Below are 68,091 nucleotides of genomic sequence, written 5' to 3' on the forward strand. Positions count from 1 at the left end.
TTTCTGGAACGACTTATATTTCTTTCTATAGAGCTCTGCCATACGATCATTCCATACATTCTGAGCTCGGTGAGAGATTCCCCGGGGTAGGAGAGAGACATCTTACTTCATATACTTTGCATGGAAAGAGAGAGAGAGAGAGAGAGAGAGAGGTGGAGAGAACCACGGAGAGACAGCCCAGACAAGGGAGGGAGATGCAGAGAGACAGCCTACAGAGGGAGGGAAGAGTTTGGAAGTTCAACTGGTTTTGTTTCTCTGAAACATCCGGCTTCCGTGTAAAACCAGAGAGACCAACGGCATTATATGAGACTGGACCGGACAGAGAGACAGCACCGGACAGAGAGACAGCACCCGACAGAGAGACAGCACCGGACAGAGAGACAGCACCCGACAGAGAGACAGCACCGGACAGAGAGACAGCACCCGACAGAGAGACAGCACCGGACAGAGAGACAGCACCGGACAGAGACAGCACCGGACAGAGAGACAGCACCGGACAGAGAGACAGCACCCGACAGAGAGACAGCACCGGACAGAGAGACAGCACCGGACAGAGACAGCACCGGACAGAGAGACAGCACCGGACAGAGAGACAGCACCCGACAGAGAGACAGCACCGGACAGAGAGAAAGCACCCGACAGAGAGACAGCACCGGACAGAGAGACATCACCGGACAGAGAGACAGCACCGGACAGAGAGACAGCACCCGACAGAGAGAAAGCACCCGACAGAGAGACAGCACCGGACAGAGAGACAGCACCCGACAGAGAGACAGCACCCGACAGAGAGACAGCACCCGACAGAGAGACAGCGCCGGACAGAGAGACAGCACCCGACTGGCAAAGACAGCTCGAGACTGCTTGATGGACTCATGATATGGAGCGGTGAGAAAGCAGGAGTCACCAGAACAAGATGATGACAGAAGAGACATCCAGTAACACAGAGAGCTCGACAATGGAGAGAGAGCCGGCTGCCCACCCAGAGACCTCTCTCAGCGATGTACCCGGCCCCCCGAAACCGTCCGCTCATCCCATGTACCCCGAAAAGCCCAGAGAGAACTTCAGTCCGAAATACATCACGCCAGAGACCGACGCCGGAGCCCAAAAAGAGGAGTTCTTCGCCTTCAGGGTAACAGAGGGGCAACGCTGGTGGCAGTAATGTGGGGCAACGGGAACCGGGGGAGATAGAACAGCTGTATGGGTATTATAGGGGTATTAGCTGGGCATTATAGGGAAGATCGTGGGGTAATATAGGGTAAAACTAACTGTATTTCTTCCTTTTTACCTCCAACTCTTCCCCGCTTACTTCTCCCATTACCCTCTTTTTACCCCATTCTGTTACCTCCCTTTCGCTTTATGTTGCCCCGGAACCCTCTCTTACTCTTTTCACCTCCTCTCTCCACTTCCACCCCATCCTTTTCTCTCTTTCTCCTACCTTGGCTGCCCCCCCCCCCGTCTCTGTGTACTCCCACTCTCACCCACCCAACCCTCAGCCGTCACTCATCTCCCAGGCCATCCAGGATGTTCGAAGCCAACTCTCCCCTGACGAGGATGGAAACCTGCAGAGCACCTGGATCCTGACACAGTAATTACGTGTGTGTGTACAGTGTGTGCAGTGTCTGTGTGTGTGTGTACGGTGTGTGTGTGTACAGCGTGTGCAGTGTCTGTGTGTGTGTGTACGGTGTGTGTGCACCTGCGTCGCACAGGTGCCTGAATGGAACAAAGTCACCATAGAAACATAGAACCAGTCGTCGGTCTCGTCTTCGATTCAGGAGCCGTATGCCTATCCCATGCATGTTTAATCCCCTCGCTGTATTACCCTCTACCACTTTTGCCGGGAGGTTGGCCCACTTATCTACCACCCTCTCAGTAAAGTAAAACTAGTAACTGGTCCGCTGAGCATAACATCAGGATTAAGCCAGAAACGTAGCTTTCACTTTCACTTTCACCGCATTCTTTTGACATGAAATGAAGTTAAACATGCGCAGCGGCATTAAAAGATCGCAGAAGGCTTCAGTCCTGATCCGTAGAGCATTGGTAGTGCATGCGCAGTTACATAAGTTTTAGGGACCTCAGAGGGGTAAAAGAAGCGCTCAGAGCGTCCGTGTGGCATCGTTTTTGGTCTGTGCTGATCTGGCTGCTTTTCTGCTTTTTCCCCCCCGGCAGGATCAGCCACTGGGGCGCAGAGTGTGAGCTCCTGGGGTTCCTGTGCGAGCAGTCCCTGATCCTCTGCTATTATGATTTTGTTGGGCTCTGCAGCTCCCGACTGTTCCGCGTTCCTCTGCATTTCATCGACACCGTGACGTGGGGCCCGCTGTGCTACCCGCCGACCGCACTCAACAAGTGAGTTACCCCGTCTTCTGCAGGGAAAGAAGCTGGGGGGGCGGGGAGAGGGGCAAATCCCCCCCAATTAATTTGCGAGGGGTGCACCTAAACGTGGAGATCTTCCCTCTGCCGCCTCCTCTGGTGCTCCCCGCCCCGTCAGACTGGATTCTACTCCTTTGAGCTGCCGCCTCTGGTTTTGGGTGTTGTTCCCACTGGTGTTTATTTCTGGAACTTGTGAGTGAGTTAGCAGAGCACTAATCCCACTGTACAGCGCTGCGGAATATGATGGCGCTATAAAAACAATAATAATCCGTTACATTTTCTCCTCTGCTCCTTCTCTGCCAGGCTGGACGGACATGCGCTGAAGGTGCAGTGGGACAAACTCCGCGACCCCCCCTCCTTCATTTCCCGCTGGAATCCATGGGCCCAAAATCTACCCTACGTCATCCTGACCAAACACCCCGGAGCCCCCGGCCACCAACACCTCCGAGACATGTGCCAGGTGCAGCATAATGCAATGCGGGGGTTATTACTGTATACAGCGCTGGGGGTTATATTACTGTATACAGCGCTGGGGGTTATATTACTGTATACAGCGCTGGGGGTTATATCACTGTATAGAGCGCTGGGGTTATATTACTGTATACAGCGCTGGGGGTTATATTACTGTATACAGCGCTGGGGGTTATATTACTGTATACAGCGCTGGGGGTTATATTACTGTATACAATGCTGGGGTAATTACTGTATACAGCGCTGGGGGGGTATATTACTGTATACAGCGCTGGGGGGTTATATTACTGTATACAGCACTGGGGGTTATATTACTGTATACAGTGCTGGGGGGGTTATATTACTGTATACAGCTCTGGGGGTTATATTACTGTATACAGTGCTGGGGGTTATATTACTGTATACAGCGCTGGGGGTTATATTACTGTATACAGCGCTGGGGGGTTATATTACTGTATACAGCGGTGGAGGTTATATTACTGTATACAGCGCTGGGGGTCATATTACTGTATACAGCGCTGGGGGTTATATTACTGTATACAGTGCTGGGGGTTATATTACTGTATAGAGCGCTGGGGGTTATATTACTGTATACAGCGCTGGGGGTTATTACTGTATACAGCGCTGGGGGTTATATTACTGTATACAGCGCTGGGGGTTATATTACTGTATACAGCGCTGGGGGTTATATCACTGTATAGAGCGCTGGGGGTTATATTACTGTATACAGCGCTGGGGGTTATATTACTGTATACAGCGCTGGGGGTTATATTACTGTATACAGCGCTGGGGGTTATATTACTGTATACAGCGCTGGGGGGTTATATTACTGTATACAGCGCTGGGGGGTTATATTACTGTATACAGCGCTGGGGGTTATATTACTGTATACAGCGCTGGGGGTTATATTACTGTATACAGTGCTGGGGGTTATATTACTGTATACAGTGCTGGGGGTTATTACTGTATACAGCGCTGGGGGGTTATATTACTGTATACAGCGCTGGGGGTTATATTACTGTATACAGCACTGGGGGTTATATTACTGTATACAGTGCTGGGGGGTTATATTACTGTATACAGCGCTGGGGGTTATATTACTGTATACAGCGCTGGGGGTTATATTACTGTATACAGCGCTGGGGGGTTATATTACTGTATACAGCGCTGGGGGGTTATATTATATATCACTCCTATAGCCCACCTGTGTCCTTCACGTGGCGCACTTAACTCCTCCCCCTTCACACATGAATCATGAAAGTTCCGTGTTCTTGTGTCCCGGCAGCTCGAACCCTTCATGGAACGCCTAGTGGAGTCGGTGAAATCGGCTCACAGGCAGCGACCGCTCCCCGGAAGAGCCAACGGCCTGCTGGTCCTCTATAGAAGCGTCACCGTGGAGACCTCCGTGGGCCTCCTCGCCTTTCTCAGCAGCAAGGCCCAGCTGGGCTACGCCAAACCCCGCGGAATTTTCGGATTCTGAAGGTTCCGCAGACTTCGTGTTAAATGGGCCGGTGACTTCGTGGACCTGTTTGGCCCTCTGGGGCCCCCCTGTGGCAGGAGCGAACGTCCCGTAGAAATGGTGTTCCTTTGTCAAAGTGCCTTTTAATGATGAATCGCGGATATTTTACTGACAAATGTGGTAGATTGTCAGCTCTGTGGACATCGCTGGATCCCAGGATCTACTGGGCTGGGCTGACATCATCAATGGGCCTGATGTGGTGGGTGGGGCTGGTCCCAACTGCTTTATATTTATAAGAGGGTGGGAGGGGGGAATAGTCATGGGTGGGGTTTGGGCGTGTCTAGAGATTTCAGGGCGTTACTAGGAGACCCAGAAAAGCGGTGCTTCAACCGGAGACTCCGGGGCAAGTTCCTGGGTATGGGCATATGCTGACTGGGCCTGGGGGGGGGACCATCAGCCCCCCAGGTGTCCCACTGCTCAAGGGCCGGTTACAGGGCAGATCACATTTACACTGGACTGCCAGGGTATGATGTCATAACCCGGCGCTGCATTGGAGGATGGAGAACGCAGAATGGGCGGCTGAGGGTGCGTTCGGCGGTACTTTTTGGATTGTGTGATGAAGGAGACACGTGACGTTTTATTAAAGCAGCTGCCGGCCGTACAGGGCCGCCATGTTGGCCATTTTCCGGCAGGACAGGTCCTGAAAACAAAAGCCAACATGGCGACCCGACAGCCATATATTCAACCACGCACAGCACCAAGTACACACTCGACAGGCTACACAGGTACAGTTCCGGTACTGGGGCCCCTATAACGTCTGCGGTTTTAAGTGGGTCCACACTAAATAGTTTTGGAGCCACGGCTCATTGGGTTGCACTCCTGGAATATACTTTCTGTGAGTTAATATTAGGAAATGTAGCTGAATTTTCATGAATAAAGTTATATAATAAATCAGTTTAAGCAGCACCGAGTAGACTTCATGCTGGGGATAACATTTATCTGTATGCATCTACACACAATACCACGCCATAGATGTGTAAGTGTTAGTGTGTTAGCATGGATGTGTAGTGTTAGAGTGTGTTAGTGTGAGAGTGATAATGTGGAAGTGCATGTGTGTTGGTGTGTAAGTTTGTGTAAGTGTAACTATGGGTGCCAATGGGTACATTAGTTACCTGGAGGGTAAAATGCATGAAGGGATTCGGAAGACCCCTCTGTCCCTTCCCCCCATCCCCAGCTCCTATCCTGAGTCGATGAGTTCCGTCCCTATCACCTCCAGCCAGCCCCGGCTCGAGATTCCCCCCCGCATCCCTGCGCAGAAAATGCTCCCATTTCAATCGATGCCATTTCTTGCCAGTGGTTGAGGACAGCGCACTGCAGCTCTGGAGCTGCAGCTTCTCTTTAAGAGAACCATTACCCCCGCAGGTTTAATGAATGCATATTTAGGTGCTAACAGAGTATTTTAATATCATTTCTTCATTGATGGGGCTGCATGTCAGGTTAGTAATAAAGAGTCCAACGCTGGCAGCTGCCCCTCTCCACTTGTGTCATTATTCTTGGGGGTATTATAAGTACCTTGGCTTGATCTGGGGGGGGGGGTTATTATTATTGTCTTACCTGGATGTAGAAATATAAAAGGTGATGCTGCAGCAAGCTGGCAGCTCCCAAAAACAGAAAATAATGGCAGGGTAGGGGTTAATGGCTAGATTTGGAAGGACAGGGGTTAATGGACAGAGGAAATGCATGCCCTTACATGCCAAGGGTTAATAGACCAAGAGTCCCCAGGTCATTAAGGTTATAGTCTCAAGGTCTTTGGCATGTGAGGGGTTAATGGAGTGAAGCTCAGGGGGTTAATAAATCCATGCTTGGAAGGATTCTGTGAATGGGGGGGTGCTCTTGTAAATGACTGATGCAGTCATACGTGGGATTCTGCTAATAAGAGGTTAAATGGACTCTGCAGCTCTCTGGTCAATTATGGGTTAATGTAGGAAACGTATTTGGCTCTACATGAGGTTTCTGGTGACTAAAGAGTTACTTTAAAGCGCTGCCTGGAAAGCTCCAGTTTATTAAGGGTTAATGGATGGACGCTTTACTGGCCTTCGTTCAATTACGTGTCGCTGGTGAATGAAGGGTTAATAATGCTCTCGGGGAGTACATGGTTAATTGATTGCAACCCGCGTGCTTGTGGTGAGTAAGGGGTTAATGGAGGTCTCGGGGAGGGGCTCGGCTGGTTAGTCCCCCTCCCTCATCCCACCCCCTCCTGCCCGAGTCCACCCCTGCCGGCACCCCACTTTCTCCCGGCCATGCGCGGACCCCTGTTGCTCCTCTTTGGGGGGCTTTTTGCCCTGTCAGGGATCCGGACGAGCCCCCTGCCGCCCCCCGACCTCCTGCTCTGGAATGGGATCTCTCTGTTTTCTCGGGAGGACTGGCTGGGGGCCCGGGGGCAGCTCTGGGGGGCCCTGCGGAGCCTGTCCGAGTTGCAGGGGGTGAAGGTGCGCTGCGGGGAGGAGTGCGGGCTCCGGGGCTCCTGGGGGCCCCACCTGGAGGACGCGGTACTAAAGCGAGCGGACTGCCTGCTGGGCTGCGAGAGGCTGCGGCTGGGAGAACCATCCCTGTATCGACTGACCCAGGAAACAGAGAAAGTGTTCAGCAGGGGACAGCTCTACAACTACCTGCAGGTGGTGCACTACAAGGTGAGGGGCAACAGGGGTAATACCCGGGAGGGGCAGCAGGCAGGGCAATGAACTACCCGGAGTCGGAGAGGGGTGACAATAAAATATCTACTACACACAGCACGGGGGGGGCAGCAGAATGCTGGGAGGGGTAATAGGCTGAAAGTGTAGAGCTGGCAAGTTGAGTGCAGTGGGGTGATGAAGGGGTTAATACTTCCAGACCCAGAAATGCTCAGCAGCTTCCAGCACTGGCCACGTGGACACGAGAGAGAGAGAGTGTGTGTACACAGTGTGTGTGTACAGCGTGTGTGTGTGTACAGCGTGTGTGTGTGTACAGCGTGTGTGTGTGTACAGTGTGTGTGTGTGTATACAGTGTGTGTGTGTGTGTATACAGTGTGTGTGTGTGTATACAGTGTGTGTGTGTGTGTACAGTGTGTGTGTGTGTGTATACAGTGTGTGTGTGTGTATACAGTGTGTGTGTGTGTGTACAGTGTGTGTGTACAGTTTGTATATATAAAGTGTGTGTGTGTATATACAGAGTGTGTAAAGGGTGTGTGTACAGTGTGTGTATAGTGAGTGTGTACAGTGTGTGTATAGTGAGTGTGTCTATACAGAGTATACAGTGTGTGTACAGTGTGTATATATAATGTGTGCATAGTCAGTGTGTATAGCGTGTGTATGTGTTAATGTGCAGTTTGTGGGTCTGTCTGTCTGTATGTATATATATATAGTGTGTGTGTGTGTGTGTGTGTGTGTATGTAGACGAGTAGAGGTTGTAGCTGTATTAGTCCGGTGGTGTGAATATTAAATAAGAGATGGAATAAGTATCTTGTGATAATACCTTTTTTATTGGACTAACAGAATTTTGGAATGACGAGCTTTCGGGAGATCAGGGAGAAGAGTTCCTGAAAGCTCGTGATTCCAAGATTCTGTTACTCCAATAAAAAAAGGTATTATCACGAGATACTTATTCCATCTGTTATTAGGTATGTAGATATATATATATATTATGTATGTGCGTGTCTTTATGTATATATATAATGTAGGTATGTGTATATGTATTTATTATGTATGTGTGTATGTTGGTGTGTATATATAATGTATGTGTGTCTATGTATATATATCTTACATGTATGTATGTGTTTGCACCCCTCGACTCCTTATCATACTGCCTATGGGAAACAATAGAATGCCTCAGTCTTAACCACCTAGCTGTACTCTCTGACTAATGAATGTCAATAACAGAGCAGACTTCATTAGCAATGCCATAAAGCATACAGCGCTGGGGGGGTTATTAGTGTATACAGCACTGGGGGTAATATAACTGTATACAGCGCTGGGGGGTTATATTACTGTATACAGCGCTGGGGGTTATATTACTGTATACAGCACTGGGGGTAATATAACTGTATACAGCGCTGGGGGGTTATATTACTGTATACAGCGCTGGGGGTTATATTACTGTATACAGCGCTGGGGGGTTATTAGTGTATACAGCACTGGGGGTAATATAACTGTATACAGCGCTGGGGGGTTATATTACTGTATACAGCGCTGGGGGTTATATTACTGTATACAGCACTGGGGGTAATATAACTGTATACAGCGCTGGGGGGTTATATTACTGTATACAGCGCTGGGGGTTATATTACTGTATACAGCACTGGGGGTTATATTACTTTATACAGCGCTGGGGGGGTTATATTACTTTATACAGCGCTTGGGGTTATATTACTTTATACAGCGCTGGGGGTTATAAGACCCAGCATACACCTTGAGGTCTGTCTCCTGCTGGTAAGTGGCGATTCTCTGAGGGCCCCGTCCGTTTTCAGTAAGGTTCCTGGCGAGACACCGGTTCAGACACGAGTAGGAAGTGACTTGCGCGGACGGTCATGGCGGACAGGAAATGACTTCTGATGACAGCCGGGTTTTGTAGGAGACCCCGTTCTCAGGGCAAATGGGCAAATTTCCACACAGACCGGAATCCTTAATATTCCTAATATCCCTGCTTGTTTACAGGTGTATAAATTCTCAATATCTGTACATCTTTGATATATTGGAACCACCGCTCTCTCCATTCCATGAAAGGGTTAATATTTGGAGGAATCTCTTCAGACCTCTTAACCTTACCCAGTTACCCAATTTATATACAGTCTCAAAGCCCCGCCCAAAACCTCACCTCCAACCACACCCCCTAAAATGAAAGTGCCCCTCTCTGACGGTCTGAGGGGGGGTTATGGACTAACGGGCACAATTCTTCCGACAGCTGGAGGAACTGGATGAAGCCGCCGCCGCCGCGTTCACCTTCTACGTCCGGAACCCCTTCCACGAACAGATCCAGGACGACCTTCAGCGCTACCGCAAGATGAAGAACGTCGGTGAGCAGAGCTTCCGAGACCTGGAACAGTCCCAGTGCCAGGTAACAAAACGAGACAGCCTTTATTCCCGCGCTCTAATGCTCCTCGAGGCGTCTTCACAAACCCTACCGAGATATGGCTGCTCTCGGACAGTCTCTGTGGCCAGAAGGGCCGCCGTCGGCTGGTCGTCTCTTCCCCTTGTGAGCACTTCGTGTCCCTGCGGTCCCCTCGCATCACGAAGGACCACCCCAGAGGAGCTTCTCTTACCGGAAGAGCCGGTGTGGTCTGCATGATGCATGGTATGGCCCAGTTCGGCCCTTCTTGCATTAGAAGCTCATTGGGTTTGGCCCTTCGTAACGTATAGAGTTGAAATCAGCCCTCTGCTGTCTCGCAGGTTAATGAATACAGACAAACCCTCTGCTGTCTCTTGTGTTCCTTCGGGCGGTCGTGTTATGGTCTCCTGTCTGTCTGTCTGTCCACAGGCGCTGTTCTCTCAGGCTGTCTCGCTCTTGTCTGACGGTAAGCTCCGAGCTGCGGCCCTTCGGTTAGAGGACTCCCTGACAGCTTGCCTCTCGGAGTTAGACAGTTGCCGCAGTCTCTGCGAGGGAACGAGAGAACTTGAAAACGAGGTGCACAGGGATTTATCGGAGGTGATTGCAGGTGGGTTCACGCTCTCCTCTCTCTATCTTTTCTGTCTCTGCCCCTGATGCTTTTTTTTTGCCCTATCCACCAACCTGCCCCTACACAATCTGCTCCTTCCCTTTCAGAGTATTACGTCAGCGTCTTGCAGTGCAGGCAGATGTGCGTTTTACGGAGTTCCTCGACCCCCGGACTCAAACCCTCAAAAGAAGACGCTGTCTTATCCTGCCTGTCCTTACTGATGGACACTTACACCAAGCGTGAGTATCCACTCCAGCAAACATACAGCCCCCACTCACCAGAAAAACAGTTGTTTGCCCTGTCGGACCCCATTAGGGTCGCTAACAGGCCTTGTTTGGGTATTTCCTTTTCGTTAGTTGAGGACTGGGACTCGGCTGCAGAAATCGCTCACTCACTGCTGCTCTTCAATCCTCAAAATGAGACCACGAGAGAGAGACTGCGTGGGTGCGAAGAACGACTTGGCGGCAAGAGCGTGGGCAAAGCACGAGAGGTAACGCGATGAGACGAGGCCTAGTCTTCTGTCTGTGTCTCCTGAAAGCAGGAAGTGTTCTTAAGTACACTTCCTGTCTAGGGAGCAGCAGCAGCCAATCACAGCATTCCGCCAGCATACATGCTGCTACCACGGATGATTTCAGTGAGAGCTCTCCGCTGTCGCTAATGACCCTGATGCCCTAATGCCACCACCTTCTCACCCCAACAAAAAAACTATTGCCAACAATGAGTTAAACCCATTTAACTAAAGGAGCGGAAGTAATTTAACGGGGAGGAATAATCACTCAATTGATTGCCCGCAGACAGGTCAGCGGAACAGCATCCCAGAGAAGTTTGAAATTTGCCCCCCCCCAATAATACTTGGTTTATTCCCGCAGATCATCGCGTCATACGTGCATCGCACGCTCTCGGAGAAGAAATTGCTCTATTACGCCATGGAGAATTTGAACATCTCGTTCGGGGATCCGGTACGTCTTCTAACGCGTTTTTTTTTACACACGCACACGTGGAAATCCGAGAAAGCTTGCGTGACCGTATATATATATTTTCTATATTTGCCCAGGAATATATATGACCGCCTGCTAGGGACACTTGGTAGAACAGGTTTACCCGCCTCCCAGCATCCGTGTTAGGGTGAGTGTGTGTACACGGTAAAGTACATGTGTACATACACGCTAAGAGACAGGAGCGCAGCATCTGAAAGATGAGCAAAGCCGCAGAACGCTGCTACGGCAACCAATCGGAGATGGGATCCCTGCCTTGCCCTTTTCCCATTGGCTGACTGGTGTTCTAGTTTAACCCCCACAAACCATGAGTGTCTTCCATTAAATCATCTTTTTATTTTTCTTATTTTGTCGATTTATAAGAGAAAAATTTATCTGAATAAAAAACGACCATTTCTTATAATGTTATCCGCAAAGGGGTGGAGCCGAGGCTCCGCCCCTTTGCAGAAGTACCTGGATAACGGATAACGGAAGAACAAGAGGAGGCAAGAGGGGAAAATGGAGACCGGGGTGTGGAAGCGGGCGGCGGGGAGGGTAGGAAGACATCGACAGAGGGTGTTAGAGAGAGCGAGTGACCGGAGTCCGTTGAAATGGTTAATATGTTTCATGATTACCTTCATGACTTCTAGCGTGAGACTAATGTGTAAATTTTACGTTCTCTCAGGATTCCTGGACGCCGGAAGAAATAATCCCAGAGAGCCTGCGAGAGAGAGTGCGGTGAGCGCCCCGAAATCTCATTTATTCGACGGGCCGGGAGATAACGGACGCTTTCCTGTTCTGCTTAATAGATTGTAAGCTCATAAGAGCAAGGCCAGTAAATGGGAGAAGTGCTCCCTCTCTAATCTGCCCCTCGGGGGAGAGAGTCCGTAACCCCGGGACCCGCTGTCGCTCTGCGTTGGGGTACATTATTGGGGTACATTGTAGCTTTCCAGTGTTTGCTGCTTATTAAAAGGCTTTTGTCTCTCCTGATCAGGAAGGAAAGAGAGGCAGAGGGGCAGAAAGGGGGTGAGTATCGTTTAATGGGGGGGGGAGGGGATCGTGGGGAAGGGCAGTTAATTATGGGAATGCGTATTCTCCTCCAGCGAGCCTGCCTTATGACGACGTGACGGTGACATTCACCCCCCATGAAATGAACGGGACGGCGCGAGTGACCCTGGACGGAGTGATAAACGAGGATGAGTGCAGGATGCTTGTTGACCTGGCCCAGGTAAGACGGGGCTAATGGGGTTCCCGTCGGGTCAGGGACGGGAATAACAGTCGCTAAGTGCCCTAAACCTGTCTCGTTTGTACCCCGTGCTCCTGCAGATGGCTGGGGGTTCTGGGAGTGGATTCCGAGGCCGACGATCGCCTCATACTCCCCGGGAGAGGATCCAGGGTCTGACTGTGTTGCGAGCGATACAGGTACGGATGTTCGCTGTAATATCAGTCCGCGCATGTGCTCAGCGTGATAACTCTGCCGACGCGGCGTGGAATGCCTTCCACATAACTACTACCCACACCACACATCTTCACCCTCGGTCTCTTTACAGATGGCTTTAGCGGGAAGCGCTGACCTCTCGCACTCTCGGCTGCTCTATCGCTCTAGTGAGCGCGCTCGGATTCTGGCGCAGTCTTACTTTGGCACAGAGAAGCTTCACTTCTCCTACACCCACCTCGTGTGCCGATCGGCTATAGAAGGTAACGGCAGCTTTTATTGATTGTACCGACCCGTTTAATAATTCCGTTTCTGGGTTGAGATGATCTCGTCTGCGATCTGTATGAGGCGGGATTGGTATCTTCCGGGGACTTGTTACAATGTTGCAATCAGACACTGTAAATAAATAAACATGGTAAAGGCCCAGCCCCTTTCCTGAGAAGCAAGAACGTCATTGGACGAAGCACAATTGAGAGCAGACCAATTAAAGGACCTGCAGCCTCCCCTATAGCACAGTTTAAAGTGTGATGGTAGGTGATATAGATGGCTTCTGTCTCCTCTGCTGGGAGGCAGATCTGGTTTTATGTTCTACCCCATGGACCCTTCCATTCCAATTTCGTTCATTCATTTTTACCACCTCCTTCTAACTACCCTGTTAATGAAGTCGCTGCTATTATATTATAATTCAGGAGACATCGCTGGGATGTTTTAATGTTTGTTCTTTCAATTATTTCTGAGATGTATACATTTTCTTCATCAGGTGAGCAGGAGGGCCGCTCTGATCTCAGTCACCCCGTCCACGCCGATAACTGCATTCTGGACCCGGAGGAGAAGGAGTGTTGGAGGGAGCCTCCGGCGTATGTACACAGAGATGTCAGGTACGGGAGTAAATGATAATGGATTAGGTTTGGGGGGGGGGTGATGTTTTAGGAATAGGTGGTCATATTCGCTATCAGATGGGGGTCTTGGCCTGAGTGGTCTCCGGCAGGGTGATGGACGGATCGGGGTTGGAATGATAATATAGTTCATGAGGTCTCCGTTGGCGCCCCGTCTAACTCGTGTTATCTCTTAAGTGGCCTCCTCTACCTGAACGATGACTTCCAAGGTGGGGACCTCTTCTTCACGGAACCCGACGCAGAGACGGTCACGGTGAGTGTGAGCGCCCGCTCCTTAAGGGCCGTGCTGGACCCGAGACAAATCCGAAGCGTGATTTAAGGTCTCTGAGCATATTCCGGGTGCCATAGCGTCTCGGCGTGTAAAGTACCAGCGACTTCGTTATCGCGCTGATTTGAGGAGCGGACGTCTTCCGGTTGCGTTATCTCTTCTTGTCGTTGCAGGCAGAAGTCCGTCCCCGCTGTGGCCGCTTGGTCCTGTTCAGCTCGGGGGGAGAGAACGCTCATGGCGTGCGCGCAGTGACGCGGGGAACGCGATGTGCCGTGGCGCTGTGGTTCACCAAGTCCGCAGAACACGCCGAGCAGGTGACCGATCTCTAAGTGCTTCCCCGTCTGTCACCGAGCCGTCCTCGCGTGTCGCTCTCTCTGCTCCGCTCTGTTTCACTGTATGTGTTGAGTGTGAGTGTTGACGGTAGCCCTGCGCGAGCTCCTGGTCTGTCTCGGCAGGTTTTGACCTGGGTCTCGCTCTGATCTCTGTGTGTGTCTCTCTAACAGGAGCGCTCTGAAGCACAGGATCTCCTCCTGGGAACGGCCAATGCTACCCAAAGTAAAGACGGCGAGGAGACCAAGACTGGGAGAGAGACAGCTTCCAACGGTGAAGAGCCGGAGAGACCGTCGGGGAGGAGACAGAAGAAACGAGAGAGCAGGAAATTCACAGATGAACTTTAGATACAGCGTCATGGGGGGTGTTGGGGGATACGGGGTTAACAGGACTGTGACTCGCAGATATTTGGTGGCATTTACCTAATTGTGCAATAACCTTCAGATATTGATCCAGTGCTTCGTGAATGGTGCAATACTCTGCGGATCAGGCCTGGGCATAAAGCGGTCAGCTGCCCCTGTTCAAAAGGAACGTGGGGTATTTGTGCAAAGTACGGGGGTGATATCCTGCGGAGAAGAATGAAATGATGTTCTGAAGACTAATACTGATGTGGCCCCTGACCGTCAAGGGTTAATGTGCTGGTCACTGGCATGCATGAGGTTAATGAGCGTCGTTTTTTTTGTATAATAAAGTCTTCTGTTTCTTTTCTGTGGCTGGAGGGTAGAAGATGACTTAACTTTCACGGTGTGCCAAAAAAACAAACCGCCGGATACACAGCCAGGGCGCTGCGTGCCACCGGCGCTCGCTGCGAGATGGCTTTATAAGGAGAGGACGGGAGAAAGAGCTCGGCTGTCTCCGGGGAGTTAATGTCGGGGGGTCTCGGAAGAACTAGATGTCTCCATGAGAGGGCCTCCAACTGTCTCCTTCCAGCATCAACAACGTGGTCTCAGGGTCAGGGTTCCTCCCAAAAACGTTTCTGGGCTCTGTGCATCACACCCTCGCCATCACACCTTTTTGCCATATACCACAGTCCATACTCTGAAGGGCCCCAGATGGTTGTTGGGCCCCCATACATATATCTTAGGCTCTCATATCTGAGGTCAGAAGTAACAGTGTATCAGAAGGCTGGCGGTCAGCTCTTTAGCCGACCTGTAGCCATTTGTGTGGCCAGGGAAAGCTTTGAAGTTTTGATGACTGCTAAGTCCCGCGTGGACCCCGACACCTGGGAAAAGAGACTGCAAATAGCTGCTTGTTGATGTCACGGCTGACGCAGTCATGGGTCTCGGCGTGTGATGCGCGTGGAAACACGTTTTTTTTCCCGTAGGAGTTCATGCGTTCTTTTTGGAATATTGGTGAGCGTTTAGGATGTCATTTATTCAACATTCCAAGAGACGTTCGCTCTTCGTGAGAGAGACTGAATACAGGAGACCGCATTTAGGTGCCACCAATGAGAGCAGTGCAGAGAGCGCTGTTACTGCGAGAGTGCAGCGTACACATGTGAGAGTGCAGCGTACACGTGTGAGAGTGCAGTGTGGCTGCTGAGAGAGTTAAACATTTTCCTGTCACTGATTTGGTAATAAAATTTCTCAGGTTTGTTTAACCAAATGAGAAGAAGTCAGCCGCTCAGTCACTTCAACAACCAGAGATCCCTAATCACTGTCCTACCCTCTCCCCCCACCCTTTCCCGAACCAGCATCTTTCCCTCCCAACCATCTAACCTCCCCTCTAACCAACATCTACCCCCCAACCAACTATCCTCTCCTATAACCAGGATCTACTCCAACCATCTAACTTCTCCACTAACCAGCCACCATACTGCGTCCATCTAACCTCTCTCCTCACCAACATCCACCCCCACCCTCTAACCTCTCTCCTCACCAACATCCACTCCCACCCTCTAACCTCTCTCCTCACCAACATCCACCCCCACCCTCTAACCTCTCTCCTCACCAACATCCACTCCCACCATCTAACTTCTCCCCTAACCAACATCCACTCCCACCCTCTAACCTCTCTCCTAACCAACATCCACCCTCTCCATCCAACTTCTCCCTCAAGCAGCCACCATCCTGCCTCCATCTAACCTCTCTCCTCACCAACATCCACCTCCACCCTCTAACCTCTCTCCTAACCAACATCCACCCCCACCATCTAACTTCTCCACTAACCAACATCCACTCCCACCATCTAACTTCTCCACTAACCAGCCACCATACTGCCTCCATCTAACCTCTCTCCTAACCAACATCCACTCCCACCCTCTAACCTCTCTCCTAACTAATATCCACTCCCACCATCTAACTTCTCCCCTAACCAGTCACTGTGCTGCCGGCATCTAACCTCTCTCCTCACCAACATCCACTCCCACCATCTAACCTCTCTCTTTACCATCCACCATCCTGCCGCCATCTAACCTCTCTCGTAACCAATACCCCTCCACCCCTACCATCTAACTTCTCCCATAACCAGCCATCACCACCTCCCCCACCATCTGACATCTGACCTCTCACCTAACCAACATCAACCCCCACCACCTAACTTCTGCCCCAACCAGCCACCAACATCAACCCCCGCCACCTGAAAGTCTGCCCTAACCAGCCACCTCCCCCACCATCTAACCTTTCTCCTTACCAGCATCCATTCCCTAACCTGTCTAACCTGATCCCTGATTGTCTAACCTGATTCTCCTTTCTTTCCCCCTAACGGTTAGAGGCCTAACATCCCCCCCCCCTTTCTTTTTGGGACTCAAACCCGCTGTCCCCGAAACAATATTTTCCATGCAGCCAGTTAAAGATTCTCAACTAAAATGATGAATGGTCTGCAGGATTACGATTATCAGGAAAGAATAGGGGGTCTCCATACGTCCGGCCTGGGGGGGTGGGGGAGAGACATTTAAATACAAAAAGGGATTTAACAAAGTACAAGAGAGAAGTTAATTTAAAAGAAGGCGAAATGTTAGGGCAAAAGGGCAGTAATCTAAAACGAGAGGGTGAGAGGCTTAGATGGAAGTTTTACTTTACTGAGACAGCGGTAGATACGTGGAACAGTCTCCCAGCAGAAGTGGTAGAGGCTAATAATCTAAGACGAGACCAACAACTGATTAAGGTTTGAGTCTTTACAGCAGGAAAAAACAGGTGAGTAGAGGGGCCGAATGGGGCCGATCTGCCGGCAAATGCTGTGTTGGTTTTTGCTCAGCCGCTTGTCGTCCCCCCCCGCACCGTGCGTGGCATGTATTTCTTTCAGGGCATTAAAGATGGCCAACATGGCAACCGTACTCCCTGGCTGTCTCCCCGTACTCCCTGGCTGTCTCCCCGTACTCCCTGGCTGTCTCCCCGTACTCCCCGGCTGTCTCCCGGTACTCCCCGGCTGTCTCCCCGTACTCCCCGGCTGTCTCCCCGTACTCCCCGGCTGTCTCCCCGTACTCCCTGGCTGTCTCCCGGTACTCCCCGGCTGTCTCCCCGTACTCCCCGGCTGTCTCCCCGTACTCCCTGGCTGTCTCCCCGTACTCCCCGGCTGTCTCCCCGTACTCCCTGGCTGTCTCCCCATACTCCCCGGCTGTCTCCCCGTACTCCCCGGCTGTCTCCCCGTACTCCCCGGCTGTCTCCCCATACTCCCTGGCTGTCTCCCGGTACTCCCCGGCTGTCTCCCCGTACTCCCCGGCTGTCTCCCCGTACTCCCCGGCTGTCTCCCCGTACTCCCTGGCTGTCTCCCCGTACTCCCCGGCTGTCTCCCCGTACTCCCCGGCTGTCTCCCCGTACTCCCTGGCTGTCTCCCCGTACTCCCCGGCTGTCTCCCCGTACTCCCAGGCTGTCTCCCCGTACTCCCTGGCTGTCTCCCCGTACTCCCTGGCTGTCTCCCCGTACTCCCCGGCTGTCTCCCCGTACTCCCCGGCTGTCTCCCCTGACTGCCGCTCCAACGCTTCTATTTATTTCTCTCCTGTAATCTCTTTAGTTTAAGTCGCCGGCTTTTGCTGTCCTTTCTCTGCATTCTCCGCCGCCGCTAATGTGCAAACCACACGCGCCGAGCACTCACACTCCGTCATAAATATTAATAATGAGAGGCTTTATACCATTCCACGCCAGGCCTTACGGGGCGCAGGGACTGAACTGGCGAGTTTCAGGAGGGCTTAGAGGAATTTGGGCAGATGAAGGGCAGGCGGGTGGCAGATTTGCCTCCATAGGGGAGACAGAATAAAGCTGTGGGCATAGAGATAGGAACTGGAAAGGGGTAGAGCTAATACTCAAGGGTCAAGAGAGATGCTACATAGTGAGTACAGGAGAGAGGGGTCAGGAACGGGTAGGGTAAGTACATACGGGGTAGGACCAGGCAGGGAGAGGGTATGTAGTGAAGTCCATAAATGATACGAGGACCGGCCAGGCCCAGGAGAGGAGGGCAGGACACAAACAAAATGGCAGATTTGAGGTTTGAGTGGGTCCGTCAGCGGTGCGTACAGGAGAGGTCAAGGACAACTGGGTCTAGCAAGGGTAGCTAGGTGGGTGTTTGAGGGGTAGTGAAGAACCAGGTTTGTGGAGGTATGGGTGAGTCTGGGATGGGTTGGCGCAGAGCTGGGTGGGTATGTGATGGGTTGGTGCAGAGCTGGGTGGGTATGGGATGGGTTAACACAGAGCTGGTTGGGTATGTGATGGGTTGGCGCAGAGCTGGGTGGGTATGGGATGGGTTAACGCAGAGCTGAGTGGGTCTGGGATGGGTTAATGCAGAGCTGGGTGGGTCTAAGATGGGTTGGCATAGAGCTGGGTGGGTATGGGATGGGTTGGCGCAGAGCTGAGTGGGTCTGGGATGGGTTGGTGCAGAGCTGGGTGGGTCTGGGATGGGTTGGCGCAGAGCTGGGTGGGTCTGGGATGGGTTGGCGCAGAGCTGAGTGGGTCTGGGATGGGTTGGCGCAGAGCTGAGTGGGTCTGGGATGGGTTGGCATAGAGCTGGGTGACTAGGAGAGGAAGCACAGAGTGGGGCAGGTCTGGGAGGGACGGACGGGTGTGTGAGATTTGGTGTAGAGCCAGGTTTCTGGAGGTGGCTCAGATGAGTCTAGGATGGCTTGGTGTAAAGCCAGGTTGTTCAGCAAAGGGTGGCACAGAGTCCAGTGAGCCGGTGAGGGGTGGCACAGAGTCCAGTGAGCCGGTGAGGGGTGGCACAGAGTCCAGTGAGCCGGTGATGGGTGGCACAGAGTCCAGTGAGCCGGTGAGGGGTGGCACAGAGCCGGATGGGCACCAGAGAGATGAAGCAGGGTGGGTACCGAGCCGCTGGAGGTAGGACAGGGCAGGGCTGGGGTTATAGGGTATTATCTGCTTTGCTCAGGATAACAGCAGGTTCAACAGATGCAGCTCAAGAGGATTTGCTAGAAGCTAAAATCAGAAAGCAGAAAACACAGAGACGCGGACCTGATCCACTAATCAGAACCCGGCGTTCCCATCACCCAGAACCGAACCGAGTACCCCAAACCCCACCGTTACCCCACGGTTACCCCGCAAATAATAACAAAATCACCCCAAAAAACTCAAAATGATTTAAAAACCCTCCTGCGATTAGAGCTAATATTCAGAGTATGTCTAAGAAATCATTTCCTAATTATCTGGGGATTCTAGAACCCAATCACACGTTATGGAACCTCTCCTTGCCCCCCCCAACGAATTCGGGGTTATAAGTGCCCCCCCGTTTAGAACACAATGCGTATTTATGGTACATTAGAATGTTGTGTCAGTGGCTAATGTACATTTCATATCAGCGTGTATTGTGTGTGCTGTTGTGTACTGTATGTTGTATTGTGTGTGTTGTATAGTGTGTGTTGTATTTCACCCTGCGCATGTGTAAGTGTATCCCGTGTGGTGTAATTTGTGTTGGCGTGATGTTATTTCTGGATATAAATCGTGTTTTCGATTATTAGTATATTTGTACGCACTCTCCGCATGTGTGTGTTTTGTGTATATTGTGTTTATATTGTGCTTTTTTATGTTTTTTTTAATGACTCTAGAAAACAATAACAGATGATTGATAGACGGCGTTCGCTTAATGACCCTTTATCTGTAAACCTAGACATCAGACTGTAAGCTCTTTGGGCCACTCCTCATCCTCTCTGACACACGCACTGATTTCTGGCCCCTTTTCCCATTTGCAAACTGCTTTGCATTTAAGCATTTAACTCCAAATCGGCTTTTAGCCTCATTCCTCCTCCTCTCCCCCCCCCTCCAACCCGTCTGTCTCTCCCCCTCCTGGAGATCACGCATCACATACCTCTCACCACACACAGGGCAGGAGGCTGAGACAGGTAGAAGCGCGGGGTAACAGGAGGAGGACGGCAGGGGCAGAGACTCCACAAAATAACAGGAATAGAGGCTGCGGGAGAGAGTAACGGAGATTGGGGGGAGAGTAACAGACGCTACAGGTGAGAGTAACCGATACTGGGGGGAGAGTAACAGATACTGGGGGGAGAGTAACAGACGCTACAGGTGAGAGTAACAGATACTGGGGGGGAGAGTAACAGACGCTACAGGGGAGAGTAACAGATACTGGGGGAGAGTAACAGATACTGGGGGGAGAGTAACAGATACTGGGGGGAGAGTAACAGATACTGGGGGGAGCATAACATACGCTACAAGTGAGAGTAACATATACTGGGGGAGAGTAACAGAGGCTACAGGTGAGAGTAACAGATACTGAGGAGAGAGTAACACAAAGTGCGAGGGAGAGTATCAGAAGAGAGTATCAGAAGTTGTAGGAGAAAGTACCGGGGAGTAGGAGAGACTAACAGAGGAGGAGCGGCAGCGAGTGCAGAGAGCTGGTACCGGCAGGTAAGACACCTGGGCCGGGGGGGTAATGTACGGGGGGCACGAACGCCTTAATACCGGGGGGGGCTATGAATTGGGGGAGCAGGCTGTGTATAATAATACTGAGGATGCTTTGTGAAGGTTATTAGGATGCTGATGAATGGCGGGTGCCGTGTGGGTTTGGAACACGCGTGTTGAGCGATGGTATTTGGGTTCCGCAGGAGTTTGCCCCGTATGTCCTGAACACGGGGAGCCGGCAGTGCAGGTCCCGATCATAACGTCATTATTACACGCCAGCCGTGGCACACGCCATCACGGTCAACGGCACCGTGACACGGAGCGCAGCTTCTCAGTATTACCTCATTCATCCCCAATTCCATGACGCTGTCTGTAATGCTTTTTGGGAATTGTTATGTGATGCGCTACTTCTCGTGGCCTGTTTACCCGTTGTACAGCGCTGCAGAATATGCTGGCGCTACAGACACCAAGTAACCATAACAATAATAATAATAATGTGTCGGCTTAATGATAAACATGCACATACATGGCACATACAATCACAGGGCCTATAGATGACATCCATGTAAACCAGCCCTTATAGAACTTTCCATGCAGCTGCCCCCACAAAAGACCCCGCTATCTACCCCACCAACCCGGAGACATCGAAACGGCCGCCCCCGCTAACCACACATACGTTAAATTTACATTACAAGAGCCGACCTGCTCGTACCCCCCGCACCCGTGTACTCAGATAACACGCCGGCGGCCGGCGGACTGATCCGTTACAATCTCTGCGTTTATTTCTCTTTCTTGGACGGAATTTTTCTTCTTTTTGATACATTTTTCCCTTTGAATTTTTTTTTTTTGAGGTACATAATTTTTTAAATTATAACAATTTTTATAATGTTTTATTATTATCATTATTATCATTATTATTATCATTATGATTATTTTTATTATTATTACTATTATTATTATATTTATTATTATTATTATTAAGTAGCGGGAAGTTATGCTTTACCTGAATGCATGCGCATTTCCCCGAGGGCACGTTAGCTGCGCATGTACAGCATTTATACACACACACTGATTGTTTATACCCTTCGTGTGTGTATATATCACCCGTATGTAAATATCACATTTGCATACGTTACCCGCGTGTGTGTAAATATATTATCCGTTTCTGAATAAATAGCTGAAAATCTAGTAAGTGTTTTTGGGGAGGACATTAACCCTTTGCGATCCAAATCCTTCTGTTTTTCCTCCCCTGATGCCCTTCTTTTCTAGGAGGTCAGAATGTTTGCTGGGTATGAGGGGATCGCAGGGTTCTACAGCCCTAAAAGCCCCGATAATGTGTATAGAAACAGCAGGAAACGGATTTATAAATTAAGATGTAAAGAAGATGCGCTATTAAGTTCACCCCCAGACATTCCCCTAACTGCCCCCCCTAATACAAAAAACCCCTGTACGTCCATTTGAAATGTTGTTTACTTTACAGTGTGGGTAGTAGATAAGTTAAACAGCCTCCCAGCAGAAGTGGTAGAGGCTAAACCAGTTGGTTCAGTATGGCTCCTGAATCTAAGACAAGACAAACGACTGATTAAGGTTTGAGTCTTTAGAGCGAGATAAACAGGGCAGACTGGACGGGGGCCGAATGGGGCCGATTTGCCTGCAGATTCTCTGTATCCGTTGATTTTTTTTGGTACTTTTTGTATGTAAATGACCTACACGTGTGCACGTTATCTGTACATGCGCTAGCCACGTGTGCGTTGCCGGTGTATGTATTACCTGCACATCTGGACCAAAGAAAAGAGCCAATCGCGGATTTAGCTGCGCGTTACACGTGATCCTGTCTTTATATGAGACCTATGTTGTAATTCAGGTAATATACACACGTATGCACAGAATTACACGTTAGAGATTATCCGGCAGGCTTGCAGATGTAATGCGGGTGCATTTCACACGGCAGGTTCTCCTGCTACTCTCCTGTACCTGCCAAGTGTCCCGCTAGAGGAGAGCCAGTCCCTCTTTTGGTGTATCACAGTGTTCCATAGCCTAATATAGCCTTAATGTGTATAGAAGCAGCAGGAAATGGGTTAATAAATAAAAATTGCCTTATTCAGTCGCATTAATAGCTATTAACCCCCCAAACACACGCACCAGATGGCCGGTGTTATTGGCCGGTAGGTCCGATCCCCCGATGGTGGTTAATTCCCCTCGCCATGTGTCTCCTGGGCTTAGTTGCCCCACTATTTTGGTGTCACCATGGGGAGTTTCTGCAACAAACCATCTCTAATACCAACCTTCTGACATCATTCGGTAAACCAATGACATCAGCACTGATCCCGCAGAGAATAAGAGCGCGTGTTTGGGCGTCATGGGACCCGTTGGCGTGAAGCATGGGTGTAATTATCTGTGTGCGCGTCGCGCATGGATACGTGATCTTTATATATGATGTTTAAATTATTTATATATTTAAATTTATCTACAATCACAAAAAAATAACAAAAAAGGCATATTAAAAAGTAACCAATCGAGTGTAGAGTAAAGGGGAAATGGCTCAGCTTTCTTTCTTTCCCCTTTTTCCTGACTTTGCTCTCTTTAGCTATTTTTTACCCTCTCATTTCACTGCCCCCCCACAAACCTACTCATTTCACTGCCCCCCCTTACTCATTTTATTAGCCCTCCTTTTCAAGGCATCGTCTCTCCCTTCTCATTTCACCGTCCCGTCCTACCAACCAACTCATTTCGCTATCCCTTACGAAAAATTACTGCAGTTTTTCTGAAGTAATACTGCAGTTTTTTGGACATGAAAAAACTGCAATACTGCACTTTTACTGCAGTATTACTGCACATTTACTGCACTTTTTTTTTATATTGCAAACCTACAGTTGTACTTCAATATACTACAGCTTTATTGCATTTGTACTTCCGTACAAAAATAACTGCAGTAATTTTTTCGTAAGGGTCTCATTTCCCTCTGCTTCACTCTCTCTCTATAATCCTCTTCTTCTCTCTCTTTGTCTCCATTTTCCTTTCTTTTATAAACGCTTCTCATTGTCTTTCTCCAATCGTTTTCTTTTTATCTTTTTTTTTTCTCCAGCTCCTTATTCATCTGGCACTTTCAAGATGGGAGAACTTGAGGAGTTACGTCAGGAGGCTGAAAACCTCAAGAAACAGATCACGGTAAAAAAAAACAATCAAAAAAAACTCCATACTTTACTCTCAAACCATTGGCCAGTAGAAGTGTCTGAATTACTGGCCCTGCCCTAGAGGAGCTAGAATCACTATCCCCGCCCCCAAAGAGCCATACATTTAAGGACCAGAGCTATTTTCTCCCTCTACTGGGAAGTGATATGCCGTGTTCTAGAGCAAGTTCCTCCGCCCGGTTATAGAGTCGCTTCCATGTTGCGTGTTCACCTGTAACAATATGGAGAATACGTAATGCAAACATTATTGTAGGTTCTAAACACACTGGCCATACATCCAGCCTGGCGGGGAGAGCATCGTGGGATACTAAGAGGCTTCTGTAAGAGGATTTAAAATCTCTCTGACATCGTAGTGATGTACTAAGCGCGGAAGGGCATGTCTGGCCACGAACCACGGCTGTTAATTCTCATCCAACATTTAAAGGGACAACATATAAACCTGATGTGGAAGATGGCGTGATTGTGCACACTTTTACTAAACGTTTATAAATGACACTGGAGAGGACTCACGCTTTTTCGATCACTTGTGCTGAGTGAGTTTTCATGTGTATTTATATGGGGGAGTTTGTGTGATAGATTGGAGAGATTTGACTCTTTTTCAATGTAAATGTCCTTTGGAGAACCATTCTGGCCCCACGTAAAGTATCTGCAGAGATCTCGGTGGCTTCTGCCCTCTAGTGGCTACATTGTGTGCAACATCGGCATGTGCAGGGCAGCAGCTCAAGGGAGCAAGACACTGTCACCGGCATCCCTCGCGGCCAAAAATCCCACTGATGTTATGTCAACTTCTCTCACACCTTGCCACTGGCGGAGTGACGCTGATCATTCTCACCCCCAGCCACTGGCGGAGTGACGCTGATCATTCTCACCCCCAACCACTGGCGGAGTGACGCTGATCACCCTCAAACTTCTCCACTGATGGTGATGCTGATCATTCTCTGACAGTGATACTGAACATTCTCATACCCTGCCACTGACTTTGACGCTGATCATTCTCATACCCTGCCACTGGCAGTGATGCTGATCATTCTCACACCCTGCCACTTACTTTGACGCTGATCATTCTCACACCCTGCCACTGACAGTGATGCTGATCATGCTCATGCACTGCCATTGAGTGTGACGCTGATCATTCTCACACCCTGCCACTGACTGTAACGCTGATGACACTGATCATTCTCATGCCCTGCGGTGACGTTGATCTTTCTCACTCTTATTTTGATCCTGTCAGAAGTGCTGCGCATGACCGCATTTGTTTCAAGTTGGATTCTCTCTCTGTGTATTTACAGGATGCCAGAAAACTATGTGCGGATACGACCCTGGAGGAGGTGTGTATGTGCATCGAGTCCGTCTGCGTCCACACACACAGTATACGTGGCTTCGTCTGTTATCAGAATGCACGCTCGAGATGTTTGTTTCTTTTTCCTCAGGTCACCGGCGGGATGGAAGTCGTCAGTCGTATACAGCTGCGCACAAGGCGAACGCTCCGGGGGCACTTGGCTAAAATTTACGCCATGCACTGGTCCACTGACTCCAGGTACGGCGGGTGTCCGGACGAGACGTAGACTCCCAGTGGGTTTACTTTAAACAGATTAAAAAAAAGATCTATAATTATTAACATGCAGTCCTGGCACTACCAGTTTACTAAGAGTTGTATTCAGTACAAAATAATAAATATAAATAATAACAATAATAATAATAATAATATTTACACTCAAACATACTATACTGTATACACGCTACCTTTTCAAAGTTTGGGGTCACTAAGAAATGTCCTTGTTTTTGAAAGAACAGGATATTTTGTCCATTAAAATAACACGAAAATCAGCGCAGACGGGGTTAATATTGTACGTTGGAAACGGCTGATTTTTAATGGGATCTCTTCATAGGCACACAGAGGCCCTTTATCACTCCCATCACTCCTGGGTTCCCATGGCCCTTTATCACTCCCATCACTCCTGTGTTCCAACGGCCCTTTATCACTCCCATCACTCCTGTACTCCAATGGCCCTTTATCACTCCCATCACTCCTGTGTTCCAACGGCCCTTTATCACTCCCATCACTCCTGTGTTCCAATGGCCCTTTATCACTCCCATCACTCCTGTGTTCCAATGGCCCTTTATCACTCCCATCACTCCTGTGTTCCAATGGCACGCTGTGTTCGCTGATCCAAGTTTAAGTATAAAAGGCTAATTGATGGTTAGAAAATCCTTTTTTAATTATGTTACAGCCAGAAATGTCCTCATTTTCCATGAAAGCAGCTGAGTGACCCCAAACCTTTGCACGGTGGTGTATATAACGCATATGTTTGTGAATATGTATAGTTTTGTTGGTTGCGGCTATAGTTGCTGACCTTCTCTTCCCAACTTACCCAGGCTCCTGGTCAGCGCCTCTCAGGACGGAAAGCTCATTGTATGGGACACGTATACTACAAACAAGGTGCTCACATCAGGGTTCTGATAACGGGATGCGTTCCAAGTACTCATCACTGGAGTAACACGCCTAGCGCCCTGGATTGCTCCCCGACGCGTATTACCTGATTTACAGGTTTATTTTTAGGGGGGTTAAACGTTCTTCTTGTTCGAGGCTCAGTGATCTGTTACTGACCCTCAGCCCATAATGTACTTTATACTTTCCACCCATAACTGAGCGTGATGTAAATGCAGTCATTGGGTGGATGACCATGTCACTTATAGGAATCTGTCCAACTCTCAGCCGGGGCAGTACGTGACTTCTTCACTCGTTGCGTTTGCCCCGTAAAAATGTTGTTAGCCCAAATCTTTAAAAGACGAATATATGAAGGCCGCTAAAACCCAAGCCGTCTCAAATTCGGTTTGCCCCTCCCCCACTGCGCTAACATCATTTCTCCATCGTTTGCTCCTCTGTTAGGTTCACGCCATCCCTCTGCGCTCCTCGTGGGTGATGACCTGCTCCTATGCTCCCTCCGGTAACTTTGTGGCGTGTGGAGGACTGGATAACATGTGCTCCATCTACAACCTGAAGACACGTGAAGGGAATGTGAGAGTGAGCAGAGAGCTCGCCGCCCACACAGGTCAGGCCCCGCCCACTGCGCAAAACCTGACCATGTAAGGCTGTGGGGGGTGTGGTCACATAACCATATGAATTAGGGTCAAACCAAAGCCGTTTACACGCGGTGACAGCAGAGTTGTGACCATATACAGTTAGAATGACTGATGATGTCATATGATTTGGAATTTTAAGGCCTACCCCTGCGTATCAGACTCTCCCGTTGTTTCCAGGCCTTACAGAAATCCTCTTAAGACCCACTTCTCAGGGACGGCACCAGCCGGAGATACCTTTAGAAGCGCTGTATGTTAGGCCTGGGATTGCCTCGCGCAGATCGGGGCAGTTGGGAGGCATGTAGATAATAATTGCTAATTGGTCTGTTTTGCCTTCCTCAGGTTATCTCTCCTGCTGCCGATTCCTGGATGACAATCAGATCGTGACCAGCTCGGGTGACACCACTTGGTGAGAGTAACAAGCATTGCCCAGCACTATTGTTTGATGGGGTCCTGGTACTGGAGAGCCCCCAGAAACGTGTAAACCTGTCCTGATATGCAGAGCCCTCAGCAGTGGCCCACTAGGCCGCGGGCAGCAGGTCCAGGACCTTTTGGGCAATCAGACTCCCGGTAGCTCCAATTGCTCAATGGGCCTGATTACTGGAGCATTAGGCTGACCAACAGGCGATGGAGACTCCGTCCTGCTCATCTCCCATTGGCTGCACGGGGTTCTGGTTTGGAACGCTGTCATGGAGATACAGACAGTTCCAGTTACACATATGAAAAAAAAGTCACACGTGTAACATGCGTGTTCTCTCCTTAGTGCTTTGTGGGACATCGAAACGGGCCAGCAGAAGATCGTGTTCACGGGTCACACCGGCGACTGCATGAGTCTGGCCGTGTCTCCCGACTTCAACCTTTTCGTTTCCGGGGCATGCGACGCCACCGCCAAACTGTGGGACGTCAGGGAGGGCGAGTGTAGACAGACGTTCACCGGACACGAGTCAGATATCAACGCCATTTGCGTGAGTACGAGGAAGCCGAGCATGTCCATGCATTTGACCCAAGTAGACCTTTTTTTTTAGCACTTGCCCATTCCACCCTTCTCCAGTTTTTCCCCAGCGGTCAGGCGGTGTGTACGGGTTCAGACGACGCCACGTGCCGGCTCTTTGATCTGCGTGCGGATCAGGAGCTCAGCGTCTACTCGCAGGACAGCATCATCTGTGGCATCACCTCTGTGGCATTTTCCCGTAGCGGTCGGCTTCTTCTGGCTGGTTACGACGACTTTAACTGCAACATCTGGGACTGTCTGAAGGCCGAGCGTGTGGGTGAGTTTGAGGGAGTCGTTGTCCGCCGTGGACATTGTGTGACCAGGTTTCCGTGTGGCTGGAGACCCGCTTAATGGATATTGCCCCAGAAGCTGTATTAAGACCATCGCTCCTCAGCTCCAAGGTCCATCTGGCAAACCCAACGTTCTCAGAGACGTTCTCCTCCTTAATAATAATGGCGGGGAACTTGGAGGCTTCTTGACTATGTTTAGAAAATGTTTAATGACCGAACTGTCTCCTCGCAGGTGTCCTCTCCGGCCACGATAACCGCGTGAGCTGCCTCGGGGTCACGTCGGACGGGATGGCCGTAGCCACAGGATCTTGGGACAGTTTCCTGAAAATCTGGAACTGAGTTTTTTGGCGAGGCAGACGTGGAACGCAGTGGAGGTCCCTGAGAATAGATGCATTATCCACCCCAGACCCTCTTTTATATCTCCCCCCCCCATCGTCTCATCGCATCGCTACAACGATAACCCTCTCGTTTGCCAGCTACCGTCGCAAAGTCTGCTGTCTCAGCTTCGTCCTCGTTCTTTTATCCACCCTAAAATCTGAACCCACTCGCCCCGAAACCCATCCCCCACTCGCCCCGAAACCCATCCCCCACTCGCCCCGAAACCCATCCCCACGTTCAGTTAAAAAAAAAAAGTTTTTAAACTGGCCCAGAAGCCCCACAGCTTCTCACCTCCCAGTGAAGGACCCGAAACCCGTTGCCAATCACAATGAATTAAAGTTGAGTTAACTCTTCTATTAACCCCAAATTGCCCCTTTCAGACTGAAGGCACATTAGGCTGGTCACCAGCATATAGACCCATTCGGCTCCCGTCTAGTCGCCCGTTTCTCCTGCTGTAAAGATTCAAACCTTAATCAGTCGTCGGTCTCGTCTTAGATTCAGGAGCCGTATGTCTATCCCATGCGTGTTTAAATCCCCTCGCTGTATTAGCCTCTACCACTTCTGCTTGGAGGCTGTTCCACTTATGCACTACCCTTTCAATAGTCAGCCCATGCACAGCTCGTTACGTAGCTAGACGACCAATTGCTTTCCCAACTCCTAAAATAAAGAAAGGGCATTGGCACTCCATAAAAACTTATTAACTCTTATCCTTCTGTAATAGATCATAACCCGGTGATCTATTAACCCCATCCTGCAGCCCACCCATTAAAGCTTTCCCCGCCACGCTTAACCTCATCACTGCCAGAAGATCTCTCCGGTTTTGCTGCACAAAACAAATGAATGAATCGCCGGCTGCCGTGTGTAAATCTGATTTATTTATTTTACTCTCCCCTTTTTTTTTCTGTCACTTTTTCGATAAGTGGTGTTTTATAGCGAGAGAATAAAATCTATTTTAGACCATGGCAGACGATCGAATGGTTAATGGGGTACGGCGGATGGAGGGGCCGTTTTACTCTCTTTATTACATCTTTACCGCCACACCACCAGCAGAAAAATACAAAAAAAACCTACACCTTGTGGCAGAAACACTTTGTGTCCAATGGAAAACATACAATCTGGATGGAGATCGGCCCCATTCGGCCCCCGTCTAGTCGCTCGTTTCTCCTGCTGTAAAGACTCAAACCTTAATCAGTCGTTGGTCTCGTCTTAGATTCAGGAGCCGTATGTCTATCCCATGCATGTTTAAAACCCTCACTGTATTACCCTTTACCACTTCTGCTGGGAGGCTGTTCCTGTATCAACAGCAGACCCAAGGGGGCCAAACGCGTACGATCTTCTGGCAAATTCTATGTAGTTATTTGTGACGATAAGTTACAAGCAAATCCGTTGAATGGAATTGATTGTATTCCAGCGGCAGACAGTCTGAGACGCCGGGGTAGAGATCATGAAATCCAATTCTCGCAGAGCCCGGTTACGGGAAGCACCTCCCTTCCCGACGGCTGGGAGTGCTGAGACAGCATCTACCCCCAGGGGAAACAAAAAGGAATATCTGAGCCAGTCTCACGGACTCAACTATACATGATACAGGGCCACCTTACCCTTCCTGAAGCACCTCACCGCTGTAACCCCTCAGTAACACGTAATGAAGCTCGAAGGGATATTAGAACGTTGTATGAATATGTGCGGGACCGAAATAAAGAGCTCCCCAGCACCCCGCTCATTAACAAGAAGAGGTCGCCCTCAGGCGGGAAGAGCGAGGATGTCATACTCAAAAGGAAGGGATTCTCTACAGTGAGGGCAGTAAAGGGACTGAATCCACCGCCAAGAGGGGGTTCTATCAGATACACCGGATGCCTCCAAAAAGGGTAACAGCAGAACATACAGCGGTATAAATAAATAATGGGATAAACTGATATTTCTTGATCCGAGGAGAAATCCGATCACCTTTTAGAGTCAAGAAGGACTATATGGCCATATATTGTTCGGCCCACCATTACGTCATTGTACCCAGCCTTAGCGAGTCCTTACAACACAGAAAATATACAGGACTTAATAAATTAGCAGTGAATATAGAATAAAAAAAAAACAAAAAAAAAAAAACACTTTTTGTAAAATCTCATTTATTAATTGACCAAAATACATTGAAATTCACAGACGAGAAGAAATATTTACACGTGTAGTGCAAGGAGATACACAGCAGCACTATAGCAAAGGGGAAGGTCTGGAATCCACCCCTACAGTAAAGAATCCTATTTACATACATGTTCCAGGCAGTTGTCACGGGAACCCCGGAGCGGCTCAGCTCTGAGTTTGCCGGTAGAGGGCATTCTCTTTGTTGTGCGTCGTCTCCCAGCTGCTGTGCGGAATTTTGGCAGAGCGTAGAGAGGGCGACTGGTCGTTCTGCACGGAGAGCTTCTTAACCTGGGATCGAGAGAGGGGGCAATAGTGAGCAGCGACCCCCGAACGTCACCTAGTGGCCATGGCTTTCTACCCCACCCATCAACATTTCCACTACCTCTTCCATAGCCACAAAACCAGCAAGCCCACCGGTCCCACTCACCTGTCTGAAGGCCGTGGCCGTACTGGGAGAGTTATCCTCCTGGAGGATTTTGAAGGGCGATCTCCCGGGTGCCGAAGAATGTAGAGCCTTCCGGGGGCGCTGCCGAGAATGCTTCGCGCCTGGGATGGAGACAGGGAGGTTAGAGAGATCTCAGAAGGTTCTACAACCCAACGAGATGACAAGCCCAGATCTTACCTGTGGACCGCGGAGACTTGCCCCTGGGCTTTTGGGGTTGCCCAGCCGGCTGTGCAGGCTCTGGTGCCACCGGAGGTTGGACAACTGGAGTTTCTTCCGAGGAACTCTTCTTGGCTTCCTCCAGGTCGGCCGGCGGGGTGGTCTGTGGCTCCTCTGGAACAGAGGGTCCAGGATTCAGGGCGCTCGAGGGGCTTTCCTCAACCACAGAATCCTCGGAGATAAACACGTCGCTCAGCTGCTTGGCCAGGAGGTTCAGGGCAACTGAATGGAGAGGGAGCGTGGGGTATAAATTAAATACTGCCAGAGAGAAACCCCTTTGGGGGGGTGGGGGCGATATAAGGGCACCTATGTAACCCTACATAATGTATGCCCAGTTACCCCCCCTTCCAGTTATCTTTCCTCTTTTGTTAAGTTGTTGATTATTCCGGGTATATTGGGTTCATCGCTTGGTTAATTTATAACACACAAGTCCCCCCCAGCACTGACCGTGTAAGGAGGGCCTCAGGGGAGTGCGGACAATTCCATGGGTGGGCGATCGGGGGTCAGTAATTTCTGGGGTATCCTGGAGATCTTCCTCGATGGAAGACAGTACGGCGCGCTGCGGCGAATCCCCAACCTATAGAAATAAAAACAGTTTGAGGAACCTCGCAAGGGCATCCGAAATAAATCAGAACGACGGGCGAGCCGGCTGCGGGACGGGCGAGCTGGCTGCCGGACGGGCAAACGCAGACCGTAGGGGCAATTCTTACACAACGTGGAGGTGCAGAACACGCTCATGCCACCTACAGCTTGTTCGGCCCAAACATACACCGCAGGAACTCCAGGCCCAATCAGCACTCACCGCAATAGGCGTCCTGGGGATCCCGGCGGTGGGGGAACGGGGGTCAGTGACATGTGCCAAATGCTGGTTGCGCAGGGGGCGGGACGGGGTAACTTGTTCTCTGGACTCAGATGACCCCATTATTATTATCTGCTGCAGGTCAGACAGGATCCTACAAGAAAGATCATACACAGTGTTACCTAAACAGAGCTCAAACCCCACCGCTCCCAACCCAAGACCCCCGCTCAAAGATCAGCCATTATTAGCCACGACACATATATAGCCCCTATGCATATGGCTGAGAAGCTCATGTAAAGCACAGCCCTGCAATGTGTGGGATGTATAACTGAGTAACGGATCACCTTATACATCACACATACTGCAGGGATGAACTGCTCAGCAACATTCAATGCATATGTAACCGGGTGGAGGGCTGACTCAGCCACCCTATAGCTAACTCACACTCTCATCACTCAAGCCCTCAGCCTCCTGTATATAAATAACCCAATATATATCTATACTGCCCCTCATCACATCACGCTAACTCCCTACCTTTCAGCACCGGCGTCGCCCAGATCGAACTGTCTCGATGAAAATCTATCACTGATCAGCCACTCGCCCCTAAGCTACATTCAAACTCCGCGCCACGGCCAATCACACGCCTCGGTATCATCTACTGGCTGGAATAAAGCCAACCCTTCCTCAACCGACCAATAGGAGAGCTCGTAACAGACTCCTCTCAGTGAGCACAGCCAGCAACCTAACGCGGTGTTCATTGGCTGGACATTTGATCGGTTATTTTTTGAGAAGGAGGCGTTGCTCTCACCAAGTCACCGGACACGCCTCTCTAGGTTATTGGACGATGTGTGGGCGTGGACTCTCCATGTAATACATAGTAACTTAGTGAGGTGCGCCGCCATATTATTGGAGGAAGGAACTGTATGTTGCTGTGGGTGGGGAGTAGAAAGGTTAAAGGGCAATTGCTATAAATACAGTGTAGGGATATCACATGGTGCAAAGGGGATTAAGCTGCTAAATAGCGCTGGCTGTGGCTATATTTACTTACTATATGCACCATGTAATATAAATGTATCTATGTTTTTATATATATAATATATATTTAATAAATAAAGCAATATGGCAGATCAAAGACACATCAGTATGATCTACATCTAGCAAAGAGGCCAGCACAGTGACTACTCGATGTACATCGCTGCGGAATATGATGGCACTATATAAATCTATAAATAACAATGAGGGCATCGGCCCGCAAAAAGTCTCAACGATGCGTATAGAAACAGCAGGGAATGAGGTCATGTAATGAATAAATAAGGTCTTCTCCTCATTAAAATGCCTTAATGCCTCAAACTCACGTAAACATAATCCCACCCCCGTCCACACCTCTGACTCCCACCCTGCAAAACAAAAGGGTCTCTCTCTGAGCGATTCACGTGTTCACCGAAGGTATGCATGTGGCGTGTAGATCGTCTCGGGCAGGAAAATGTATACGTGTCGGCCACTACAAAAAGTAACCCACGGCATGTTATATATATTCAAAGGATTTGGAAATCTGAAGAAATTCAAGGCTTGTATGTCTTCATGATGTCTTATCTGGACAAAATACAGCCATTAACAAAAAATTGTATTTATATATATATATATATATATATCTTATTAATAATGTACAGCACGGCAAATTGTCTGAAACTAACACTGGGTCAACGACAAAACTGTCCTGGCGCTGAAAGGGTTTGAGAAACCTTCGATTTGTGTTTTTTTCCCTTCAAATATGGAAGCCCCACCAACCTTCCCAAAAAAGTGCAATTCTACGCACAATATGGTAAAATATGGAGTGATCGGCAGATCACCTAGCGTTCCACCTGTTGCTATGGTAACTGCGCTTCATTTATGTCTGTGCACCTAAATTCCTTTTTTTATAGATAAACCTCCAACAGGCACGGATTGGCCATCTGGTAGCCGGCCGGGCCACATTCTTACTGTTACTGCTGCTCCAGTGGCAGATCGGGTCCTGCAGTGTGTGGCCCCCGGCACGATTTGTGTGAGAATGAAAATGAAATGTGCGGCCATCACACCTGGGAAGTCTCCAGGTCTCCGCTTTGCACCGTCACCCCTATCGACACCATCCCTGGGAACTTAACAAAACGTTTGAAATATTAACCCTTTAATAACCCACTGTGACGATTCTAGGTAGCATCTTCTACTCTCTGTGTTACCCAAATGACTCTAATTCCAGACCTAATGGAAAACTTGACTTGTCATTATTTAAAGATACACCTGCATTCAAGCAGGGATATCAACCATAACATACTGGTAGCAAAAGCACCAATTGGGAGTCTTATATATGATCACACTAGCGTGGAATAGCAAGGAGTCGTCTCTGGACTGTGTGCCATTGAGAATCTGCCCCTTCACCCTGAGATTGGGGCAAAAACCCAGGATGTGGTTATTACTTTCTCAGGTAAAAAGGCCTTGGTTTTGTTTAATAATAATAATTTGATTTAATAATATCAGATCATGTTTAATGATTCATTGAGAGAACATACAAAAGTCAAACACACCCTTTCCCTTATTAAAGATGGCCGCCGTGAAATCAAAACATGTCAACATGGTTTGCCGCAGCACGGATGCTTTTGCGCATGCGTATTTTCATCAACGCGCCGCAGTCACCAGCGCCAACTTGCTTCCACGAGCTTCCGCGCATGCTCCCTGTATCCTGGCGTTCGGTCCAGTCACCACCGAGACTGAGGATCAGCGGACAGACAGTCACCGGAAGCGGAATCCTGAAACTATCCAGGCGCTGGAGTCATGGCGGACTGGAAAGATGCTCTGCTGTCTGTACTGCCGACTATCCGCGTCCCGAGGGCTGGAGACCGAGTCCATAAGGATGAGTGCGCCTTCTCCTTCCATACACCGGTATGCCACTGGTGGAGTGGGGTGCTTCTGGTCGTATATCCGCCTATAGATCTTCACTTATATATTCTTACTGTCTCATCTGTAATCTCTAATTGAGCACACTTACCCCTTATAGCCGATCACGTCATCAGTAACGCCCATTATAGCCATCTATAGATGCTGACAACCGCTGTGGTATTCACCTGACAGTATATATAGACACTGTTAGCCACACCCCTATATAGGGTAAACGGATTTCACTGGTGACAGTTGTGGGCTGTGTATACTGCAGGCCTGGATTCAATTCATTGCAGCCCTTATAGACATTTGGCCATTTACCCTAAACTCTCCATAGGTGCTGACAGCGAGTCCTCCCATACCTGCCTGTAGATACTGCTGTCCCTTTAGCACGCGCCGCCTCAAGCCTCCCAATCTAGTCTACTACTGTAAGCAAGCTGAGGAGGTGTGAAGTTATATATATATTTGTGTATATATAGTATATAGCGCTCACAGGTCTTTTATTGTAAAAAAACTAAACTTTTTATTGATAGATTAATGTATTCAATCAACATCCTAATCTAATGGAAGGGAATTGCACTAAAAAAATGCATAACAGAATAGCTAAAAAAAAAAAAAACTACTTAATTTCTTACCGAAACCAAGTAAAAGTGTATAAAGCACTCACATGGATATAAAGGCAAACAAGCTGCCATAAGCAATAGTTCGCTTTCCTGTCCCTCTCATGTTCGCCTATATATCCCTCCAAGTGCTTTATACGCTTTTACTTGTTTTTGGTGATAAAAAATGTGGTGTTTTTTTATTTTTTTTACTGTTTAGCGATTACCATTATGCATTTATTTCAGTGCGGCTCCCTTCCATTAGATCTGTCTGTATTTTAACCTGTTGGGTGCAGGAGGGAGTTTAATGCACTTGTTTTGCTTTATTATTTAAACATATTCTTTGCATTTTGGTGCCACGTGGTCTGTATTATTTAGTCAACATCCTAGTGAGACCATTTGTCAAGATCTATGTGTGTCTGTCTGTCTGTCTATATGTTCCCTGAGATCGCAAAAAGGTGGGCACGAATAGTACAGTTTCCTGCTGTAACAGATAATCACGCAAAATCTCACTAAATTCCACCAGCCAGCATAAAAAGGACCGGCCCTATTTGGCCCCCGTCTAGCCGCCTGTTTCTCCTGCTGTAAAGACTCAAAGTCTCGTCTTAGATTCAGGAGCCGTATGCCGATCCCGTGCATGTTTAAATCCCCTCGCTGTATGATGTCACACAAACACATGCGCGTCTATCGTGAATTGAAGGTGTGCGGTGTGGAAGATGATTGACGTTTTGTCCCTTTTGTTCCGCAGGAGTCGGAATGCGGTCTGTACGTTTGTATGAACTCCTTTCTGGGCTTTGGACGACCCTACGTGGAACGTTACTATAACAAAACCGGCCAGAGAGCCTTTCTCCACCTCAAGAGGACCCCCAAACCGGTACAAGTTGGGTGTCAGTCTAGTGAAGACCGCTGTGTGTGTAACCGCGGTGCTTGTGTACTGATGGCTTTTTGTAGCAGAGGTAGCTTTATAACCAGATCAACAATTATGTCAAAATTTTGTGTTTCCAGAAATCCGATGACTCCAGCTCAGGCACCGGCGATCCTCCTCGCAAGAAGCCCACGCGTCTTGCTATCGGTAAACCCTAACCCTTCGCCCTCCGCTTTGTTGCAATAATTCTTAGGGGGGTTTCCTCTGTTTAATAAGATGCTGCTGTGTGTTAGGTGACTCTGGGTATGAGCCAAGGGGGTCTAAATAGGTCAGTAATATCCCACCCATCACACCTGTTCCTGTCTTCACGCATTGGCCCTCTTTCTGTACTGTCTCTCTAAGTTGATAACCTTCTAAACCCCCCCGTTTGTTTTATTGCCCCCTGTAGGGGTGGAGGGAGGCTTTGACATGACTGACGAGCAGTGTGAATATGAAGAGGAAGTGAAGCTGGTCATTCTTCCCGAGTTCTTGGAGGTTCATAGAGATGAGCTGTCGGGACTTCCGGACATGGTCAGAGACCGGGTGAGTGCTTTTCGCTGTGGGGGGGTTGGTTGGGTTAGAGGGCGTTTCACAAGGGGCTCTGAGAAAGAGAGGACTGCTGACTAATTGCTCTGTCCCGCTCTGTCAGGTGTCCTCGGCTATCGATGCCATCTTGTCTGCTGACTCGGCGTCCCGCAAGCAGGAGGTCCAGGCGTGGGATGGGGAGGTGAGGCAGGTCTCCAAACACGCGTTCAACCTGCCCCAGCTCGAAGGAGTTCCCCGCATTCCTCCGTGGTAAGTGCCCCTGGCCCTTGTGACTACCTTTTCTTCGTGCTTGGCTTCCCGTGTGGAAGGCTGTAAACCCGGTCTTGGCAAAAGGATCATTAAGTTCAATTAAAATATTTACTAAGATGATGGCGTGCGGAAAATATAGAACCGACAGAAATGTATCATCTGAAAAAGAACACAAAATGTTGCGGTATTTTCTGTGTTGCTTTTTTTTATTGGGGAAGTTATATCCAAAATATATTCTAGGTTTGTGCCTGTTTGGTGCGTTCATTGATATGAAAGATGTTTTTATTTCCTGGTGGGCTGCGCATGCACGCTCGGTGGTCCTTGTTAATTCTGTGATGTTTATTCTCTCTCTTTCTCTCCAGCGGGTGGAAGTGCAGCGTGTGTGACCTTCGTGAAAACCTCTGGCTTAATTTGACCGATGGCTCCATTTTATGCGGGAGAAGATACTTCGATGGTAGTGGAGGGAATAACCATGCGGTGCATCATTACCGCGAGACTGGCTACCCGCTGGCTGTCAAACTCGGCACAATAACCCCTGACGGGGCAGGTTAGTCCTCTAATATGTGTCTATCCTGACGCTGTTTGTTCACTAAGTGTGTGAAACCCCCTTTCTCTCCCCAATCTCCTATACTGTATTTCCTGAATCCTCTCATTTAACCAAGTTCCCCTCTTGCTGCAGATGTCTACTCCTATGATGAGGATGATATGGTGCTGGACCCCAACCTAGCAGAGCATCTGTCTCACTTCGGAATTGACATGATGAAGATGCAGAAGGTGTGTGTGTGGCAGTTTGTGGCAACATACATACGATAAGTGTATTAATAAGTGTTTTAACGGCTAAGGCAAGATGAAAGAACAAAAAAAGATTTACATTTTTCACAGCATGACAGACTAGATGTGCTGAATGGTTCTTATCGGCCGTCGGATTCCATATTGGTTCCGTTTACTCTATTTAAGCGGAATCTTTCTTTTCTGGTGTATACGTTATTATTATTATTATTATTATTATTATTATTATTATTATTAGAGTTGCGAGGGCTTTCTGTGATTGGGTGTGTGTTATATGTAACTGCTTATTATAGTTCAGAGTTAAAGGGCTAGCCCAGTAAACGCTGTGCCTCCCTTTTGCCTTCCATTAGACGGACAAAACGATGACCGAGCTGGAAATTGATATGAATCAGCGGATCGGGGAGTGGGATCTGATCCAGGAGTCGGGGGTACAGCTCCAGCCGCTGTACGGGCCAGGCTACACCGGGATACGTAATCTGGGAAACAGCTGCTACCTCAACTCGACCATGCAAGTCATCTTCAACATCCCCGCCTTCCAGCGCAAGTAAGTGCCCCGGGCGGCCCTGTCGGGGGCTTTATGTTAACGGAGAAAGAATAAGGAAAGGGGATGGGAAGCTCCGGCTCGAGGAGGATTCCGACTGGTTCCTTAGGGGTTTTTTTTGTGTTTTTGCCTACAGGTACGTGGACCGGATGGAGCAAATCTTCCAGAAAGCCCCCGGTGACCCTACGCAGGATTTTAACACCCAGGTGTAAGTGATGATTGGTGACGTACATAGGGCTGGGTAGTTGCATGCGCGCGGGGGGGGGCAGTACAGAATCGCGCATGTATGGGAGGAGTGCCGGCATCGTGCTGATAGTCCCTGTCCGTGTTTGATTCCCGCAGAGCTAAGCTGGGACACGGCTTGTCATCTGGCGAACACTCAAAGCCAGCAGCTGAGAAAGAAACCGACACTGCCGATCAGAAGGTGAGTGATGTTTGTATGAGTGTGCAGTAACTGCGCTTCCCGGGTCTGTCTGCCTGGAAAGAAAGTGCGATGTGATAGGGGTGGATCTGTTCTTTGTTTCAGGGCATGCAGGATGGGATTGCTCCGCGCATGTTCAAAGCCCTGGTGGGAAAGGGACACGCAGAGTTTTCCACCAACCGTCAGCAGGATGCCCAGGAATTCTTCCTGCACTTCATAAACATGGTGGAGGTAAGTGCTACGGGGGGCAGCGGTATCTATCTCTAAAGAACATTATCTTTTTTTTATTTTTCTGAGAAAAAACTTGGATATAGAAATACTTTTGAAAGCCGCTTCGGTATTTATCCGCATTACATTATTCAGATTATGCTATATTAGGCACATCAGGGACCAAGACGTACTGATATGGCACCCATTCTCTATCTTATGCGATATTAAAATATGTCCTGATGTGTAACTCAACTCATTCATTTAGTTTCCTTTAATGCACCCAAATGGTATAAATCTGTAAAATGGCATAGAAAGTTATGAGCGACATGGTTCCATATGTTTGCCCCTGGTTGCATATGTTGGCCCCTGGTTGCAAATGTTGGCCCCTGGTTACAACTGTAATCGCTCTTTTACAAGCCAATGATGGCTTCTTGAGCCCTGACACCCATGTAAGAAAGCAGAGATCTGGTAAAGAACCTCTGTATTCGCAGTAATCGGTATGCAATCTCGAAAGGGGGCTTTTGTTTTTAAGATGCATTCTAATTCACTTTAGACAGGCTGTAGACCAGACCTGGGCATACAGTGTTGTTTTTTGGGGGGGTTGCACAATGCTCACCTCCATCTTTGTTTAGAGGAACTGCCGAAGTTCGTCCAACCCCAACGAGGTTTTTCGTTTCCTGGTGGAGGAGAAGATCAAGTGTCTGGTGTCTCAGAAGGTCAAGTACACTCAGAGGGTCGAGTACATCCTCCAGCTCCCTGTGCCGATGGAAGCGGCCCTTAACAAAGGTGGGCTTTAGGGAACGATGGCGTGGCTTGTTGCGTTGGCATCGAGCGAATTCTACGTATGATGTAGTATAATTTTAACCGATCCCGTGACGGCTGCTTGTAAACTAACCAGGACTGACACAAGATCAACCATCCTATAAGATTACATTGGGGATGGTTTGTATTCTAGTATCTGTTTGTAGTCCAAGTTGTCTATGATGGTCCGGGTTCTCTTTGGATGATGGAGCAAAGAAATCCTTGGAGAGATTGTATGATTTGAATGAAAAATCCAGCGTCGCCGCGAGAAACGAAGGAACTTTGTGGATTCCCGTGCTGAGTGCGTACGTTGTGATCCTCATTGAGATGTCTCTTGTGTCACACAGAGGAGCTGAGTATATACGAGCAGAGCAGACTCCAGGCCGAGCAGGAACACAGACCCCCGCCGGAGCTGGTCCGAGCACGGATCCCTTTCTCGGCCTGCCTGGATGCGTTTGCTGCCCCCGAACAACTGGACGAGTTCTGGAGCTCGGCCCTGCAGGCCAAATCCACTGCGTTAAAGTAAGAGACCCGGCCAAAAACCCCAACCGGCTCCAATGCGTAACGTGTTGGACTTCGACGCCGTTCTGTTACAGTTACAGACATTTATCTGACTATTTATCTCTTATACTATCCCGAGATATAAGCGCTTACTAATATTATATGATAACAAAATAACAGCTGTAACTACGGGGAGATTCTGCCCGCAGATTCTACGTCGGCTCAGTGTCCTGGGGATGCGTTTTGGGTGAAGCTGATTAGGACGGTGTGATTCTTAGTGTCCGACTGTCTCTCTCACACCCTTCTCTCTTGCCTCCTCCATCTCACCCGAAACTGATTTCTTCTCTCCCTCCATAGGACGTCCAGCTTTGCCTCATTTCCTGACTATTTGGTCATCCAGATTAAGAAATTCACTTTTGGCCTTGACTGGGTGCCCAAAAAACTAGGTGAGAGCGTTATATGTGTGATGGGGGTGAATACTAAATGGAATAATACAGAGGGGGTTATCTGGGTGATGTTTTTAGGGCAGGGGTAAAAGGTCCCACATAAAATAGAAATAAACCTTAATCTGCACTTTTCTTTGATATCTAGATGTTTCCATTGATGTCCCCGAGGAGTTGGACCTGTCCCAGTTCCGGGGCGGGGGGCTGCAGGCAGACGAAGAAGAGCTTCAAGACGTTGCCCCTCCGTTGGTCACCCCAGATGAGCCCAAAGGTACCCTTGGTTTCTATGGCAACGACGATGACGACTCCTACTGCTCCCCTAACTTCTCCTCTCCGACATGTTAGTGTTTCTGCCTCTTGTCGGACCCCTCGCGTGTGCCGTGAGCGCGTGTGTAAAGCCACTGGCGTGTGTGTGTGTCGAATGTGATTGTAAATACTATTAGTGTGTAAGAACACTAGCGTGTGTCACGAGAGTGCCAAGCTGGTACTTGTGCAAATGTGGATGGAAACAATGCGTCCCTTCGTGGTCTCATCCGTGTGACGCCTGCGGGGTGAGCGATTGGGACCCTGGGCGTTCTCCGTGGGGTGAGATAACGTGTCGGCCGGCTGAGTGTCCCCTGTAGGTACCACGGCCAGGTTTTATTTTCTTGGTGGATGGCGCCCTCTTGTGGCTTCGCCTGTTGAAAGCCCCTCTTCTGTCCTTTGATAAAAGCGGGGGCCGCCAGCGGACGCCTCACTTGCAGTGACAGAGCTGCATTAAATGCCCGTTTACTTTACTAAAAAGTGGCATTAATTGTTGCATCCTATCTACACTTTATCAGGAATTAATACCTTCTTAAAGCTGATGTTCCACTTACTCTGCCGAATTTAACGCTTTCAAGGCATCATTCTTACTGTTTCTGCCCCAACCCTTTAAAAGTTTTGTCTTTAATAATAAAAATAATAATTTGACAGATCTGCTCGTTTGTATTTACGTAAAATACCAGAGGGCTCGATGTTTGGTCTTAGCGGGTCGGGGAGCCATTATATACCGTGTGTTAAGCTGTATTTGGCGCAGTTGGGTCCATATCATGAATGTAAGCGTGTTTGTGTGTGCGGCGTGTATCGCGTTGTGAATCTTCACGCTCGCTGTCGATATGCGGGGTGGGGGGGTCTGCCCGTGGGCTCCCTTTCCGTGTCCTGTCACTCTATCCAAACCCCCGCAGGATTCCCTTTCCCTTCTTCGCTTCTCCCCCCCACTTTATGTATCACTAACTTATTCTTAACTCTCCAGCTCCTGTGCTTGACGAGTCCGTGGTAACTCAGCTGGTGGAGATGGGCTTCCCGGCGGAGGCGTGCCGTAAGGCTGTGTATTACACAGGCAATAGCGGAGCGGAGGCTGCTATGACGTGGGTGATGTCACATATGGATGACCCAGGTAATACATGAGGTCATCTTTCACCTTGGCCAGTGACCCGGGGCCTAGTCTTCTGCAGTTTATCTGAAGCTTCTCGTTGATCATGCCTTCTTTCCCCACTTCTTCAGATTTTGCCCACCCTCTAGTGGTATCTGGCGTGAGTGCCCCAGTCAGTGTAGGAGGAGACCCCCCACCAGAGGAGCACGTGGCGACGATAATATCCATGGGTTTCTCGCATGAGCAGGCTGTGAGAGCTCTCCGAGCCACCGTGAGTATATCAGTGGGGTCTCGTCATTCCCTGCCCCGGCACTAGGACCCTGCAGATCTCACATTTTTGGTTGAAACGCGTCTCAAATCGAATTTGGACCAAGAATTTAATCAAAAAAAAAAAAAAAAAAATCCCTTAAATATTAGAAAAAAATAAGGCAATATTTAAGATGTTTCCATGTATTTTAATAAAAAAAAATAGCTGGTATAAATGGAAAAACAATATATCTGGTATATTGTATTGTAATAAATTAATCACAATCGTTGATTGACTGTTTTTTTTAAATATTAGGCTATTTAATGGACGAGGGGCCGTCATTATTGCGTAGTTATTGCATACTGAATCTGTTTGTTTATATCGCTACACACGCACATACAGTCACACATACGCACACCTGCCTACCGCTCACAGCGCCCTCGCGGTCTGCCACTCCCGGCTTTCCCTCACTGGCGCTGGGACGTTATATCGTATCGTGGCCCTCAGGCCTGACAGAGGGGGCCATGCTCCAAATCTCCCGCCTTTTGACTTTCTCCTCTGTCACCCTGCAGAACAATAGCCTGGAACGCGCCGTGGACTGGATCTTCTCGCACATCGATGATCTAGATGCCGAGGCCGCCATGGATTTGTCGGAGGGCCGCTCTGCCGCCGAGTCCGTGTCGGAGAGTTTACCGGCCGCGGGTCCTCGTGTGAGGGACGGCACTGGCAGTGAGTATCGGGGAGGCGGGGGGGGGTTGTTAGTAGACCGGGGGCTATTCTTGTGGGGTGAATAGACCTCATTGCCTCTTCTTCTCCCGCAGGATACGAGCTGTTTGCATTCATTAGCCACATGGGCACGTCCACTATGTGCGGCCATTACGTGTGTCACATAAAGAAAGAAGGAAGGTGAGAGATCCTTTACGTGTCTCGTCGCTCTCTTGCTTTTTATTCTTACCCCTCAGTCGCCGGAACTGCCTGCCGGACGCCCCCCCCCCCCACTTACTCCTTGTTCTTCTGTCTTCTGCAGGTGGGTCATATACAACGACCAGAAAGTTTGCGCGTCGGAAAAGCCACCCAAAGACTTGGGGTATATTTACTTCTACCAGCGTGTGCAGAGCTAATCGCCCCCTGTCCGTACATGCCTACAGGCAGGTTGTTACCCTAAAAGCCCCTCTTAGTACGGGGGTCTGTGTTCATACACGCTGTGGAATCTGCCTCCCTTTGACCCCTGTGCAGGGAGTGGGGTGTCACGAAACGCGGCGCTAGGGTTGGGACCTCCTCTCAAGGGCAGCAAAAGGACCTGGAGTCTGGCTGGACGGGTCAGAACCGAGTCCGGACGCTGGCATCGGCTAATTTGTGTATTTTATCCCAGACTCATCGGTGTGAATAAAGGTTTTTTTTCCTCCCCATCCTTCAGTCGCTGCATTTTATGTACATGTAATATGTATGTATGTACCGGGGACACGGCGTAGTCTGGTATGTGGTAGAATCTGATAGCTGCTTAGGTCAGGTCACATATATAGATATATATAAATATATTTGTTCAATGATGTCATAGATGTAAGAGATGTAGATTAAGCTTTAACCCTTTAGAGTCGGAGGCAAAGATGGCACGTGGCAAGGAAGGGGGGGGATATATACACGATCACCTTGCTAATAATAAATGTCTTGCCTGTGTCGAACCAGATGAAAGGCGATTAAATTGTCGTGATTTGTACCGCGGACGGGCTTGTCGGTTAAAGCCGATGTACAGCGGCTGCCACGCGGTCCGTGATCTCATCGTATATAGCAACAGGAATGGCTGAAACCACGGAAGGGGGCCGGGTCCCAAGCAGCGAGGTGAGACTCGTTTATTATACAGCGATCAGCCGTAACATTATGACCTCCTGTGTATTATCGCGTCGGCCCCCCTCTGCCCCGTCGAGCCTCGGACTCCGCTGGACCCCTGAAGCTGCGCTGTGGGATCCGGCACCGAGACGTTAGCAGCAGGTCTTGTACGCTGTGAGGTGCGGCCCCCATGGACGCGTCCCGGTGCCGCGTGTTCTCCAGGTACACCCTCCACGTGATGTAACAGAAAACGGGATTCATTGGACCGGCCGCCTTCTTCCATCGCTCCGGGGTCCGGCTCTTCTGCTGATGTACCCATCGTAGGTGCTTTTGGACAGCCTCGCCAAAGAAGGATGCAAATGTACTTGGGGAGAAGCTGCAGCTACAAACCTATAGCTCCCCTCCTCCTCGAGCAGAAAAACAATCCTGTTTATTCTAATTACATATAAAAAGTTTCTTATAAATTGTGATGTTTGTAGATGATAACGAATGCCACGAAACAGCAGCTAAGGTGATGCAGAGACTCAAATATTAACCCCTTAATGGCCCATCATGGACATTCTAGGTAGTGACTCCCCAAATTTCTCTAATACTGGGTCTCAAGGAAACATTGATTTGTTATTATTCACAGATACACTTGAGTCACCTGCATTCAAGCAGGGATCACAACCATAACATACTGGGAGCAAAAGCACGAATTGGGGATCTTATATATGATCACATTAGTTGTAGAATAGGAAGGAGTCGGCTCCAGACTGTGTGACCCCGAGAATCAGCACCATCACCCTGAGATTGGGGCAAGACCCCTGAGGTTCCCCAGGTAAGGGAATTCATTCCTCCCCAGTCTTACTGCAGGATTGGCACTCCTGTTACCCCCGGGCCTGGACTCTGCCCAGCCTCATGCTACCTGCAGTCGGTTAGGAGGTGGCCCCCTGGACAGCTGCCAGTACGTGTAACACCAGCATCCATTGGGCTCTTTTAGTCTATTTGAAATTCGCCATGAAGGGGGCGGAGCTCTCTGGGTAACAGAAATCCCACAATTGGCCATTTCATTGAACTTGTCCCTAAGGGGCAAACAGTTGCGGACCCTCCCCTGGGGGGGTTAACCCCCTCTTTCCTGCTTATTAATTTCTATGGACGGCCTGATAATAACGATCCAGTTTCCTGCCGTCTCTTTTATGCACGGATAGCTCTGCCCACACTAAATATGGCGCCAGCGGAGAGTAGGGGCGTGGCCGCTGTCATTGCCGGGCGGTGCTTAGCGGTGGGTGTGACCCGTCAGTTATTGAAAGGATCCGCACAGACGCGCTGCTCCCACACTTTCGAGCCCACAGCCACTCGCGATCATGTCTCCCAGCAGGAAATTCTTCGTGGGGGGGAACTGGAAGATGAATGGAGACAAGAAAAGCCTGGGGGAGCTGATCAACACCCTGAATAACGGCAAGATTAACGCGGACACAGGTAGGGGCCACAGCACCCCCTGCGGGTGATCCGCGGTCATTGCAGCGTTACCCATAGTTCTATCTATACATAAACACACATACACCGTATATAGAATATATATGTGCCGCCGACTCTGCCTGCTGATGCGCATCACTGGGGTCTTTCTCATTAAGCCCTTTAACTATTAACCCTTTCATAGTCCACTGACTCGCTAATAGTGGAAGCCAGAGTGCTTTAATGATCACATGGCTTGTGAGGTGTGAAGGTATTTGGCATTAGGTCACCTGTGTTCAAGCAGGGATTTCAGCTGTGAGGAAAGTGCTGATGGGGACAGTCGGATATCATTAAATAAGAATCCAATATGGCATTATAAAGGGGGCAAACCCTGCTACTTCCCAGGTACAAGGGTAGGGGCTGCACCTGTCCAAATACCCACCGCTCGGCCCCGCGGGATATGTGGGGCTGCTTTACTGCTGATCATCACCCTATAGGACTGCTTGGTGAGATCACATGTAGTTTAGCGCTCCAGTGACAGAGGGGTTAAAATACTGTTGCCCCAGACAGTGAGTAAACCTTGCGATACGTGTTGGGTAATCGCTTCCTTTCCTGACTGCAAGCACGTTCTGCGCATGTAACTGTCTAATAAACCTTAATGAACAAAATGCAGACATATACATTGTATCCGTATTTATTGCAGCAACCGATCGGCGATTCAATTATCCAATCAGCAGGGACTTTGGACTAAAGTTACTGCTTATCCCACTCGCGGCGATCGTTATTCATTGTTAGTAACAACTAACAATACTCTCCCCTGTCGGCCCTTATTTCAGGCCGTGTTCTGCATGATCTCGTGTTAGCGTTACGTGTGTACGTCTTGTATGATGTGTATCCGTGTCTTGGGGTTTTAAACATGCATGGGATAGACATACGGCTCCTGAATCTAAGACAAGACCAGCGGCTGATTAAGGTTTGAGTCTTTACAGCAGGAGAGACGGGGGCCGGATGGGGCCGGTCTGCCGGCGGGTTCGGTGTGTCCGCCCCTGCGGCGGGTCGGTTACTGTGTTTAGTGGCCGCGGCCGAGCCCTGCTTTCCTTTAGCCGGTGCGATGCTCTGTTTTACAGTAAATGTGTCATCGCGTGCCTCTCGTGCATTAATGACCTGTTTGTCCTTCAGAAATAGTGCGACCTTGTCTTAGTAACTGTGTCGTGCTGCAAACTCTATACCACCAAACCCACCGTGCGTCGTAAATCGATGGGGATGCATCGCGTCCCGGGGGGATCCGGCATCTCGGGGTTGCCGGGCAATAACTGCATTTCAGACGCTAAAACGGAGGATTTAATACCCCCTCAAACCCAGCGGCAGAGGGTCCGGGACCCCGCTGCGAGCGCTGGATACGGCTGTCTCGTTGGCTGTCTCATGGTGGCGCGCTGAGTCTTATCCGTACCGCCTGCCTCTGTGCTCCCAGGCACGTACGGACTCTGCAGCTTCACAGCCTTAAAGAGACAGTACGTCGCACCCACAGGCTGCAGCACACTCTCCCTGCGCTGGCTTCTGAGTCTCGCCATCATTAACACGCGGCCCTCCACGTCCCCCAGCACTGGGGTCACATCAGATCAGTTACTGTACTGGTTCATAGTGGGACGGGCAGAGCCGCTACTGGGTTTCAGGTGACCTTTAACCCTGCCAGGCGGTGACAGCTGAGTATGGGGCGTCCTAAATCTGTCCGTGACCTTTAAACGGACCCCGCGCCTGAAAGTATGAAGGGCGCGACTCCTTAACCTTTCCAGGGAGCCCAAAATAAATGGGAAGCTTCTCCAGAAATAGCCGGCTGTCGGGGGAGACTCGTGTCCTTGGCTACTGTAACTGTATGTGTCCCGAAAGCCACCGTGAACCCTCGTGTAGCCACTGCCCCCTCTCCCGTATCCTTCATGGGCTCTACTCCCAGATATTAACCCTGTGCGTGTCTCCAACACAATAAATGTCATTCCATTAAATAGGGGATCGTTCAGGAACCCCGCCAGCCTATTCTGCCACATATTCGATAGGTATTTACCCTTGCGCATGTGCACTCCCAAATATTCAGTGGTCTCACTCTCACTCTCTCACTCTCACTCACACTCTTCCTTCCTTACTGGACTGTCTATAATGAACTGGAAATGTGGCCCAATTTAAGGAAAATAGTACTGCTATGCTACTCTTCTAGGTTTTGAATAAAGAAAACTTTATTGTCCCTTTTCAATATAATTATTGCATTATTATATATAAATACCCGGGTGTTATGTTTGGCTGTAAGAAAGTTCCGTGTTGCTGACTCTGATTTCTGCCCCAGATGTCGTGTGTGGCGCCCCCTCCATTTACCTGGACTTCGCCCGGCAGAAGCTGGACGCCAAGTTTGCCGTTTCGGCGCAGAACTGTTACAAGGTGGCAAAGGGCGCTTTCACTGGGGAGATCAGGTCTGTGATGTAACGATGTATGATGTCACACGGCATCTGTGTAAAAGCTCTGTGATCGGGCTTATTGACCCTTTCCTCTCTGCAGCCCAGCAATGATAAAGGATGTTGGTGCAACTTGGGTGATCCTTGGGCACTCGGAGAGGCGACACGTGTTCGGGGAGTCAGACGAGGTAAGATGGGGTGCTTGGCGCTCGCTCAGTAATGCGGTAACCTGATATACACACTAAACCAGGAGTTTGTAGATAAGTGGAAAGTTTACTTGTAGATCAATGTTGAGCTAAAGAAATGACTCAAGAATTCACGATGGAGGCTGGACCTTCGTAATGTTCCTCTCTCTGGCAAGTTTAGTGACTGCATTGGCCGCGGTTGTAAGGTAACTGTCCCTCTATACCTTTTCTGCCCCGCAGCTGACTGGCCAGAAAGTGGCCCATGCCCTGTCCGAGGGTCTCGGCGTCATCGCCTGCATTGGGGAGAAGCTGGATCAACGCGAAGCTGGCATCACCGAGAAGGTTGTGTTTGAGCAGACCAAAGCCATTGCAGGTGAGAGCAATCCTCAATCTCTGAGGCTGCAGCCTGCGCAGGATATACCCTTTCAGTCCCTGCGGCCCCCAGATAATGTTGGACCAGTTACTAATCGGTGTAATATTATATTCCCTGCCACAGATAACGTGAAGGACTGGAGCAAGGTCGTCCTGGCTTACGAGCCAGTCTGGGCTATTGGAACTGGCAAAACGGCCACCCCTCAACAGGTGAGTAACCGACGAGTATCACTGGCTATGATTTTTGAATTCCCAGTTTTCATTATTTTTTTTAAGCAGAAAAGGGCTGGAGAACTCTTTAATCCAAGATTCTAACTGCCATTTCTCTCCTCACCCCAGGCTCAAGAGGTGCACATCAAGCTCCGCGATTGGCTGAAGACTCACGTCTCTGAGGAAGTTGCCCAATCCACTCGCATTATCTATGGAGGTAAGTGTGGAACGTCAACCTACATTAGATCAAGTGAGCCGTGCTCATAGGTTCTCGGCAATTCACACACCTTATGGCAGCATGCTGTTCTGAAAGCCAATCTTTTTGCGGCATACCATGTGAATGGCCCCACAGGGCTTTTGGGGTAGGAATCTGATGATATGGCAGTGTAGGAAGTGGCCTCATACATGTAGGAGCCTGTGGGCAGTTCTCTTCTGAGGCCATGAAGCCGAGACCTGTCTTGCCAACCTAATCTTGTTCTCTTTGCAGGGTCAGTCACAGGAGGCACATGCAAAGAGCTGGCATCTCAGCCAGACATTGATGGCTTCCTGGTAGGAGGAGCTTCACTCAAGGCGGAGTTCATTGACATCATCAACGCCAAACATTAACCACCTTTTTATGCCTAAAACCTGCCCTTTTCTTCCCAATAAGTGGTGGCATCTCCAGGAGTCCTAAATGGCTAAAAAAATAGTGGGGTCTACAGATATGCTCCATGATCCATACCAAGCCTTATTGGCATATCTGAATAATGGCTCTAAAAATAAGATGAAGACCCATCACAGGGAACTGGAAAAATTCCCATTTGACCAGTAATAAATGCACTGCGGAACTGTTGGTTTCCACTCTTCTATCCTGGAGATGCAACTACCAGACGGTTTAAGACCAGGGTGGGCGACGATGGTCCGAGCGCAAAGACCAGGTTTCAGGTTAATCTGTTTGAACACAAATTAGTTTTATGGCACTTCATGAGCAGGTCATCCTGAAATCACTCTTGTCCTCTGTTGGACCAGTGTAACCCGACTCGGACCTAGAATAGACCTTTCCTCGTTGTGTTTAGTGTATAACGGTTGGCTGTTAAACTCAATCTCTTTGTTGGGGGGCTCTCCAAGCCAAGCAAGGTGATTGTAGAAAGTCAAATAAAATAATGGAAGCAATGTATGTGTTGTCTTCACAAATTGCTCTAAGGAGGTTCATGCATCTGCATCCTTGTTTGTGTGTTGGAGTCCTGAATGGTGAAGGATCTTGGTATAATTACTAATTGCTGAAGAAGTTCTACTGATACTCAAAATAATGTAACAATGCAACATACGTTCAATGGTATCTCAGGCAGGGAAACTACAACAGAAAAGGAATTAGGAATAATTGTAGGCAACAGTGCACAATGCCAGTCAGCAGCTGCAAAAGCCAATAAGATAGTCATGTATAAAATAGGATGTTGATTTACGGCAGGAGGATATAATTTTGCCTCTTGACGACAAGTCAGGGGTGAGGCATCACCTTGTGTAAATATGTCTGGGGCCAACATAAAGAGCCCTTCAGTGACATGTTCTTTAACAGAAGTACAAAGAACAAGAGGTCATCCTCTGGGGTGGGAAGAGAGAAGATTTCATACACCACAAAGGGATTCTGTACAGTGAGGGCGATAGTGGTCAAGGGTAAAAAGCAGACCATACAAGGCTATAAATGTTAAGATTTTATATTAAACCAAGGAGAAATCGTATTTGCTGTCAAAACTGAATTCCAAAGTGGTAAAATAAAAAGTTGGAAAATTGGGGATTTGTAGAAGGGGAACCTGAATTATTATGATGTGCAACCTCCGGGCTTTAAGAAGAAAACTGTCAGTAGTACATGCCTTCTCCTGTTTTTGGTCAGTTCCTCTGCGGGTCTTAATCCCTCTGTCTTTCTGTTCTAGAGCTCAAAATGTGTGAGTATGAAAAGGAGAAAACATCTAGTCTCCTGCTACCACTTTCTACACCGTAGGTCACATACGTGTCTTGTTAGCATTCCAGAGCTGGACTGGCCCTGACGCTTTAGGTCAGTGGGGCCGGACGGCATAAATTGGACCAGCGGCTGAAAATACGCTGCCCAGAATGAGTCGGCTGCATGCCGCAGCACCCCGATGTCTGTTGCTGGAGCGGCACATTGGGTGGTGATGGCAAGGGGCCCCTGGGCATTTGCTTGGTATGCCAGATGGTCAGTCTGGGCTTGGGTTATGACCTATATTGAAGAAATCTAAAAAAACTGCTTTAAAGTGTCTCTGTGTAAATGGTCACCTGATCTGCTTCCAAATCAGAGGAGGCAGAATTTGTATTAACCCCTATAGGTTGCATCTCCCACCAAGATGGAGATGATGGGAAAACCAAGAAGGCATAAACATAACTAGTGCAGCTGAGCTCAGGTTACTTAAACTATTCTTTCATTTTATTTTAAATGTCACCAAAGCTGGAAGTTGCTATTGGCCAGTAATGTGGTTTGACACCAGGGAACACGCGTGTAAATACCGCCATCCATACTGCTGAATAAAGGAGGGGACACTGAAAACACGGCAACAAAGTAACTGCACGGAATAAATGTTAATAGGAAGAAACAATACAGCTCCGTACATATCCTAAACACCATACCCCTCTGCTGCAGCAGAAGTCCTACAGCCCAGTGGGTGGTGGTCTTGGTCACTCCTGGCCAACAGCACTTTGGGACCCTACTGTGGACCCACCTGGGAGGATTTTCATCTGATTTGTGGCCTGCTAGGCAGATATCGTGGATGGATACGTGCTAAAGGAACGTGTTGCAGAGGCATTTACAAAGACAGTGGTGTATTCTGCCGTAGGCTGTAGGTCCAGGGGGCATCAGTCTCCCTGCAGCTACTGAATGGGCCAGTTAAATGGGAGATTAACCCAACACTGGCCCATGAACACTGTGGTGTTGGTTTGGTCCTCCATAGGTTTCTTCCACCTGGTAGCGCACATCCTTAAAAATTGTGCCAGGATATGACTTCATATCGTGACAGCCAGTAGTAAGGATGGCTGCATGGTGAGGGTGGTTGGTGGCACTACCCTGGGTTGGGTGTAAGGCAGTTCCAAAAATAAATGTGTTGTGTTGTATTGTAAAAACATTACAGGAAAACTGTAATGAAAATTGTTTTTTTTTTCTTATATATAATTTTTATGGTATTTTGACCTTAAACTTGAGCCCCCGATGGTCACCACATGTTGAAATGTGTTAAGTTCTAAGATATCCTTCTATAATAGGACACGTGTTCTCAGTTCCATTAAGTGGAAAATCGGTGCTTGAAAAGTGGTAGGGCCACAGTGGAAACCAGCACCTTCTGCCCTTCATTTCCTTAGGTTGAAGCCTAAGGAGGACCAGATCTTCTAGAGCCCCCCAAACAGAGGACCTACTGAAGTCTTCAAAGGGTGGCCTTTGAAGGCCCTAGGACCAAGCTTTTTACTCTCTTCTATGTACTTGGTCTCAGCCAAAGGAATGAGAATCGTTCACCATTTTTATGGTCCCTGGAAATATTAAGTAGATTAGGTTTTTTTCCCAATCATAGACTTCCTGCTTTTTCCTCCTCCTTCCGAGGCCAGGCTTGTCTTGTTTAAGGAAGGTAACCCAATATTCCGGCAATTTGCATCCTTCCTGCTCTCCTTCCTACAGTATCATCCCATTAGTCATCGCCATGTCTTCGGCTACTACATGGGCTCTCACGGCAGCCCAAATACTGACTTACCTGATGGGTTTGGCCGCAAACGGCTTCGTCTTGAAAGTAAGCTTCGTGGAGTGGATGCTCTCCGGCCATGTCACCTCCTCCGATTACTTTATCTGCTGCTTGGCTTTCTCGAACATCTTCCTTCAGACCTGGTTTGGGGCTGACTGGGTTTGTGACCTTCTCCTGGAAAGTGGTCCTCTTTGCCGCATGGTCTACGCCCTGAAGATGATGTCCTGCTCGTACAGCTTGTTACTGTCCTCCTGGCTATGTGTTTTCTACTGTGTTCGGATAGTGTCATTCCAGAACGGTCTTCTGCGGCTGATACAACGTAACATCCGAAAGTCCTATAAGTATGTCATTGTATTGTCTGTCCTATTGTGTCTGGCTATGGGACTTCCACTGGCGTGGATCGGGAAGGAAGTCTCGATAACCCCACAAATCAACTCCAGCCATTGGTCCAACCACACCACATGTGGCTACTGCTTTATTTCCATATACCGCAGTGTCCTTTTGTTGTTTGGGTACTCGATGCCACTATTTTATGTAATACTCTCAGCAGCTTTTATATTGAGGTCCCTCACGATCCATATGGAAAGAATGCGCGTCACCATGGAAACTGGACACGAGAGCCGCGTGGAAGCTCACGTGAAGGCCGGCTACACGGTTCTCTCGCTGCTCCTGCTGTTCGCATTAAACTTCATCCTCTCCATCATCATCCTCATTGATATATATCCTCCGGGCCACCCGAACCTCTTCGCCTGTTACTTGGCCATAACGTTCTATTCCCTGGCGCACGGCATCGTGTTAATCAGAGGGAACCGCAGACTGCGCGAGGAGGCCGCAGAAACCGTGAGGAAACTTCTAAAAATAAAGGGTTAATGATTTGATTTGCATTCTCTGTTTTCCTGCCTCGCTCTGCCACATATAACAATTTTCACCATTGTATGTTCTCTGACTCCATGATGGTGGCCTCTATGGCCCTAAAACATACGTGAGAATTCCCAAGGACCAGGCTACTCGAACCTCTCTCTTTTGTGGGAGTGGCTTAATCTGGAGGTTGGGTTAGTCTCAGATAGCCTTAAATTAAATGTAGGTAGGAGGGGAAGTGGGTGGGGCCAACCCCAGAGAAAGAGGAAAGTGACCCAGAGACTCAGGAAAGCCGGGCTTTAAAAGTAGTGAAAGGTCAACTGGGACCCACTCCTCCCCAGTACGACATGATTATGTTTCTATACCCAGCCAATACAACCCATCTCACTCGTTATTAAAGGGACTGTATCAGGAAAAATAATATGTTATTAATGTTCACTATTAATGTTTAGTCAATTTACTATAATACATCATGCACATTCCAGGGTGCTGACATGGTGGGATATTTAGGGGCATTAACTCACTTTTGCTTATATATTGAGTCATATACCCACTCGGTGGTAACTCGACTTGTTTGGATTTACTAATAGTAATATTTTTTTCTTCTGTATTTCACTGGAAATGAAGTTAAATAAACTTTAAGTTGATTATCTCCTAACTGGGGCATTTTATGACGTTTTCATCATTTCTAGTCTTCTTTTATTGTATCCAGGATGCAAGGGTTAAACCCTGGCCGCCATCGTCAGCGGCTGTCCCTCTTCCAGGGTCTGATAGAGCTTCGCTGCTGTAGCGAATTAATGATACAGCCTGCAGAAGTCTTCTATCCCACCAGAAACCGGTTGAGAAGAGGTTAAAGGAGGTTAACAAAATGCATGTTTTATTAGGGAAGAAACAGGCTTTTTATGTGATGCGGATCAAAGGCAACCATAAAACAAATAGATAAAGATTTAAATGAGGTATCTAGACTAAATAACCAATGAGCATTTGAGTCTTTATAAGCTATTGTTATAAAAGCCTTAAATAAACAGCAATAGGAGAGACATTAACAATTTTGTAATGCCCCACCCCAGCCACACCTTTAACCACACCCCCTAAAAAGTGCCCCTCCTTGGGCATTTCAATCAATGAGAGACAAAATAACGTTCCTCTAACAGCTGAACAGATGGTTTCACAGGTTATGGCTCTATGTGTGAGAAATATACTATATATAATATATAAACAATATTAGACATTAACCCTTGTATTAACTACCAGTTTATTGGTAACCCCAGAAACTATGTGATTGGTCACGTGCTGGGAACGATAAACATGCACGGTTTGGGCGACCAGGCCTGTGTATGTTTATTCCCCCCCACCAATAATATGGCGTCCTATCGCCTTGGCGGCGTCACCTTAGAAGCAAGCCCCTTTCCGCCTTCCGAGCGCCATGCGACCGCATTCTAGGAAAACTTCCGGTTTGTCTCCGTGGTAACAAGGACGCTTTTCATAACCTCCGGTAAAAGGAGTTACCATAGAAACTGGCTGACTAGCAGAACAGGGTAAGTCTGACCGCATCTTTTAAACTACTTCTTAAAATAACCATTTAATCGCCACAGTAATATTATATAATAGAATCCTGTAAATACTTCAACGCATGCGCTCCCCCATTCATCTGCTGTCACCCTCCAGGATGTGGCCCCTGCACTCTTCTTCACTTACCCCATAATCCTAGCACTTTCTTCACATTTCCCCTGTCTCAGTATGTGCCTCGTACCCCTATTACTCTATCCACCTCTGACTCCACTACCAAGGCACCCCTCCATCCTTGTGCCCAAATACTCTCCACACTGTCTATTTTGTGCTATGCCTTCTATTTGTCCTTTAATACTTGCACTTTTTGATCCTCTCCACCATAACTTCTGCTGTCTCTCCATCTGTCCAGTAACATCTGCACTCTTTCTTTCCTTCATCTACCCCGTGACCTTTGTAGTCTCTCCTCCATCTGCTCTGTAATTCATGCCCCATTCTAACACAGGTACTCTTTCCATCATCTGCCCCATAACTCTCCTTCGCCTGCTATCTAATTCATGCATTCCTTATGTAATCTGCCCCATAAGCACTCTCTCCACCATCTACCATGTAGATACAATACAGTTACTCTTTCGATCATCTGCCCCGTAATTCATGCACTTTTTCCTTTATTTGCCCCATAATTCTCCTCCATCTGCTCTGTGATTGGTGCACTCGGAACAATTTACCAGTAACACCTGCACTCTCTCCCCCAACTACTCTCTAATTCTTTTTCCTGTAATCCTTACATGCCGGGGCTTTTTGTCCCATGAGCTTGCACTCTCCTTCTCTAACCCTCACCAAGAGCCTATTTGCCATCCATCCATATCGTTCTTTTTCCACTCTAGGGAATGTCGGACGTTGAGGATGAAGTTCAGGATGAGGAGCAGGAGTCTGAGCAGCAGCTGGAGGAGACCACCCCAGACATAGCACGGGGTGATGAGGAGGAAGATGAAGATGAGGAGGGAGAGAAGGAGGGGGAGGAGGCCGAGGAGCCAGAAAAAGAAGAGGAGGTAAGAAAAGGGATTACCAAGGAACGTGTCCTGTGAAAGATTGTGGAAGTCACTGGTGCTTATGGGGCATCTACAAGTCTGTGGCTGCCTACCCTTGGTGGGGTTAATTGATGAATGGTACGAGATGTAGAGAAATCGATACAGTTATTGGGGGTCACAAACAATATGGGGGCATTATAGGGAAGGGTCATATGAGAACCAGGTGATGCTATATGTAAAGTGTTTTCAGATCAAATGTTTAATGTTCCAGATGGGGGCACTCAACACAATTCTGTCTGATGGCTATGAGTTTTGGGGTAGTTTTTGGGGTGCGCTCTTATAGTTCTATGATTAGTAGGGTTTTTTTGGATTGCCGTAGCTTTGTAACCTGATTTTCCCCTTTCGGTCCTGCCGGCAGCCTCCCCATGTTCCCCTCACCGAGGAGATGCTGAAGGAAGGGCTGTCGCTGCTCTGTAAGACAGGGAATGGACTGGCTCACGCGTTTGTCAGACTGGAACTGAAAGACAAGTATGTATCTGTGTTGATAAATCAGAGATCAGCGATTCATATTTCAGTCTGATCGTTCACAGTACCCACTGCATGTTACCCACAGTAACCCATCACCCACTAATCACAGCCACAAAACAACACGCTCACCACTGCTCCATCTTACCCAATAACCTTCACTCACACTTCACATCAACTGCAGCATATATTGCATTATAGATATATATATATATTATACATACACTGTTTATATACGTATGTTTTAGTCTCTTATTTTTTTTGCAGGGAACTTACAGATATCTCAGTTTTGCAGTCCTTTATACACTTGCGCTATGTGGACCTTTCCCAGAACGCCTTGCATGACCTCTCTCCCCTTGGGGCTTTGACTCATCTGCTGAGCTTGCGAGTGGATCAGAACCGGCTGCTCAGCATGAAAGGGTTGGGAGAGCTTCCTTATCTACAAATAGTCAGCCTGGCGCAGAACCGCATTCAGACCCTTCAGGGACTGGCTCTCCCTCGTCTTGAATCACTCAATCTGATAGGTCAGTGTAGATTTAAGCTGAGTCTGAGGGCTGCTGTAAGGCCAACATCTCATTGGAGTTTTGGCTTCATAATTCATCATTACCTTTAAATTGATCTCACTTTCAACTCACAGTTTAGTAAATCAGCCTCATTGGCTTTCCCTACAGTCTGTAATACTAATACCTCTATATTTTCCTCCTATCATCCCGATAATAATATTCTTCCTATTGATTCCTCTCATCGCTCATCTTCATTCATTCACTCACTGTGTTTACTTACTGTCCTGCTGATGATATTTCTTCCTATTTGTTTAGTGCTGTCTCCCCTCTGCTTTCATGTTGTGCAGGTAATAAACTGTCTAGTCTGGAGGATCTGGATTGCAGCAAACTCTGTAGCCTGCACACCTTGGAGCTACGCGGGAATCAGATCGCAAGCACGGCTGGGCTGAACCTCTCCAACCTAAAAGAACTTTATCTGGTGAGCACTTGACCCGTGCAAGTGAATGGAAGCTGTGTGTGTGTGAATGAAGGGTTTGTGTATTTTTGTGTGTGATTAAACATTGAAGGCTGGGATTGTGTAGGTGTATGAATGAAGGCCAGGTGTAGGTTTTCACTCAGATCATGACAATGTGTCTTGTCTTCCAGGCTCAGAATAATATAAAGACGTTAGAGGGGCTGGAATCTCTTGTAAATTTAACCAGCCTCCACCTGAGAGACAACCAGCTGGAGACTCTGGATGGATTTTCTGAGAAAATGAAGGCCTTACAATACCTTAATCTCAGGTACGTGTACATTCATAGAAACGGCAGATCAGACCCATTCGGCCCGTTTAGTCTGCTGGTTTTTCCTGCTGTAAAGATTATGGTTCTTGGCCATGTGACTATACATATACATGTTTAAAGGGACGCTTCATCTGCATGGTCCCTTTAAATGTTCATGATGTTCCTTTTGCAAAAGCACGGGCAAATTCTGCTGTATCCCCCAAAATGAATTTGGCCCTTTATTCACCCCCCAACTAAATACTGGGCAGGAGATGTGTTTGGCAGAAATCATCTCCATGAACATTATATACTTACCTCTGGTTAGCTCCAGCACCGGCTCAGGGAACACTGTAGCTGGGGGTCTGTTCAGACTCCCGTGATTTTAATAGCATCGTTATCCCTTCACTGATTGGCAGCTTCAAGCTGCAGAAACAGGGCTGCAGCTTCTAGGTCAAGAAAGTATCTTCCTCTTCCATCTTGAATAATTATACCAATTTCTGCACCAGTTGAAAAATGAGCACATTTTTAAAATGCCCAAAAAGAGCCAGAGACAGGGAATGTGGGGTTAAATGTATGCCGGTGTTATTTTGGGATGGATAATGTGTCCTCTTCCAAACATTAAACTTCTGTCCTCATTCAGGGGCAATCTGTTGGCCACTCTACAGGAGACACACAAACTCAAGTGTTTGCCGATGCTCCGAGCGCTCGTCTTGCGGGAGAACCCCTGCGAGGAAGAAGAGGGCTATCGCATGGAGACCCTCATCACTCTGCCTCATCTGCAGCGGCTCGATAAAGATTTCTTTGAGGACGAGGAAAGAACGGAGGCTGCGGAGACGCAGAGGATGAGGCTGGAGGAAGGGGTTAGTGGGGAGCGTGGGCATAAAGGACACCGAGCATACGCGAGGAAAGGGGGCTGATTATTTTGATGTATCATTCAGTAGAAGTGTATTAACACTATGATTTCTCTTATAGATGGCTGAATCATCAAATGAATGAAGCTGGACTCTGGAATAGGGACAATCCTCCAAAAAATGCATTACCACATGACCCCCTACACAGAGTGCTATTCTGATGGGCTCTGGCATAAGTGGGGTTAATCCATTCCTGTTCTTGAGATGAACTAAGACAACCATTTCCATGAGCGGCAGGGGTTAATACAGCGTCCAGGACATTTACAGAAGGGGTTAATGTTAATTAAAGAGATGTATCTGCTTTTTGCACCCTTGGAGTCTGGCTGTTTTCATTGTGAGCCGCTAAGCTGTGTCTCATGTATATATATAGATATATATATATACGGTATATCTCTGTATGTGTCTATGGAAGCACATACATGTTTGGAGATATATACGGTAACTTCTTTAACACAGATGGAGTCCCAATTGTTGAAACTGTTTTCATGCAGTGACTTTTCTGTCCTCCAAATGAATTGATGATTTGTATGAATTATAAATGCGCATTATATGGATCCTCGGCTATTTCCTATCGCCCCGGGATACCAATTAAAGGTACAGACAGAAAATGTTTAATACAGCATGATCGCGGTCGGCCATTTTTCCAGGACTCGCATACATGTCACACGTTGTTGCCCGTGCGTGTGCTGCCCCCTGCAGCATGTGGGGTGTAAAAACTCACAAAGCCGCATCAATCGCTGGCGTGCAACTCACATACAGCAGGGGCAGCACTTTATACGTAGAGACCTTTTCGTATGTGAAGATGCCATCTCTATGCCCCAGACAAGCTTTAAAGTATTGGCATTAGTTTGGCCATCTCAGCTGTTAGGCCACTGCCGGCAACTACACCATATGACTGTCCACCGAACCACAAAGAGAGAGAGATGTGAGCGGCAGGATCGGTCCCTCGTCTGATAAGACCCCCAACCCTTTTTAATGCCGCCTTACAATCTAGAGGGGACGGGGTATAGAGAAAGAAGTGGCTTTCGAGGTTTCTCTTGAATATTGAGTGGGGAGGGCAAAAGCCGCGCGTTTAGTGGAGTAAAAACCTTCAGTCCACGGAAAGAACGTAAAGATAGAGTATACCCATCGTACAGTGCTACGGAATTTGATGGCGCTATATAAAACAATAAATAATAATAGGGGAGTACTTTGTTGCGAGGGCAGTGGGGGAGCGGGCTAGGAATGGCTCCGTTTGGCTCGTACAAGGCGTGGCGAGATTAACCGTTCCCCATCGCAGGCAAAAAGAAAATAACATTTCTGACGATGAAAGATCTTTTAATGATGCAGGACTGCCCCCTGCTGAACACACGCATGTACTGCAGGCTCTCCGGGTCCAAATCAGGCGTAGACCCCGTTATTGAGTCGGAAGAATGATGCCCCCGGCTGCCTTTTAATGGAATCCGTCAAGGGCTGCGGATAAACAGAACCGTGTAGAGATACATGCGTGTTTCTGCTCCGTGTACCGTGTTCTCTACGCCTACCTGATGCCTGACACCCCGATTTATCTGTTGCTTTTCTGCGTTCCTGATCACGCCTCGTACGGTGGACTTTTTGCTGGATTAGTATTCAATCCGCTGCGATCAAATTCTATGAGTTTATTTGCTGCCGGATGTGAGACCCCAGCAGCAAAAATCTATGTTTCTTTTGTAATTAAGCCTTCGTTAACAGGCAGCTCGTTTCTGGCCGTCTGCATTAAAGGGGCAGCTGCCTAATTATTTCCCCACTGATCAGTGAAGCAAACAAAATGTTCTTCACTGTCACGGCCTCCATTATTGCCAATGGGTTCCGATCAAGTCCCTTCATGGGGACATTTTCCTAGTCCCCCCCCCATCTAAGTGCCCCTTCTCTCCCGATCCAATCATCTCAACCTCAGTGGTTATTGGACACATGAGTGACCCAAAGTGGGACCCTGAGAAGTACATAGACCGGGGGCTGCTGACTCACTCTGCCCATCATATGCACTTCAATGGATAAAGCTGTGCCCCACTTAAATTTTCATGTTGCCCCCTTACATTCTGCAGACTCCCCATCCACGTATCCAATTGCCCCTTTCCCTGTCCCTGTGTTATTTGATCTGTGTTTGGCAAATGGAGCGGGGGTCTATTCACTAAAGATTTTAAACTTAAACTTGGATCAGCGGACACAACGTGCCATTGGAACACAGGAGTGATAAAGGGCCATTGGAACACAGGAGTGATAAAGGGCCATTGGAACACAGGAGTGATGGGAGTGATAAAGGGTCATTGGGACACAGGAGTGATGGGAGTGATAAAGGGACAAAACTGGGTTTTCTTTAAAAAACAAGGACATTTCTAAGTGACCCCAAACTTTTGAACAGTAGGGTGTATTGTGGGAGCGGGTCAGTGGGCCATCCCTTATGTTCTAAGCGAAGCGCGGCCTTTAGCGGTTGGGTTGGGGCCGCTCGGCTGCGTCTCTACGCTCTGCAGGCTGGACGGACCCCGGCGCGGCGATTTTCTGCAGCGGCCATTTCCATTTTTATTGAATTAGATTTTTTCTCACTGGCTTTAGGTTTCCGATTGCGTTTACGTTCTTCTAGTTGTCGATACGCTCTGAGTTTGGATCACTAGAAATGTTCAAACTCGTACTGACGCACACACTAACACTCAGCACAGGGTACACCTACAAACAAATACACACACTGATACAAACCGACAAACTGATACAATATATTCACAAACTGATACATATGTATTAACACAAACACCGGTACAGTTACATTCATGAACTGATACAAAACTAGACACACAGTAGCGCAAACACACACTAACATATACATATAAGCACACGTGTAACAACAGGCAATCACACGCTATCCCTGGCGTGTAAGCACACAGTCCAATAGCAACTGGTTCACACTAATACAAGACATTAAAACACACATATGAACACAGTCGTACACATCAATACAGAAATACACACGTGGGGACACGGGTGTAAACACCATACAATCACACACACATGTGTACACACCAATAAAGACGCAAACCTACACACTAACACAGACCTACACACCAACACACACACTAACGCAGATGTACACACTGACACAAACACTGATGCAGGCATACACCCTAACTGACATACACACCAACACAGCAACACTCACACACACTTACACAGACGCACACACTAACATATATACACACCAATACAGCAACACACACACACTGACATAGATGTGTAAAGACACTTAAACACACTCCAGCCCTGCAGACAGAGCCAACCTTCCCCTTTGTGCCTGAGAGAACAGGAAGAGAAGGGGGAGAGAAAAGAGGAGGGAGGGGAGAGAGTCTGAGAGATGGAGAGGGGAGAGAGTCTGAGAGATGCAGGGGAGAGAGTCTGAGAGATGGAAGGGAGAGAGTCTGAGAGATGGAGGGGAGAGAGTCTGAGAGATGGAAGGGAGAGAGTCTGAGAGATGGAGGGGAGAGAGTCTGATAGATGGAGGGGAGAGAGTCTGAGAGATGGAGAGGGGAGGAATGGGAAAGATAGGCAGTATGAGGCAGAAAAGGTAAAAGAGAGAGAGGGGAGAGAAACAAAATGAGACGGAGGAAAATGGAGAGGAGAGGATGTGGAAAGGAAAGAGAGATAGGGGAGGAGAAACTGAGCGAGGGGGGAGAGAGAGAGGAGAGCGAGACACCTCTGTCACTCTGTCTTCTCTCCTCCCTCATGCCTGTCTCCCCCTCCTCACCTCTGCCTCTCACAGAAGGAGGAGAAAAGAGACAGATAACCAGGGGCTGGGGGGAAAAAAGAGAAAAAAATAACTTTCAGGAATAGCGAACCCTGCGTCTGTCTGTCTGTCCGACCCCCCGCCACCACTCTGTCTCTCCTCCCCTTGCGCTCTCAGACCTAACGGGAAGAGACTGAGAGGGAGGGAGGGGGGGGGGTGAGGGCTTACCAACTACAGACAGACAGACAGACAGACGCAGAGAAAGAGAGGGAGGTAACCGGAGAGGGGGGGAGGAACTAACAAGAGAAGGGAGGGAGGGCACAGCGGAGAGGGGGGGAGGAGGAGGTAAAAAAATTTCGTCTTTTGTGGGATTTTCACTGCACAACGGATTAAAAAAAAAAAGAAAAAAAAAAAGAAAGAAAGAAAGAAAGAAAAAAAAAAGAGCTTTTTCCGTCTCCTCGGCTGGGTGGCTGCTCCTTTCGCTCTCCCTCTTCCACTCGGCCCAAGCCAGCAGCGCAGGTACTGGAAGCCGCACCACAATGCTCCGCTGCGACTCCCGCGCCGATCCTTCGCTTGGCCCCGGATGGCGAATGTCTCCGCCTGAGTCTGTAGCGCTGCAGAAGTAAAGAAAAAAAAAAGAGGGAGAATTCAGGACTCATAATTGCCCTTTCCCCCCCCCCGGATCCTTTGTTAGGTGGGTGATACGGCGGGTTCTGGATCCTTCCAGACACTGTGGAGCTGAGATTGATGTGTATGTAGAGATATACATGTGAAGCCACACGTATGTGCACGGGCAGACAGCATGCGGCAGCTGGCAGCCGGGAAACCGACACACGCTGTGACACACACACACATCACACACATGTTCATACACACACAAGACACTAAACATACACACATACAAAAAAGGTACACGCGCACACACCCCCTCCTGTGGGAACACGCAACACACACCCCCAGCCTGGCTATCTGTCTGGCTCCAACATGCACAGCTGCGCAGTACACAAGGGGGGGGAGTGGGAGGCGAAGAGTTAAAAACACAGATTCCAAGACGACCTCTTCTCCTTGCTCCCAGGAGCTTACACTCAACACGTATGTGACTCTATAGGAGAGGCCGGGGAGTACAGATAGGAGGTAGCCGGGGCTAGGCCTGTCCAAAAGAGCTTGCGCTCCAATAAAGAGTTAATGTTGGTATGTATTGGCATGCACTCCTATATGTTATAAAGTAGTAGTGAGGGTTGGCAGTCTGTCGGGGGTGGTACCGTCACACTACCCCTGGAGGGGGGGAGAAGGGTAACTTTCTATGCTGCCCGGAGTGATGTCAGGCGCAGGAGGGTGTGTGACACCTTTTTTAGGGGCAACTAACAGTACAGATGGTTTTTGGGGCGACCCGCGTCTATATCGAGCTGTTCCTTGATGTTTATTGAGCTACCAGGAGGGTTTGGGGCTGTAAGATGGATTTTAGGGGTATTTTATGGTATATAGGGGTTGTTAGTTGGATTCCGGGTGTATTTTATAGTAAATGGGGCTGATGGATGGCTTTTAGGGGTATTTACAGTATGTGGGGCTGTTAGACAGATTTTAGGGGTATTTTATAGTATATCTGGGTTTAGGGGTACCTTATCAGTATAAGAGTATATTGGATGGTTTTAGGTTTTTTGGGGTGCTGTTTAGTATACAGAATGCTATATTTTGGGGTGTGCTATGTGTTTGTGGTGCTGCTTAGCATATGTTGTGGCCGTTCTGCGTGTTCATCGTGGAGCATGAAACATTTTCAGGGTTCCACTTGATATGCGGGTTTACATATGAAATTTTGCTCATTGATATATATATGCTTTTTTTGGGGTGCTAATAATAGGGGTATGTGGGGTGTACTATGTTTTGGGGTGCTCTTCATAAGGTGTATGTTCTATGATTTGGGGTGCTATATATAAGAGGTATGTGACATGTTTTGGGGTGCGTTTTTTTGGTGGTACATTTTTGGGGTGTTGTCCAGCATGGAGGTTATGTTTGGAGTGCTGTGCAGTAGCTGGGGCTGAAGCTTCATGTTGTCCATATGTGGGGGGGCCCTGGTTTGTTTTTACGAGGTGCTCTTCAGTCTGTGTGCCATTTTTGCCGGGGTTCTGCTCAGCTTTGGGGTTGCTTTACACTTTCGGGGGCTCCTCAGACACCTCTCTGCGTATCAGTGTCCATATTGGGTGCTGTTTTAGGCTGTTTAGGAGATACAGTTTGGGGTGTTGCTAAAAAAGGGTGATTTTTTGGGGTGTTATATAATAAATGAGTTATTTAGTGTTTTGGGTTCCATTAAGTATTTGGGTAACATGGTAAAGGAACGTCAATGAATAATTCTCTTATCTGACACATTTAGGGGTCCTGTTCACTACAGGGGGTACGCAATAAATACTTAACGGTGTGGTTTACTATTTGGGTTATGTGATATATATATTTATGGGGTGACGTTCACTACAAGGGCTATGTGATATATATTTGGGGGAGTTGGTTGGTATTCAGGTTATGTGATATATATTTAGGGGCGCTGTTTACTATTCAGGTTATATGGTATATATTTTAGGGTTGATGTTCACTATGGGGGCTATGTGATATATAGTTAGGGGTGTTGGTTAGTTTTCAGGTTATGTTATATATATTTTGGGGTTGCTCTTTACTATTCCGGTTATGTAATATATATTTACAGATTGTGTTTACTATTTGGGTTATGTGATATATATATATTTAGGGGTGCTGTTTACTATTCTGGTTATGTGATATATATTTTAGGGTTAATGTTCACTACAGGGGCTTTGTGGTATATATTTAAAGGTGTTGGTTAGTATTCAGGTTATGTGATGTATATTTAGGGGTGCTGTTTACTATTCAGGTTATTATATATATAAATATATATATATACTGGGGTGCTCTTTACTATTCCGGTTAAGTGATATATAATTAGGGGTGCTCTTTACTATTCCGGTTATGTAATATATACTTAGGGGTCTGCTTTACTATTCGGGGAATGAGATATATATATATTTAGGGTTGCTGTTTACTATTTGGGGTATGCAATATATATGTACAGGATCTATTCGAGGTAAGTGATATATATATTAGGGGTTCTGTTTACTAATCTGGCTATGAGATATATATTTTGGGGTGCTGTTTACTATTTGGGTTATGTGATATATAGTTAGGGGTACTGTTTACTATTTGGGGTACGTGATATATATAGTTACGGTTTCTTTTTGCTATTCAGGGTATGTGATATAGATTTTGGTGGTTCTGTTTGCTATTCAGGGTATGTGACGTATGTGTTATGGGTGCTGCTCAATATTTTCGCCATGTGATATATATATTTTACGTGTCCTGTTTACTATTTGGGGGCCATTCAATATCCAGATCCTGTGTGATTTGCACTGAGGCGTTCTTGGGGTGCTCATGTTTGGGGGTGCTGTTCAGTATTTGCATCAGTTATGTTCATATGTTTGGGGTTCTCCTCTGGATTTGGGTTGTATGCCGTGTTTCGGGGTAGTTCTTAGTAGAAAAGGTATCTGCCCCGGCGGGTGCAGCTCTGGGGTATCTCAGGCTGCTTTTCTTTGTTATCTTGTAGTTGCATTTTGTTATGTCTATACCATGCACAGTATGTCTGCCGTGTTATATACATGTAACATGTAATATTAACACTCACACGCAGCTGTAGCTATGAGTTTATGTCGCCGACATATTCTGAAGCAGCGTACAACTGACATTAAATAGCGGTTACTTTAGAATATTATTAATACCAGGACCAGACCAGATCATTTAAAGCTACAGGTAATTGCAGCAGCCACGCGCAGGTAACGCGCTCAGTATAGGTTGTTATATTTACTTATATTACATACCTGAAAGGTGTTATTGCAGTTAACTCTTTGATGTCCGGCTGGATGGTGGCAAAGCTACGAATACAGATAAGGGGTAAACATGTTATAAAGTCAAACACAGCATTTTGAATATACAGCGTCTGCAGCGCCATGAACCAGTATTCATTGGTGACAAAATGATTTGGCATGGCGTCTCGGCTATGTGGGCACATTTTTTTTACTGGTAGCAACTTGCATTTTCGTGCAGGGCACCAGTAAGTTGGGGGTCAGGCTCTTTGCTGAGAGGGTGGTAGATACATGGAACAGCCTCCCAGCAGAAGTGGTACAGTGAGGGAATTTAAACATACATGGGATTTTCCCCGCTGTGTCAGACCATCAGAGGTGAATCCTCTCTTACCCAACAAAGCTGAGTCTTAATTTAACAGAGCTGGAGGGGGCACAGAATCTGTGGCGGAGCACCAAATACCATATAGCCAGATCTCTATATTACACAAACCGGCCAGGAGTCTGATAATAGATCTCTATATTACAGAGACCGGCCTGGAGTCTGATAATAGATCTCTATATTACACAAACCGGCCAGGAGTCTGATAATAGATCTCTATATTACACAGAATGGCCGGGAGTCTGATAATAGATCTCTATATTACACAGACCGGCCTGGAGTCTGATAATAGATCTCTATATTACACAGAATGGCCGGGAGTCTGATAATAGATCTCTATATTACACAGACTGCCCATAAGACTGATAATAGATCTCTATATTACACAAACCGTCCGGGAGTCTGATAATAGATCTCTATATTACACAGACCGGCCAGAAGTCTAAAAACATGGCCATCCCCGCTCCTACTACTACCCTGTCTAATGCTTGCAGTGGGACAACCAGTCCAGAAAGGAGTCACCAGGTCCCAATCCCCATAAAAGGGCCATCTGGGCCCCAAAGCCTGCGGGAGCTCAGGCCGAGTAGAGGGCCTGGGACAGATCGAGGCTTGCCGGGGCCCCATCCATGTGTATCGGTTGAACCCCAATGATGGTGGCCGTGTTTCAGTGACTCGTGAATAAGGTCATAGGTCAGCTCCATGCTAATAGCGTGCCGCAAACCTGTGTATGAATAGTCAGCTTCCCGGCCAAGCTTCCCCAGAAAACCCCTTTGCTCTATAAATTACGGCACTTACTGGAGAAAGCCCCAGCAGATACCTCTCACCACCGTGTGCTCCCTGCATCACTGACCATTGGGGGGGTACAGGAGCTCACTCACACTCCACAGGGGCAACATTGTAACTGAGTGAGCACATGGTGGGGCTGGAAGCTATTTGATTGAAACAAGGGGGGCACGGCATACATTTAAAGAGACCACCTATATATCATATACATTAAAGTGCATTTTAAGGCTTGAGTGTCCCTTTAACGAAAGGCAAGGGATAACTCAATGGGGAGGACTAATCACATCGCAGG

General features: G+C 48.3%; 8 protein-coding genes across 11 annotated transcripts; 7 read left to right on the top strand and 1 right to left on the bottom strand.

The window, feature by feature from the left end:
* The first annotated feature begins 915 nt into the window (after positions 1 to 915).
* Positions 916 to 4,584, top strand: LOC128468489 (tumor protein p63-regulated gene 1-like protein). Its single transcript, XM_053450233.1, has 5 exons — positions 916 to 1,129; positions 1,494 to 1,585; positions 2,167 to 2,343; positions 2,671 to 2,827; positions 4,124 to 4,584. Exons 1-5 carry the CDS (start codon positions 917 to 919, stop codon positions 4,316 to 4,318), a joined length of 834 nt encoding a protein of 277 aa, XP_053306208.1. The 5' UTR covers position 916; the 3' UTR covers positions 4,319 to 4,584.
* A 1,979-nt stretch (positions 4,585 to 6,563) lies between these two features.
* P3H3 (prolyl 3-hydroxylase 3) lies at positions 6,564 to 14,598 on the top strand. Its single transcript, XM_053450225.1, has 15 exons — positions 6,564 to 6,987; positions 9,233 to 9,385; positions 9,806 to 9,983; positions 10,091 to 10,222; positions 10,340 to 10,473; positions 10,853 to 10,942; positions 11,643 to 11,695; positions 11,952 to 11,983; positions 12,061 to 12,185; positions 12,284 to 12,379; positions 12,508 to 12,655; positions 13,153 to 13,270; positions 13,466 to 13,541; positions 13,730 to 13,870; positions 14,060 to 14,598. Exons 1-15 carry the CDS (start codon positions 6,598 to 6,600, stop codon positions 14,231 to 14,233), a joined length of 2,040 nt encoding a protein of 679 aa, XP_053306200.1. The 5' UTR covers positions 6,564 to 6,597; the 3' UTR covers positions 14,234 to 14,598.
* Positions 14,599 to 20,546: 5,948 nt separating this feature from the next.
* GNB3 (G protein subunit beta 3) lies at positions 20,547 to 28,646 on the top strand. The gene is made up of 10 exons (XM_053450231.1): positions 20,547 to 20,689; positions 23,769 to 23,851; positions 25,164 to 25,202; positions 25,305 to 25,411; positions 26,251 to 26,314; positions 26,765 to 26,927; positions 27,298 to 27,364; positions 27,719 to 27,920; positions 28,007 to 28,223; positions 28,469 to 28,646. Exons 2-10 carry the CDS (start codon positions 23,795 to 23,797, stop codon positions 28,573 to 28,575), a joined length of 1,023 nt encoding a protein of 340 aa, XP_053306206.1. The 5' UTR covers positions 20,547 to 20,689; positions 23,769 to 23,794; the 3' UTR covers positions 28,576 to 28,646.
* A 2,071-nt stretch (positions 28,647 to 30,717) lies between these two features.
* On the bottom strand, positions 30,718 to 32,843 carry CDCA3 (cell division cycle associated 3). Its single transcript, XM_053450240.1, has 6 exons — positions 32,742 to 32,843; positions 32,211 to 32,361; positions 31,856 to 31,985; positions 31,370 to 31,630; positions 31,175 to 31,293; positions 30,718 to 31,035 (listed from the first exon to the last, which is right to left on the bottom strand). Exons 2-6 carry the CDS (start codon positions 32,328 to 32,330, stop codon positions 30,913 to 30,915), a joined length of 753 nt encoding a protein of 250 aa, XP_053306215.1. The 5' UTR covers positions 32,331 to 32,361; positions 32,742 to 32,843; the 3' UTR covers positions 30,718 to 30,912.
* A 2,120-nt stretch (positions 32,844 to 34,963) lies between these two features.
* USP5 (ubiquitin specific peptidase 5) lies at positions 34,964 to 44,173 on the top strand. Of its 4 annotated transcripts, none has more exons than XM_053450219.1 (20): positions 34,964 to 35,123; positions 36,468 to 36,599; positions 36,725 to 36,791; positions 37,033 to 37,166; positions 37,273 to 37,418; positions 37,781 to 37,965; positions 38,098 to 38,192; positions 38,558 to 38,751; positions 38,885 to 38,956; positions 39,091 to 39,172; positions 39,275 to 39,400; positions 40,012 to 40,165; positions 40,528 to 40,702; positions 41,039 to 41,127; positions 41,273 to 41,464; positions 42,398 to 42,541; positions 42,649 to 42,788; positions 43,337 to 43,493; positions 43,586 to 43,670; positions 43,792 to 44,173. In XM_053450219.1, exons 1-20 carry the CDS (start codon positions 35,016 to 35,018, stop codon positions 43,883 to 43,885), a joined length of 2,571 nt encoding a protein of 856 aa, XP_053306194.1. In that variant the 5' UTR covers positions 34,964 to 35,015; the 3' UTR covers positions 43,886 to 44,173. The 4 variants fall into 4 exon arrangements, with proteins under 4 accessions (XP_053306194.1, XP_053306196.1, XP_053306195.1 ...); XM_053450221.1 differs by having other exon boundaries at positions 41,273 to 41,395; XM_053450220.1 differs by having other exon boundaries at positions 36,468 to 36,593.
* Positions 44,174 to 45,883: 1,710 nt separating this feature from the next.
* TPI1 (triosephosphate isomerase 1) lies at positions 45,884 to 50,379 on the top strand. Its single transcript, XM_053450241.1, has 7 exons — positions 45,884 to 46,052; positions 48,364 to 48,487; positions 48,573 to 48,657; positions 48,895 to 49,027; positions 49,151 to 49,236; positions 49,366 to 49,453; positions 49,724 to 50,379. Exons 1-7 carry the CDS (start codon positions 45,938 to 45,940, stop codon positions 49,840 to 49,842), a joined length of 750 nt encoding a protein of 249 aa, XP_053306216.1. The 5' UTR covers positions 45,884 to 45,937; the 3' UTR covers positions 49,843 to 50,379.
* Positions 50,380 to 52,910: 2,531 nt separating this feature from the next.
* Positions 52,911 to 53,819, top strand: LOC128468311 (taste receptor type 2 member 40-like). Its single transcript, XM_053450001.1, has one exon. The coding sequence runs from the start codon at positions 52,911 to 52,913 to the stop codon at positions 53,817 to 53,819; it is 909 nt and encodes a 302-aa protein (XP_053305976.1).
* A 1,443-nt stretch (positions 53,820 to 55,262) lies between these two features.
* On the top strand, positions 55,263 to 59,356 carry LRRC23 (leucine rich repeat containing 23). The gene is made up of 8 exons (XM_053450230.1): positions 55,263 to 55,345; positions 56,204 to 56,368; positions 56,766 to 56,875; positions 57,140 to 57,396; positions 57,723 to 57,853; positions 58,021 to 58,157; positions 58,777 to 58,996; positions 59,109 to 59,356. Exons 2-8 carry the CDS (start codon positions 56,207 to 56,209, stop codon positions 59,130 to 59,132), a joined length of 1,041 nt encoding a protein of 346 aa, XP_053306205.1. The 5' UTR covers positions 55,263 to 55,345; positions 56,204 to 56,206; the 3' UTR covers positions 59,133 to 59,356.
* Positions 59,357 to 68,091: the final 8,735 nt, after the last annotated feature.

Source organism: Spea bombifrons, chromosome 11, assembly GCF_027358695.1.
Source record: "Spea bombifrons isolate aSpeBom1 chromosome 11, aSpeBom1.2.pri, whole genome shotgun sequence".
NCBI classification, from domain to species: Eukaryota; Metazoa; Chordata; class Amphibia; order Anura; family Pelobatidae; genus Spea; species Spea bombifrons.

Bases quoted from the DNA above. Each gene is read 5' to 3' on its own strand.
- LOC128468489 (XM_053450233.1), top strand. From the start codon at position 917: ATGACAGAAGAGACATCCAGTAACACAGAGAGCTCGACAATGGAGAGA. The intron at 1,130-1,493 runs GTAACAGAGGGG...CCCAACCCTCAG, and splicing joins AGGAGTTCTTCGCCTTCAGG to CCGTCACTCATCTCCCAGGC. The intron at 2,344-2,670 runs GTGAGTTACCCC...CTTCTCTGCCAG, and splicing joins CCGCCGACCGCACTCAACAA to GCTGGACGGACATGCGCTGA.
- GNB3 (XM_053450231.1), top strand. From the start codon at position 23,795: ATGGGAGAACTTGAGGAGTTACGTCAGGAGGCTGAAAACCTCAAGAAA. The intron at 26,928-27,297 runs GTCAGGCCCCGC...TGCCTTCCTCAG, and splicing joins AGAGCTCGCCGCCCACACAG to GTTATCTCTCCTGCTGCCGA. The intron at 28,224-28,468 runs GTGAGTTTGAGG...GTCTCCTCGCAG, and splicing joins TCTGAAGGCCGAGCGTGTGG to GTGTCCTCTCCGGCCACGAT.
- LOC128468311 (XM_053450001.1), top strand. From the start codon at position 52,911: ATGTCTTCGGCTACTACATGGGCTCTCACGGCAGCCCAAATACTGACT.
- P3H3 (XM_053450225.1), top strand. From the start codon at position 6,598: ATGCGCGGACCCCTGTTGCTCCTCTTTGGGGGGCTTTTTGCCCTGTCA. The intron at 10,943-11,642 runs GTACGTCTTCTA...ACGTTCTCTCAG, and splicing joins ACATCTCGTTCGGGGATCCG to GATTCCTGGACGCCGGAAGA. The intron at 13,271-13,465 runs GTACGGGAGTAA...TTATCTCTTAAG, and splicing joins TATGTACACAGAGATGTCAG to TGGCCTCCTCTACCTGAACG.
- TPI1 (XM_053450241.1), top strand. From the start codon at position 45,938: ATGTCTCCCAGCAGGAAATTCTTCGTGGGGGGGAACTGGAAGATGAAT. The intron at 48,488-48,572 runs GTCTGTGATGTA...TCCTCTCTGCAG, and splicing joins GCTTTCACTGGGGAGATCAG to CCCAGCAATGATAAAGGATG. The intron at 49,454-49,723 runs GTAAGTGTGGAA...TTCTCTTTGCAG, and splicing joins CACTCGCATTATCTATGGAG to GGTCAGTCACAGGAGGCACA.
- LRRC23 (XM_053450230.1), top strand. From the start codon at position 56,207: ATGTCGGACGTTGAGGATGAAGTTCAGGATGAGGAGCAGGAGTCTGAG. The intron at 56,876-57,139 runs GTATGTATCTGT...TTTTTTTTGCAG, and splicing joins AGACTGGAACTGAAAGACAA to GGAACTTACAGATATCTCAG. The intron at 57,854-58,020 runs GTGAGCACTTGA...CTTGTCTTCCAG, and splicing joins ACCTAAAAGAACTTTATCTG to GCTCAGAATAATATAAAGAC.
- USP5 (XM_053450219.1), top strand. From the start codon at position 35,016: ATGGCGGACTGGAAAGATGCTCTGCTGTCTGTACTGCCGACTATCCGC. The intron at 37,167-37,272 runs GTGAGTGCTTTT...CCGCTCTGTCAG, and splicing joins CGGACATGGTCAGAGACCGG to GTGTCCTCGGCTATCGATGC. The intron at 37,419-37,780 runs GTAAGTGCCCCT...CTTTCTCTCCAG, and splicing joins GTTCCCCGCATTCCTCCGTG to CGGGTGGAAGTGCAGCGTGT.
- CDCA3 (XM_053450240.1), bottom strand. From the start codon at position 32,330: ATGGGGTCATCTGAGTCCAGAGAACAAGTTACCCCGTCCCGCCCCCTG. The intron at 31,986-32,210 runs GTGAGTGCTGAT...TTATTTCTATAG, and splicing joins TCCCCAGGACGCCTATTGCG to GTTGGGGATTCGCCGCAGCG. The intron at 31,631-31,855 runs GTCAGTGCTGGG...CTCTCCATTCAG, and splicing joins CCTGAGGCCCTCCTTACACG to TTGCCCTGAACCTCCTGGCC.